Source organism: Micrasema longulum, unplaced genomic scaffold (genome assembly GCF_059751315.1).
Source record: "Micrasema longulum isolate JH-2025_06_02 unplaced genomic scaffold, ASM5975131v1 h1tg000913l, whole genome shotgun sequence".
In the NCBI taxonomy this organism is placed as follows: Eukaryota; Metazoa; Arthropoda; class Insecta; order Trichoptera; family Brachycentridae; genus Micrasema; species Micrasema longulum.
Window position 1 is genome coordinate 1 of NW_028278104.1, and position 72089 is coordinate 72089.

General features: G+C 31.5%; 1 protein-coding gene, 1 long non-coding RNA gene and 1 pseudogene across 5 annotated transcripts; all 3 read right to left on the minus strand.

The window, feature by feature from the left end:
• Positions 1–339: 339 nt before the first annotated feature.
• LOC148278204 (UDP-xylose and UDP-N-acetylglucosamine transporter pseudogene) lies at positions 340–2746 on the minus strand (annotated as a pseudogene). Of its 2 annotated transcripts, none has more exons than XR_015823249.1 (2): positions 2558–2746; positions 340–1800 (listed from the first exon to the last, which is right to left on the minus strand). The product of XR_015823249.1 is annotated as a UDP-xylose and UDP-N-acetylglucosamine transporter pseudogene, transcript variant X2 (transcript). The 2 variants fall into 2 exon arrangements; XR_015823248.1 differs by having other exon boundaries at positions 2562–2738.
• Positions 2747–11922: 9176 nt separating this feature from the next.
• LOC148278205 (endoplasmic reticulum GDP-fucose transporter-like) lies at positions 11923–17810 on the minus strand. Its single transcript, XM_088231761.1, has 2 exons — positions 17684–17810; positions 11923–12975 (listed from the first exon to the last, which is right to left on the minus strand). Exon 2 carries the CDS (start codon positions 12935–12937, stop codon positions 11924–11926), a length of 1014 nt encoding a protein of 337 aa, XP_088087887.1. The 5' UTR covers positions 12938–12975; positions 17684–17810; the 3' UTR covers position 11923.
• Positions 17811–21941: 4131 nt separating this feature from the next.
• Positions 21942–50153, minus strand: LOC148278206 (uncharacterized). 2 transcript variants are annotated; one of them, XR_015823250.1, is made up of 2 exons: positions 49925–50153; positions 21942–23353 (listed from the first exon to the last, which is right to left on the minus strand). It is a non-coding gene; the product is annotated as an uncharacterized LOC148278206 (long non-coding RNA). The 2 variants fall into 2 exon arrangements; XR_015823251.1 differs by having other exon boundaries at positions 49829–50153.
• Between the last annotated feature and the right edge of the window lie 21936 nt (positions 50154–72089).

Sequence of the window (72089 nt, forward strand, 5' to 3'; positions counted from 1 at the left end):
TCTACTAAACTGTCAATAAATAAATCAATTAGTAAAAAAAAAATTTTATGAATGTATGTATGTGTATGTGCATGGGTGTATGTATGTGTATGAGTATATGTGTGTATATATATGTGTATGTGTGTATGTATATGTATCAAAATGTGTATACGAATAAGTTGATATTTTATTTGTCTATGCTTTCTATTAATTTGTTAACTATTATAATACATTAAAATGTAATTGCCTAGCTTGGAACGAGGTATGTACCCTTGTGAGCTGGGCAACGTAAACGTAAAATTGTATTTTGATAAAGAGTGTAAATAAATAAATAAAATTAAAAATAAAAACTAAACGATAAAGTTTTAATGGTATTTAATATTAAAATTATCGACGATGGAGTTTTATCGAGAAATATCTACAAAAAACATCAACAGTATAAGTATGTAAAAATAAATATATGCACTTAAAAATGTCTTTAAAACTTGTATTGATGTATGCTTAAATTAAGCAACTGTCATCATCTTTTTATGTGAACATTTTCAACATCTTTAACCTCCATTTCTAGCCTACTGTACTTAGTATCGGGATTCACGAAGGCGATCAACTTTTGCAACAATTCCGTAAATATAAGAGTCCCGATGAAGATACACAGAGTACCTAACCAATGGAGAGGTGTAAAGGGATTCTGAAAGTAGATTATGGAGAATATTAGAGATAAAAACTTACGGAGAGTAACAGTCAACGTGACCGTCAAAGAAGTGCATTCTGTTGTCAAAACATATACAGAACCCACACAGAAGCATTGAGTTATGGTATTTAGTAAGAGATATAATCTTGTCGTTGTTATTCCAAGAGCTTCTATATATGGTTCGCTCTGGCCACTGCGAACCCAGTGATTCCATAAGCTGGGGTATATGAAGGCAAACAGTGGTAGAGGCATTATATGAGTATAATACAAAGCTTCCCAGGGATATTTCCCATACTTCTGGTACAGCGTTTCCTGGAACAGACCCATCCTCGCCGAAAGAAACAAAGAAATGGTCAAAATGGTCACTCCAATCAACCACCAAAACAAGTCTTCGGAAGAATCAGGAAAAGAGGCTTCGGAACCTTGCACCGATGTAACATTTTTAGAATTCTCCCTCACGAGTGTACCGGTTTCGATAGTGCACACAATTATCCCGAGAGTTATCAAAATAACAGACACATACTTCAAGGCCGAATACTTCTTATCCAAAATAATCACACCTAAAACCATATTCGCCATGAGGGAACCGGAACGAAAAATCATATGTAGAGGCATCGGGATGTTAAAATTAAAAGCGTAATTGTTAGCCACACTGCTGAAGAAAAATAGCAGGACAAGAGAGATATACATCTTCATGGGAATGAATCTCTTCGCGGTGCCGAACTTTGAAGTGAAGATGAAGCCATGGATACTGATGAATACAAATTGCAGAAATGTGATTAGATTTCCAATTCCAGGGTCTTCTCTGATTAACACCTCGAGGAAATAAACATTTGAGCAGCAAAATATGAACACACTTAACAGAGCGAGCACTCCTTTGGTCTCCATTTTGATACGACTTCCAAAACTGATTTTAAAAAATTAACACTCAATAACCACTGTTGTTAAATAGTTATACTACATGCGCTAATATCTGAACATAATGCAATTAAACGCATCATACTTCTTCCACGTTTCATCAAAACACTGAGTTATTTTTTACGTTTATTTTTTCTTGTATCTTGATTGTCTGTGAAAATCTTTTGATTTTCATAATCCTTTTCCCCTCGTTACGATTTCAATGTGTAGAACTAGAGAACGGAAACAAAAACTGTTAGTCAAGGTATTGCAAAGTTTTAAACCTAAATGCGCAAATAATACTTAAATTTTAACTACCATTCAAATAACTGTTTATGACTGGGTTCGTATTCGAAGTATTAATGCATTTTTGTAACGTTTAGTAAAATAGACAAGTTTTAGCAGGTTTCTTATCGTGTATTCTACAAGGACAGAAAAAATCGTGCCGGTTGTAAATACGTGAAAATGCAATAAAAGAGTTACAAGTTTCTAATACGAAACTTATTGGTTAACGTAACTACTTGAAATATAATTAATATTCAGCGGTAAATTTATTAGAAAAACATTACATTGATTACAAACCACTATTTGTGGTAAAACAGTCTTAAGCTTTTAAAAGTAAAAAATTAACAGGATTTGCTAAAGGTATTAACTTCTGCATCTAATCAAAGTATATTTTATGCCTCAAATGTTCAATAATAGTAAATAAATCAAATGATTTGTTTTAGAACCTACTTGTAGGTACCAAGATTTGCCTTAACGAATCATATAAATGCTTGTTTTTAGCGAAACAATAATTAAAGGATTAATTACCCTTGCGGGGCAAAACAACGCACCATACAGTAAAATAGCCAATACGGTTCGAAATATATCTATGAGTTAAATAACCAAAAATATTTGTAAAAAATAAGTCTATAGTAGCATACTTTTTATCTCGATCAATTTCGAGAACATTATTTAAATTATTTCAAACAAAAGATATACATAAACCTACGGTTCTTGTGAGTATCCGCAATCCACTGTGAATTACTAACAGAGGTTTATTTATGAATCCAATCAAAACAACTATACACGTGGGTTTATTTCGAATACTTATACTGATTTATGTATGAAGAAGTGAATCAAAACGGAAAACGCGACTATTTTTATGTTATCAATTATTAATAACTATGGAGCGTTATCACCGGTAGAGATAATCGCCAATGTTCGAGCCAATGGGGAGATAGATAGCTATTGATAAACATTTCCCAGCTGATAAAACAATGTAGAAATGCCATCTAACAATCGATAAATACGTCACACAAACAATGAAAAAATTAACAAATCGTAACCCGATTTAATTGAGCATTAATTTGACTAATTTAGTTGGTTCTCGTTTTGTATTTTCTTATATTAAGTAGGAATAATGGACATCAAATATAATCCGACGTGTTATTATGTTGTTATGAAACATTCTTAGAAATCATTGCGTAAATACAGTTAAGTACTAAGCCGCGTACTCGGAAATATAGTACAATGACATATGTGAAGTAATTACTACACTTCGAGAAGGTAACTTTAAAATCAGCATTTCTCAGTAAACCACCAAAACACATATTCGTACCCTCCTCCAAGAATGCTGCAAATAGACACGTCGGAATCATATTCAGATGATTTTAAATATTTCTTATTTCTTATATTGGGTGTTTACATACGTTGTGACCGTTTTTGTCCAAATTTAAAATGAGCACCAAACTTTTTAAAAAGTGGAAAAGGTCTCTCGAAATATTTTTTTTGCTCTACAAGATATTGTGTTTGCTTTTACATTCCATTACATTGATTATTTTTTTGGCTTTCAAAATGGAATGTAAAGTAGGCGAACGTGAGCATTTTAGACGATTCTTTTACCGCTCATTTTTAAATTTGGAAAAAACGGACACAACTTATGTTAATATCTAATATATATATTCATCAGCTAAAAAAGTTGTTTTATATATTTTTAAAACATTTAACGAATAATTTTATCACTTACACAGTAAACACTATGATTCTTTGTATTTCATTACTAAATGCTGAAAAGAAGAAAATCTTATACGGATTTTTTGGCTTTTTTGGTGAGAACTATTCACAAGGCCCCTCACAACAGATCTTCACAGGTCGCAGTGACGTCAAGAGCTTATATATCACTGACCCCGCCTTTAAGAATAATAATATTTTGATTTTTTCTTGCAAATGGCGAGAATCGAACCAGCGAACCCAGTTTCAGAGTTAGCCGTCTAATTAACTCTAGCCTGCCTTAATTTATTCTATATTTCTTAAATTGTACATTGTTTATGTACTTATGTTTTATATCGTTTGTATGTATGTAGGTAAAAGCTTTGTGGGTGTTAAAAATATCAACAAAAAACCTTTCCTAATCCGCACCCAGTAATACATAAGGCAGAGCATTGGCACTACAATTGCAGGGTTCAACCACATATAAAACCAATATTTCACGTTCAGCCCCTCAGGATTCGAACCCAGGAGAAGAATGGTAGGTGAACGCGCCAACCACTGCAAACTTACCTCAGTTCTTTTTTAGGATTTTTACCGGAGAGCAGACAGCAAGTCGTCCAAGATTCTGATTCTACATCACATACAAAACTGTATTTTCAATTCCCCTGGACACGGAAAAAATAGTGTAAAAAGGGTCATCTCTTTGGTAACTCACCGTGCTAAGTTTTTATTCTGAAATTGGGAAAAAAAATCATCAAGGAGATAAAGGAAAACTATTTTTCCTGAATAAACATTTAAATTTATTAAAATGAATTATGCATTACAGAAACAAATAAAAATACTATGTCGATGGTGTTCCTATCACATATTTTCATTATGTAGGTATTTATTTATTTTGAATAATCCTTATTAAAAACCTTATATTATTAACTTAAATTGATACATGAGGATATTATTTTATTGATCCAATTACGGTATAATAAATTATAATGTCCATCCATAAATATCGATAAATTTCTAACTGTCTCTTGGCTATACTGATGTCATAAGAAAAAACTACAAAATGCGTTAAAAATGAGGTAATGTACTATAAAAGAAATTTCGAACCATTTGATATACAAGTATAAATAAATAAGTAGTAAAAAAAACGTATCAGTACGAAAAACTATAAAATGTTTTAAGCAATAACGCAATATCTAGAGATCCAAAAGCAAAAACTCAGTGTAGATGTGACACACACAGGTTTTATGCTTTAGAAATAATTGACATAAGTACTGTGTTTTTACTCATGATTTTACACCGCTTTTTTTAAATTTGCTCAATACTAAAAAGTGTCATATCTCAAAATATGACTTTTGTAAATAGCTGCTTTTATTGCTTATGACGTCAGTATACGTAACAATATACACCAACAATGCATTGAAAGAACTTATGTGCATACATTTTTACACTTATTTTATTCTTATATCAGTATTCAGAGACAAAACTCAGTGCGAGAAAAATAATATCCTACCCTCCTCACCTTTAAATTATTTTTTGCATATGAGATGAAGATGTTCTTTCCGCGTCGTCGTTTTGTTTCTAAATACGGGTATTAGTTGTGCATAGTACATAATAAAAAATCCAATTTATTTAAACAATCGCTACGTGAAAGTGCACCCGTTTAAAAAAGCAATAAATACAATAATAAGGAATATACAAGTATATTTTATTTATATTTTTTTTACAATAACATAAAAAAATTACGTGTTCCTCACTAGGGTAACCTAGTGAGGACACGTAATTTTTCCGAGCCGAGAAAACTTAACAATACCTTTTTTTTTTTTTACTGCAAGAGAGTACAGATTTTTTTTGTATAGTATAAGTATATACAGGGTGACTGGAACTGAACCCGCAATAGCAAATTCGCATATAGAGGAGGTCATTTGCTAATTATTGAACCTTACTTTCCTTAGCTAAAGTTTTATAGTTTGGGAGACATGTCAATTTTCATATTTTATTGGGTTTTTTTCAAAATTTTACCTGTAAGCATTCAGAACTTTATTTTTTTTTCTTTTTTTTTACTATTTGTTGGTAGTCATAAACATTTGTGGTTAAAATACGTCGGAACTTCTCTCAAACTACGATTGAAAAATAAGATATCACGATTTAAAAATAAAGGTAACGAACTAGGGAACTAACTGAAAGTAGAAAAAAATTTTGAAACACCTTTTTTTTTTTATTACAGGTTGAATTTGATCGTAAAGTTTTTTTTTAAAGTATTTTTTTTAAAGCGTAATATCTTATTTACTAACCCTAGTTTGGGGGAAGTTCCGACTTATTTTGATCACATATGTTTATGAATACCGACAAATAATGAAAAAACCTAAAGTTCTGAACGCTTGAAGGTCGAATTTCAGAAAAATCTCAATAAAGTATAAAATTTAAATATCTCCCAAACTATAAAACTTTACCTAGGAAAAGTAAGATCCAATAATTAGCAAATGACCTCTTTTATGTGCGAATTTGCTATGACGGGTTCAGTTTCACTCTGTATATGTCAACCTGTATATGTGAATACAATAATGTATTTTGTTTAGGCAAAACAATATAAAAATATACTTTAAAAATTAACATGTATTGATAAATGTTAATAAACATGTGTGTATAACAATTTTCCAAATTTTTCTATGTCTACCGGTTTCGCGACGTACCTACGTTGGTTATAATTTTGCGCAACTACTAAATTGAAGGTGTACAGTGTGATTTGCATGATAGTGTAATTAGTCTCCTGACAAAAAAACATATAAGTCTTGAAATCGGAAGACATACAAAAGTCGAAAAGATGTTATAAAAATTTGACAAGAAAATTTAAGTATTATATAAAACGATAAATTTACAAAAGTAATTCTAATAGAGAAGAGAATTCAAAATTGGTTTGACCAAACGGCACAATCCATTTTACTTCTACCTGTCTCCATTATCCATTCTTAATAGCTTTTTTAAACATGTTTTGTGACTTATTGTCTTAAGAACCGGGAAAGCAGGTTATAGGTCTTAATTGCATAATATTCCAATTTACTTAAACCAAAAATGGTATAAAGTTAAGTAGCTTATGATTAATAATATGCATGCTTCCACTTTCTATAATGCTGTATCTTAACGCAACACAGGACTCTTGGCCTCATAGAGTTAGGGATACGTTATTATTATTTTTTGTAATATGTGTAATTACGTGAACAAATAAATAAATAAAGATTGCTGTATTTTGATTTTGAATGTTGTAGTTTGACCTTACTCATCCAATAACAATAAAATTGTTTAATATGAAATCATTATCTATTGACCTCTCTTATACTTGTGCATTAAATCAATTAAACTATAACGTAGTGAATATATTTTTTTTTTAAACTCCTGAAATTACAGCGATTGGCCAATTTCGTAAAAAAACATTCATAAAACATTTTTTTTTTAGCAAGAACGTTTTTATTTATTTAGGTCCCGTATGATTGTGGCCGCAAATCTCGGAAAGTAATCGATAGACTGACTCAAATTTTAACAAAACATTGCATTTTAATAGAAGAGTGTTTTTATGTATTTTTTATTCAGAAGTTTTAACGGAACATACTATGCGTTTTAAATTGACTCATAATTTGTCATAGTTAACAAGTACTGAATGGCAGTTTTACTTTGTGCTGCCATTTTACCTATTTTAGCCAAAGTACCAAAACTTAATTTTTCGTACCATCAAGAATAAAAAGAATTTGATAGGATTTAAAAATTTAATTTTATCTGAAAAATGACACAACTATTTTCAATAGTTAGTTTTCTATTGCCACTGCTAAGCGTGTCCGAGTTAAGCTAGTTTAATATTAAAAAAAACACCCTAAATATTTCGGTGAATTATATGGATGTTTTATTAAATCAAATGATAGCAGGCAATCACTATAGAGTGGGTAATCATTAGTTATTTGTCCTTAGTTTGTACTTTTTTAGTTATCTTCGTGTCTTGTGATTCTATTATCGGTTTGTGGTGTGTCGTCGATTGTTGCATGGTTCATGTGTCGAGTACTTGCATATTTTTAAATGCGTAAAGTAAAATAGTTTTATCGCATAATTATTAATCTGTGGAACCTAAAAGCAAATCTGGGCCCCGATTGCAATGGGAAGTAAACAGAGTTTTCTTCGACTGTCTATAAATAAAAACAGATATTTGAGTACGAAAAAAGGTATATGTGCATGAACATTTAAAGTATCTTCGTCGGTAACCTATAATTAAACGCGTTTAGAGGAAAAAATTGCATGCATATTCTGCTTTTCATACAGAAAACGTAATTTTACTTTGTAGATAAAATTGAAGATAAATGTTAAATTACGATTGTAATCGGGGTCCTGGAACTTGCAAGACTTAAGCAATACCGTAGATACACTTTGTCATGAACATCGTAGAACAACGACGTATGAGATTTTCTTCAACTTTACGTGAGAGCGATTTAAAAGCTTTATTGACACTTTTTGTCACAACTTAATAAGTACAAAAGTATATCATTTGATACTTATACATATTTTTTTTTCAAACCAGGAACATAAAGCCTTTTAAAACCTTTCTAAAGATTAAACATAAAAGACAGTAAATGTCGCTTTTTCGCACATCCGTCATTGTTCTACGATCACGACGGCTCATTTACTACTGTGTATTCAAATAAATGAAATTTTTTTTTTTTAATTATATAATCAATTAATGTAATGCTTTGCTTGGTTTATACGGGGTTCGTACGCTAGTTAGCCGGGAATGAAATGCAGTACAATAGTTTAACTACTTGGATAATAAAAATGTCTATTTATTAAAGTAACATTTACGAGTGCACATTTTTTTATTATTTTATGTTTCCGATTTATTCATCTCGACCCGACAAAGTCATACATATATTCACATATTTACTATTATTTATCTTTTCACAGTATAATTTTATTTACATTTATTGAGATACAAGTCTCAACTTCGTGGGACTAAAGTCATGTGTTGAGTTAGGACGAATAATATATTAAAATAATATTGTACAAAACAAGAATATCGTTCAAGAATAACACATAGCACATCAATATAAAAACAAACATTTTATTTCATGAAACAACCGTAAATAAAAATAACATAATACTTTTTTTATAGCTGCAAGATAATATATAACGTAGTTGAAATAATAATAAACTATGTTTATTATGCGTACATTGTATGAAAAAAGCGGGTCAATATAATTATTTAAACATTACCTATTGCACAGATATTTTGTAGCAAAAAAATCTATTCACTGACTCAAATATTTTTTTAAATAAAAAAAAACATAATAATATAACATATTTTTACGTCTATACATATGCGTTATTTTTCATACTTGATTTGATGGTGTGTAAAACACTAAATAAATGCATACTAATTTGATGAATTATTGCATAAGAAAAAAAATTATCGACTTTGGCATCGTCGGGATCGACCCTAGTATTTCATACATAGCTGGCGAACGTGGTAACCTATTCACCATGAAAAGGACAGGAAGAAAATTCAATTACAAAATCAATCTATATTTTCTATCAATCACAGTTTTCTATCGTTTTCAGATAGTAATATGTATAAGTTTTGTGTATTTTTAGAACCGTATTTGAAACTTCATAATAATAAAAAAGAATGTATATAATAATATAACACAAAATAATAATTAAGCAGAGAATTTCGACACGGAATCATATTTGTTTTTAAAATGTTACAAGTATTTTTACAATATGAGCCCATTGCAGGTGAAGGGACAAGCTGACATTTTAAAAGTTGAGTAAACTCATTGCTAATATTACATGTCTATCATCAGTATTATCAATAATACAATTGGGTAGTGATCCCGTGGCTAGTGTCGCGGACTCACGGATCAGAGTTCGTCTGAGTCTGAAGTTCGACCCCCACTCTACCCTAACTTGATTTAATTTTTCTAATAGTGAGATATTCACAACTCGTTGAAAATGGGCCTCAAAGTTAAATATTTGGGTAAATTATAAGAACGCAAATAAGTATTTTTCTTAGTTTTTATGTTCAAAACATTCATTTGAATTAAAAATAGCAAAATGGTTTGGTAAAAAGCAAAAAGCTCATAGAGTTAAAACTAAATACAAAAGTTTGACTGATCTGTAAGTTGGTTTCCTTATCTTGCAATGGGCTCATATGGAAGCGTATAATTAAGCCGTTCCATAAGTAGAAATTACTAAAAAAATTTACACAAAAAAAAACAAATTATGCCATAAAACTTTATTCTTCAATGCGTAAGCGCACAATATAATGTGAAATTACGTGAAAATAATAACTTCATTTATATTTAACAGTAATTCAAAAAGCGTTACGAAGTAAATGCTAATATAATTGATAAAAATATAATAATCATCATTATCATTCCCTTTCTGCACCTAATGGTGCATAGGGCACTGCATTGGTACACCAATCGCAAACTTGATCATTTTTTTTACATGAAGGTAAGATGATCAGTCTTACGCTCCGGGTGCCAGTCCAGGGACTATGAAATATTCTAGTGTAAATGAATCGGGTTGTAGTCCCGTGGCTAGTGTATCGGACTCACAGCTCAAAGGTCCGCGGTTCAAATCCCACTCTTCCCCAACTTGATTCTCATTTTCTAAAGCTAGGGTTTCCTAGGACAGCGGTGCCCGTATTTTAACGGTCGTAGTGAACGGTGATGCAGTGGACAGCCGTCGTAACGTCGACTAGAGAGTGGTTTCCTAGGGAAACGGTGTTAAATGGTGTTGATAACACCGTTTTTCTAGGAAACCATACTCTAGTCACCATTACGACGGCTGTCTACCGCATCACCGTTCACTACGGCCGTTAAAATACGGGCACCGCTGTCCTAGGAAACCCTAGCTTAATAGGGAGTTATTTAGAACTCGTTAAAAATGGCCTTCAAAATTAAATATTTGGGTAAATCATAAGAACGCAAATATAAACACAATATATTGTAAATAATATATTAACCGATGCATTTTTATTGATATTTTATTAAAATCATTAACTATGGAGTTTTAAATAGGGTGCTGCATTGGTACACCAATCGCAGCGTATCTTGATCATTTTTGTTACATAAAGGTAAGATGATCAGTCTTACGCTCCGGGTGCCAGTCCGGGGACTATGACATAATCTAGTGTGAAAACACGTCTTTAAATAAATATTTCATGTCAATCATGTCGGGAATCGAACCCGAGACCTATTGTATGGTAGGCAAACGCGCTGACCATTACACCACGAGGCCGACAATTATAATTACATAAAAAAACAAAAAATATACAGTTCACACACATTTTTGATCTTCTCGTTTTAGGAGTACATAATATTATTATAGTATAGTATATTATTGACTATCGTAATTTACACTACTTACATAATTTATACATACATTACGTCTAGTGGTATTCTGACAATGTTTGATAAAATCTTTAATCTACATGTAATGTAAACAGAGTCATTATAATATAACAAGGTTGGATGGCCTTAGGTTAATACACTCGAATACAAAACATAATTAAATATAAATATTAGAAATATTTCATAATACGGAGACGGTACATAGCGCATACTAAGCAGCAACATATAAAGTGGCCTGAAAGTCAGGTACCTATGTTGTATTGATTTAGTTTTACTTTTTATCAGGGTTCAAAGGATATACATCGCTATATATATTTATTGCCAATATAATAAATCAATATTTATAACTCACTATGTGTCTTTGTTTTTACGAGACATTCCCTCGTCTCTCCGTGTGTAACTTTACTGATATTCTCCGGACACCATAAAGTCGCGTTTGTTATGTTGTGGACCGAAACGGGGATCCACCCGGAGCAAGAGGAATAATACAACAACAGCAGCTCTTAAGAGATTCTTTTATCCTTAGGTTCGGTTTAGACCAAACATGGAGATAGGCTAGGTAATGTAAAGGCCGCAAAACTGGTATTCCTCTTTAAATATTTTGACACCCCGAAGACAGATATACTGGATTGAATTGGGTTTAGGAGGCATTGGTCACAGATGCTAATGAAGATTTCTTGTCGTTTGAGGATATTCCAATATTTAACTTGATGAGAGATTGCTTTCTGTTTTATCCGTTGTAATTCAAGACATATAGTGTACAACCTAATTAAACTGTATTTTAAATATTTCATTCAATATTCTAACAAAATAAAAATAACTTTATGATATATTTTATATCGGATATATATCCTAACCCTGATTTTGATCTTGTTGCCCTCGACTATAGAATTAAGATATTTATATTTGTTACTAAAGGCGTATAGTTGCATTCGGTTTAAAAAAATAGTTCGTAAAAAATGTTGAATCCAATAAACCATGAATATATTTATTTCTTTTTTTCCTTGGTCGGCGCTTGTGGGAGTACAAACGCGACAAACTTCTGCAAAAGTTCCGTAAATATCATAGTTCCAAAAAAGACTAGAAGCGTTCCTATCCAATGCGCCAAAGTGAATGGATTCCTGAACCAAAGAATTGAGAAGATTAAGGAGACGAATTTGCGCAGGGTCACTGTTAGAGTTACCGTTAGGGACGTGCACTCTGTCGTCAGAATGTACACACTGCCTATACACATCCACTGGGTTATGACATTGCCGAGGAGGTAAAATCTAGCTGATGGCAGGCCAAAGAAGGATTCCATGGGGACACTCTCCCCGCTCAGAACCCAGTGCTGCCAAAGATTAGGCGCGAGAAAGACGAATAAAGGAAGAGGTAACGCGTGCGTGTAGAAAAGCGCCTCCCACGGATACTTCCCGTACTTTTGGTACAGAGTTTCTTGGAATATCCCCATGCGCGCCGAAAGGAACAAAGCGAAGGTCAATATTGCTATGCCCATTGCCCACCAAAAGACGTCCATGCCCCTCAGCGCGGCGTCTTCTTCAGCTGTCCGCTTTTCGGAGCCGTGAGCTTTCACTTCAGTTCCTGACTGAACGGTGCAAATGACGATTCCTATAGTAATCATTATCACGGATAAATACTTCAGCGGAACATACCGCTTCTTCAAAATTATGATTCCCATCACCATGTTCGCCATGAGGGAGCCGGCTCTGAATATCATGTGCAAGGGCATGGGGATGTTAAAATCAAAGGCGTAGTTGTTCGCGACACTCGTCAAAAAGAAAAACACGACTAAGGTGACGTAGTCCTTAAACGGGATGTTGCGTTTAGCTGTTCCAAACTTGGATGTGAAGATGAAACCGAAGGCGCTGATGAAGACAAACTGGGCGAATGTGATGAGGTTCCCGGAGCCAGGGTCCACCTTGACCAGCATCTCCAGGAAGTAGACGTTGGAGCAGCAGCCGATGAAGACACCGGCTACCCCGATCAGCGCCATCATATTCATCTTGGGTGATGTATGAAAATATCCCGGTCAAAAGTAAACTGGAAAAAACACATTTGATAAAAAAAAAACAAAATATATTGTCGATGATAATTTGATTTAATCAAAGAAACCATTGACATACAATACATAAACACGCCCTACAGAGAAAAATATTTTTTAGAGAGACACGAAAACGTACCAATAATTACTGAGTTTATTTATTTAAACCAGGACTACATTCAACGAGCATGCATATGCTACCAAACAATGAATGATACTCATTTTTGGTACATAAAAAAGTTTGTATGTTCAAAAACTTTCGTTTTTGGTTGATCCAAATCAGGTTTTTTCCTTGAATTATTTATAATTTCGACCCATTTATTTCTTTTCATTGGATTTTGAGGAATGATAAGATAATATAAACTCACATTTATTACATTTTAAAAACGTATTTCTATCAGTGCATCACTGTAACTAAGAAGATCTTCGCGATCGCGCCGCTAGGCGTAGTTTGACGTTTACAAAAAAAATGTATTGAGTATTAAGCGTTTGCTTGTTATATTAGAATATTAAGCTTTGTTAATCACTCATGGAGAAATATTTACCAGTGACAAGTTACAAAATTATTTTGACAATATTTATCCGAAAGGATATTACACGTTTTCATGACACAAGTGGGCATTTTTGTTTCGATTCTAAACGTCACGCCTAGCTGGCGGTCAAAGAACGACTAATTACACGTCGGGCATGACTGAGCGTTTGGCCAAGAGAGCAGGGCATGTATATGTATTAATATGTCAATGAAAGAAACATTTGGAAATGAAAATAAGTTGATCAATGCGACCGTTTGCGTTGTACTCGTAATGGCACCTAGTAAGACAAACTAATTAGTTACTTGTTCAACTAATTATGAACACCAATGACACCATTCTGTAATAATGCAATTTTCGGCCAGCAGTAAGTAAAAAAGACGTACATGTCGTACATTCACTTTTCAATGATATTTAAGAGAATTACGAAATCATTTTTTTCCGTTACACGGGGCATTTGAGAACTTTTTAATACATTCTTAATATTGTAGATTAGCATTTATTTGTTTTTTTTAAATTATTTCTTTGGATAACCAACGGCTACATTTATTATATCCAAAAAAAACAAAATAAATAAGCCAATGCTCTAAATCCAAAAGAAGCCAGCAAGCAGAGCTTTATGCTCTGGCAAAAAGTACCTGGCCAGCACCATGCGAAGGAACTGATAAAAGGGTTCTCGCAAAGGTTTGCCTTCGACCTAATAAAGCTCAGCCAAAATTAAATGAACCCTCACTAGAGCTCTTACAGGGCACCGCAGATTGGACCAACACCTTGCTAGAATGTTTTTTTCCGAAACTTCTAGACGTAGGTTCTGCAGTGCAGATGAGGAAACATTTATACACATTCTATGTTAATGTGATGCTTAAGGCTGTAGTCTGGTAAAACTCGCGCAAAATTCGGAAATCATACGATTTTGCTATTTTAAAACGAAGGTTTTTTTTAATAGTGCAGTAATAAAAAAATAAAAAAACATAAATTAGATAAAAACAATAATGTTCAAAGGTATTTGTAGTAAAAAAATTTTTTTTAAGTTTTATGTAACTAAAATATAGTTACTTTTAAACCGGCAGATTACGCCATTTCAAATTTAGACTTAACTTAGGTATCTGAGATCTCTATAAAGACTAAGTATTAAACTAAAATTTGTTTTAATAATTTGAAGATAATAAATTTAACATGAAAGTGGCGGCAACAAAACCTTATTTTTTTGTTTTTGAAAAGAAATACAAGCATTTGAAATCACATACATTTTTGTGACATTTTCCTTTATTTCTACGTAAAATTATGCCTTCGGTAATACTTAGTTCAAACTTTTTTGTATAGAATTGTATTATATTTTTTTTAGAAAGAGGATAATTCTGGCTGTAATATTCAATTTATAACAACATTTTACTGACGTTTATATGACCTTCATATCTGCCCTTATTGGTGGCGGTAAGGGCAGGTACTTTACTGATCTGGGCTTGGAGGGAGATTTAGCAAAATGTAAACTTTTGCTGTGTTTGGAGGGCGAGAACTATTCACGGGACCCGTCACAATAGATATTTATAAGTCACAGTGATTTTGTTATTACATTAAAATTATTGGAAGTTCGCCAAATATGTTTTTTTTTATAATTACATGAGACAAGAGGAGTATGAAGGAGAAGGTTATTCCTAAGAACTTTTGGAGGAACATTAAAAGATAGTTTGGATAGTATATTGTAACATACTATAGATGGAGAACATTTTTAAAGAAGGTAATATTGAAGTCTAGGCATTTACAAAGTTTATAAACTGTCATTGGCTGGTACACACTGTGTAATATTCACCATTCTGCATGTTTCTTTAATTCTTCCATGTGTAGGTTTTCATGTTTTTTTTTTAAATCGAAAAAGAAATATATTATGCGTTTCCATAATTTACCTAAATATTTCCATTTTTGAGGGTCATTTTCAACAAGTTGTAAATAACTCAGTATAAGAACATGAGATTCAAGTTGAGGTAAAGTGGGGTTCGCATCTTGGATCTTTGATCCGCGAGTCACACTAGTCACAGAACCATAACCCGTTCAGTTAATTAAGGAGCTGAAACCTTTATTGGTGCGGGTGAGATTTATCTGGTTGAATTAGACAGATCATAAGCCATGTAAACGTCTAGACTACCATTTTCCCGTCTCTAAAAATCTTAATAACTCCCGAGGGGTTAAATTTCGGTCCTTATCTACATAAATTTGAACAAACTGAAAACAATGTTGATTTAGAATTTTGCTAATAAAATATGGTGAGCACATAATATTATATTATAATATTACATGAATTGTAAATAATACACAGAATGAGTACTATTTTCCTCGCCAAACAAAAAAACCTTTTATTTTCAGCAAGGCAAATCCGAAACACGGCTTTAAATAAATAAATAAATACAAAATACTAAAAGCAGAAGTGTGAAACCAGGTTTCAAAAAAACTTCAAAATCAATTGAACGTAGTTATGCAAAAAGCAGCCAGCTATAGAAACGTGAAACTGAGATAATAGCACCTTTGTGAAAATAGTAAATAATAAAATATTCACAACCGTTGGAATGTTTTTGATTTTGATCAATAATAAACAATGAATACATTAGTTTTTTTGTATAGTAAACAAGAATCTAATTATGTATTTGAGCAGTTTTAATGATTTTTAAATACCGTAAGATTATTCTAGTGCTGTGGGTGTTTTCTGCAAATTGATAAATGCCGTTTTTGTGATCGACACTATTTTCAGAAGGATCTTAATTAAATTAAAGCGCTCTTGTATTAGGAAAACGGCGCTATACAAGTTGTATTGTAATACTGGTAAAAAAAACGGTGAGAAAGTTCAGTGCTACGGGAAATTGGATATAAAAAATGTTTTCTTACATGCGGTTAAAATTAGAGCATTTAATTATAAGGCGAATTTCTCGAAAATGTACGAAAAATTATAATTAATAATAATAAATTTTATTCCAGTAAAATGGCTCAATAGTGCAGAGCCAATAAATAAAAATACTTTGAACTACGTCACGAGTTCTTGCAGCCAACTAAAGCGTTGTTATGTGTTTTGATAGATTTCCAGTTTTTAGGAAGCGAACTCACCAGCCAGGACATCTCACCGACGGCAACTAGTGACGTCACGGGAGGAGTTATTTTAAAATTAGATTTTTTTTTAAATCATAGCGGTGATAGCACGATACATCATCATCGTCATCATCATTCCCTTTCCACACTTAATGGTGCATAGGCCACTGCATTGGTTCACCAATCACAGCGTATCTTGATCCTTTTGTTAGATGAAGGTAAGCTGATCAGTCTTACGCTTCAGGTAAGGCTACGAAATATTCTAGTGGGAAAACAAACTTTGAAATAAATATTTCATACCAACCATGTAGGGAATCGAACCCGAGACCTCTCGCAAACTAGCTGGTCATTACACCACGAGGCCGACAGTAATAATAATTATAAATACGGTACATAAAATTAAAATAAAAGAACTTCCTCATTTATCAAATAAATATTAGATAGGGTGATAAAAATGTTACGAACTACCCAACTCTTCCGAAATCATAAACAATAATAAATCTCGGTTTATTTCAATTTCTTATCTTTCTTTTACAAATAGGTCAAAGTTTCAAAGATCAGTCGGCTATTATTTTTGATATATTATGCATATAAAGTAGTCGGTGCAAAGAAAATAATTCATATAAATATTACTCATGGGTAGAAATTATATTTATTATCCAAATAATCGATAAAAAATAGGTTCCTATTTAATAACAATAATCAATCATTGATAAGTTGTATTGGTAGGTGTATTATTTATGTGGGAAACAAGAAATAAGGTCCAAGATGAATATTTTGTATCGAATTTGACGTTCGGAGTTCTTCGTAACTACTCGATAGATTCCGTAATAGTGGATATTCGGAAGGTTACGGCCAGAGAAATACTGATTTAGTAATACAATGAAATGATCATGCATAATAATAATAAGCTAAGACACAATATTAACGAGTACTTCTCTACAAAAACCTTGAACAGTATCATACTCACATAAAATACGGCCGAAAGACTTAAGACATGTCAAACACTTAGAGGTTAGATCTACAAACGGTCGCATTTATCCGATTAATAGTTGAAACATAAGAAAACTGTGTATTAAAAATGAAATGATATAATATTTACCTTAGATTTTCACTGTCACACTGTTAAAACAACACGAATGGTGTAAATGAACACAAACATAACGCCAACATTTCGGACGTTTGGGCTCAAATGACAGCTGTAGGCCGAAGCGTTAGTTCTCCAAAGTGCCGCTAGAGGCGTTATGGGTAACGTCAGATAGCAGTGATGCCAACATTTAAATCGTAATACGTTTGATAGGAATATAAGGAAAATCTATTGTAGGTACCGTTGTACATAGGTTTGTATGATTATTATTTCATATAAGCGATGGCAATGATAAATACTTATTTATTTTAATTTCAGTTGACACGTAACTAATATTTTATGGAAACTGTTGTCGGTATCTTAAAAGGCTTAATCACAATACATATTTGTATTTTTATTTTCGTCAACTCACTTTACACTCTATAATAATTATTTTATTTACAATACAGCTACCCATATAATATTATTCCAAGAATAATATGAGAAAATAATTTAAATACAAGTCTTCCATGAATTTCACTTACAGTATTTGATCGAAAATTTTCTTTGTAAAAATTTAATGTAAATAATTGAATAAAAATACACTTGTAAAGAAAGAGGTGTGAAAATGTATTATTTACAATAAAAAAAACGTGAAAAATTATTTTTGCCTATGTAAATTAACAAATTGTACGTATATTTTATTCATATAAATAAAACTACATCAGTAAACATGCTTTTTGCTGTATGCAATATAATGTAAGATATACAAAGTAATATACACATGATATTGTGCATAAAGTGATGATTTGCATTAACTGAGGGCGCATAGCATATTTTTCGAAAGCCTAGATTTCAATATTTCGTTATAAAAAAACTTATCTATCCCTTTTAAAATATTTAAACAAAGCAAAGTGAGGCAGAGGGGATATTTACGAAAATCAATCGGGAGCCTATGGGAACAAACTGTATGAGAATTTTAAGATATAATACTTTTTTCATATTACTAATAAATACGACTTCTCTTAAATGATTAATTGTCAAAATTATTGGCTAACAGTTTCCACGATTCACTAGGATCATTGGACGTTGTGGGATGCCATTGAACACTTATTTATAAGAGATGGAACTAAATATCTTATTAAAACTATTTGTATTATTTAGTAAAATATAGCATTTCAAAATAAAATTGTAACTGTAGATTCGTTATAAAATATAAAAAATATACAAGAACCTGCTGATGAATTGCAGGCTATAAAATTCAGTTGCACTTTAATAATTATTAGTGAATATTTGTTAATATAGAAAATAAGGATAATAAAGAATTTGTTTCTTCAACATTCATGTATTCCCTTAAGTTAGCAGACCAGACATTCCGACGATTAACTCAGTAATATTCTGCATCCGCTATTATTGAAAATATATTTTTTAATAAAAAATCATTATAAATATTATGTTTTATTAGTTTTTACACTATTTTGATGTATCAATATGTTTTTTTTTTTGAGTGATCACTCAGTTTACCCTAAAAATGGCTCCTGCAATGGTAGCCGAAACGTCGAAGCAAATCTAACACACACGGTATCACCCAAAAAAGAAACATATTGATAACATTGACTGGGAAAACCTTTGCACCTATTTTTATTTTGATGTAATTTCTTTCTTGTATTTTTTTTTCTCTATATTTTTTTTTATTTTTATTAATTGTATATTATTAATGTCCGTTTTTTCTTATTAAAAAATGACACATTTATTGTTTTTCTTAATTTATTTTTTATTATAAGTTTTTTTCTCATTTTGTCAACATTGTGTAAATTTTATTAGTGTTTATTCATATTAACAACTTGATATTGCTGTTATATTAATAATAAATTTATATGTTTTGATAATATATACAGTGCTGAATTATGTGCTACCCATTAAACCTGTATTTTTTATATTTAAATAAATTAATTTGACTTTTTACTATGTTCTCACATAAATACATAATAATAATAAAGAATGAATACTCACTCGCGTTGAGCGGCGTGGCAGCGACGTGCGCCTGCAGCGCGTGCTGGTGGTGGTGGTGGTAGGGGGCGCGCGCCGCCCCCGCGCCCCCCGCGCGGCCGAAGCCCGCCACGGCCGCGGGGGCCCCTCACCGGCCCCCGCCCCCGGCGCGCATGCCGCGCAGCACGAGGTACGCGCACACGCGCCGCGGGGGCGTCGCGCCCGGCGAGCTCGCCCCCGCGGGAATTGTAGAGATTCCAATTTCGACCGGCGACGAATTCTTCGGGATCACTTTTGCGTTTGTCCTTGTCGCTTTTTTCTGCACTGACAAGATCACCTTTTTCTGTGTCTTTTCCGATTTTTTACTCACTGACAAAATATTTTTTTCTGTCTTTCCCGTTTTTTTACTCACTGACAAGATTGCGTCTTTTAGCTTTTTTTGCTCACTGAGTAGACAGCAAAAGATCAATATTTCCTACTTTGTTAAAAATTATATTGTTTATTCTATCGGCATTAACTTTGTGAAAAACATGATTTAATTCATTAAATTAAACACTTTCTTATGAGACCGCTAGAAATTATTTTTAGCACCACTGTGTATTATAGTTTCTTACTACACCTGTAGATAGAAAAATCCGTGCTTTCCGGAATTGTATAATAGCACTTAAAAACAAATTCAACTAGTCTCATAAAAAAGCGTTTAATATTTATAAAACTGTTAATTATTCCTTTAACTGTTCACACCTTTGCTTAAAATAAATTTAACTGCAAAGGGAGAGCTTTATTGGACAGATAATATAATTAATCCTTCCAAACTCATTTTTCTCATAGAATCACATTAATATATTGTTATTTGAAGGAATTGCATTAACATTTAACCTCAATAGGTTTGAAATGAAGCTACCCACGAAATTATTATTCCTAATCACTATACCTTGTACTAATACCGTTTTTTGTCGATTGACCTCAATCCCTATTTCAGTACTTTTTTTGTGTAATGTTTAGTGTATTAACTCATGTTTGTTTCCTAAAATTTCGTTTAACCGCCCTTCTGTCTTTTATATTCACTGGCAAGACAGCAAAAAACCGTTTTTGTTACTCGTAATCATAATTCCTTAAACTTTCCTGGCACTTTGGTGAAACAAACTTAATTATTTTTTTAATATACTAAAACCTGTGTTTTCAAGGGATGTGCTTTCCTCACAGTACCGCGTAAAATAAGTAACTAAAAAAAATAACAATGCAGGGTAGGTTTCCTTTTATAAAATTCAGTTCGGGATTTTTAAAAAAAAGTTCAATATTTATACAACATGAACTACAAATACTTTTTAAAACAGTAAAAAAGATAATTTACTAAGTAAAAGAGCGATTTAAGGAATAATAATGTATATTAAGTAATATCACGCATTATTAAATAAATGATCGAGGTTTTAATTTTTTTCGGGCGATATTATTTCGAAACTGTGTATTAGTTCCAGTTTTGTTGAATTTGTATAAATATTTGATGTTTAAAAAATATAATACTTCTTTTAAACTAAGATTAATCTTGTCTAAGAATTATCAGGTAATATTTTTGTTTTTAACTAATGCAGGAAATGCAGATTTGATAAAACGCCGATATGTTTATAATATGAGTTTCTTATCAAATTCGGTTATCATCCTTTACCCGATTTAAAATACATTTAAAAAACTTGAGGTTTTTAAATCCGAATAACCATGTCACGATAAAAAATATACATTTTTTCCAACTTAATTAGGTACTGGGTTCTATATCATAATCAAGAATTTATTATCTGAATTGTGGTCCCGTCGCTGTTGCGGACTCACGGATCAGAGGTCCAAGGTTCGAACCCCACACTACCGCAAATTGATTCTCATCTTTTAATAGTGAGTTTGGAGAAATCCTTGAAAATGGCCTTCAAGTTTTTAATATTTTAGTGAATTATAAGAAGGCAATTAAAAAAATTATAATTTAAATGCATTGAACAAGAAAACATTTTATTTTGCCTTAACTCATCGCTTAACATCGTCTACAATGTTAATTTACTATATAATATTTATATTACACAAGAACCAAGATCTAATTTTATTAACAGACGATTAGGGATAAGTGTTTATTAATATTTGTTTAACAAATGTGCCAAGAATACTAACATTAATGACAGTATAATTCCTTTTCACAACAGAAAGATTAAAGTAATTAAATAATAACAAATTAACCGTTCGAGCTTAAGCAAAAAAAACCTTTTTTCCTTAATAAACTGCTTTGCTTTTTTTGTTTTTTTTTTATACGTACACGTAACTATTTCGAATTGTTATAAAAACTTGATAGATATACTCAAAAACATACAAACCATCACACCGTTTCTCCGTACAGGTAGGCAAAGAAGATAGAATGCCATATCACTCTGTCTTTGCATACAGACTTAGCTTCCCCTATATTCATACATCTTATCACGCACGCGCTTCAATTTATCCCACATTTGACATGTCCGTCTTTAAATATTTGTTGTCTTTAATGACGACATGTCTTTCCCGGTCTTTCTCGTTTTCTGCATCCTTCAACATTCGCATCATAAATCTTTTTAGCCGTTCTTTCGCTGTTCATTCGCTCTATATGTCCAGACCAACGCAAAACTACTTTTTTTTCCAATTCCATACTTCGCTTTCATGCATAAGTTTTGACGCCAGGACTCCCTCGTGAACTGCTAATTTTTCCTCCTGCGATAAGCATTTATTTCCCAGTTCACTCTGTTCCGGCACTCACCCTCCTTTCAATATCTTTTCTAGTATTTCTATCCCTAGTAAACATATATCCATATATTATATTTTTTTGCACCACGACAGGCCAGAAGGCCCAATTACAGTGGTGAATTACATCACAAAACACCCAGGCTTGAGAAAAATCACATTCTTGATTTTTGTGTTCTCGCCGGGAATCGAACCCGGAACCTTCCGTACGTGAGTCAAGTGTCTTGACCACTACACCATGGAGGCCGACCGTACAATATTATTACAATACTACACAAATGATAGGTATATTTACCATTGTTCTTTTAGAATAACTGATTGAAGATAGTAAACAAATTATTTAATTGCTTGTCATGAACCAATCTTGTTGGTAAGTATCCTGTAGATCAGAATCGCAGTAAAACGAGGACAAAAATCCAAAGTAAAAAATTCTACGGTAGTTTAAAACCATATCATCATCATTATTCCCTTTCTGCACCGAATGGTGCATAGGGCACTGCATTGGTACACCAATCGCAACGTACCTTGATCATTTTTGTTACAAAAGGGCAAGATGATCAGTCTTACGCTTCAGGAACAGGGACTATGAAATATTATGTGTAAAAACACATTTTTAATAAATATTTCGTGCCAACCATGTCGGTAATCAAACCCGAGACCTCTTGCATGGTAAGTAAATGCGCTGACCATTATACCACGAGGCCGACAAACAATAATAATAACATTACTACTTGATTTATTTATAAGACAGTAAGTAGACTTTAAAAGCAATATTTCATAATTAAGTAAAGTTTTATTGCGAAAACAAATTGCAACTTCAATAGACTAGTGAAAAAACGCAATTAGTACAAGGTATAACTAAGATTACAGTTTAACTATATATTTACCTCAAACTATCATGTTACTTTACTACGGGTAATTAATTTTACAGCACTATTCTTGTTCCTACTGCGAACTATCTGCTTTCTGTAAACAAAAAAAACAAATATGTTAGACATTTAATTTGGAGGAAAGAATAAATTAAAAATATGAAGGTAAAATAATCACATTTCACCCTTTTCTTGGTAATGTATCCCTCCCATAGGATACGTCATATTGTCGGTGGAAATGTAAGATCTACTAAGCGACATGTAGCAACTTGTCACAAGAGCCAATTAAAGTTTGTCTTAACAAATGTTATAGTTTCCGTGATTTTTACATAAATTTAATAAAAAGTGAAACTGTGGGATTTTTTATTGGTTTAAAAAAACTTTGATTGGCTCTTCTGTAAAGTTGGCTACAAGTCACTTAGTTAATTTTGGGTTTCCACCGTCGATATGATCCCATTTTTACTCAGACGAGTAAAACAGTATTCAGTGAAAACTGCTTTACAACAATTTTCATTCTTTACTGCGTCATCACAATACTTCATAATAAACTTTGATAAACTTGTGAAATTCCAAATTTTTTTTATAAAATTCCTAAGCAGATCTTAAAAGAAAATGTTGACAAAACATTTCAGCAAAAATAACTTAATAAAATGTAACAAGGCTTTGTATTAATAATAATAATAATAATAATAATCATGATTTATTAAGAAAAAAATACAATTTCTTTATGTACTACATACATACTTTGGCAATAGATTTCTCCGGAATATGTCTAGTCTGCCTAACTAGGTACAACCTGTTTTAAGGCAGACATTTTTATGCAAAAATAAGCACTTACATGCTACCTACTAGTTAATTTATTTTAGAGTTATAAAATATTTAAATTTACCATTTATTAACGATTATTATTTTATGTTAATTTCCTACCATTTCAATTTTAGTACATATTATTTTGTGAGAAAATTACGTATGCTTATCCTTTAGTTGTTAATAATATTTACATTACTTTATAAATTTATATAATTTTACTTAATGTTATGAAATGTTTGTATTTAACCACAAACCGACGTTTCTTTGTCTACCGGTTTCGAGACGTACCCGTCTCTTCGTCAGTTTTATATTTTTGTGCAACAACTATGGTGAAGTGGGCTTTAAATGTTGGTTTGATTGGTATCCTGACGAAAAGACGGATACGTCTCAGAACTGGTAGACATAGAAAAGTTATTAAGTGGTTATTGACAAATATTTAATAACATTTAGTAAAATATGTGATCACCAAGTAGGTTAATGCTTTAAATATTAATAATAGTCTATAAAGGAAAAAAACCTGCTGACAAGCCGGTTTCGCGGTTTAGAATGTTTCGTTATTTTTCTTTTTATATTTTCTGTTCATGTATGTTATGTATTTTTTTAATAAAAATTAATAACAGAAATAATTTTTTTAAATCACAAAAAAAAAATTACATGGTATAAAGTTACAACATTTTAACAAAAAGAAATACATAATAAAGCAAAATTACAGAAACAAAAAAAAACAAACGAAATACCATACCAAAAAAGAGGCAACTTGTGCTTGCTGTGGTAGTACAAAATATACATATATTTAAAAAATAAATGGAGGTATATGAAACAGTACACATAAATAATTTCAAATATATTTGTACATTTGCATGCACTTTGACAATGATATTCCCTATAATATTGTAACAATTATATTTCATCCTGCCCCATTTAAGCAGCGCGCAATTAAGGAGGGGTCCAAATAATATTTTTTACTACGTTAAAATTCAAACATGGTAATACCACGTCAGACCGTGCATTTTGAAAAGCTAAAACCGCCCGTGACAAGCGAAATAAACGTGTAACTCAACAAAATCTAAGATGTAGTTTTTTTTTATATCGCGGGAGCATCGCCTTACGGCATGTAAGTACTATGTAATTAAATTTGTAATCGTATTGTCGTTTCAATTTGCCAGAACACGGAATCTAATTATGTATTTTTGTCCATAGTTATAGGCTTCTTAAATACCCCATTTATTTTTTTTATATTTAAAATATAGTGTATATTACCATCTTTAAAATGGATTATCATAACATCTGTCTGAATCTTGAAAATTGACGTCAATTTTTATCAATAAAATCTTAATCATTTAACCCGATGCCGAATCGACGACAGTAAAATCGATCGAAGTTTTATTTAGAGGAATGACGCGGACAGCTATGGCTAACGCTAAGATGTTGGCCGGATGTACCTTTTAAAACTGGAACCTTTCACATAATACTCCGGCTATTTGAAACAGAAAAAAAACTTTAAATGTCTACAAAGAAGATTTCAAAGAATTTAACGTGGATGATTGGTGTCATTGGTGCGATTAAAAAAAAACATTCGTTTTAAAATGGCAAAATCGTATGATTTCCTCATTTTGCGTGCGTTTTACCAGACTACAACTAATACAGGGGTCCAAATATATGCTTCCAGTCTTATGCTTCACGCTCCAGGAGCAATGAAATATTGCAGCATAGAATCAATCTCCTTTAAAACCAATAATTCACATCAACCCTGCCAGGACTCTATCCGAGAAATTCAAGCATGGTATGTGAACGCGCCAATCACTAAACAACAAGGCAGACTTATCTCCTTTCGATTTATTTTTCAGGATTTTTACTTAAGAGTCCATTCATCGGAAACAATCGTCCAGGGTTCAGGTTCTACTTCACACAAAGAAATGCATTTCTCATCCGCTTGGACACGCAACCCTAGAATTTAACCTGAATAGACTTTGTTATAAAATTACAACAGAGATGGAGAACACTTCAGAGAAGGGAAGAAATAATAAAATGTTTATTTGAAGCGGTAACTTTGTGAACAACAGAATTTTGAGTTGGTCCAAATGTTTGTAGACAAGGACTGGATTCAACTCCCTGGGAGCTGTTAACATAAATATATTACAAAAGAGATGAATAACATTTTAAAAAAAGTACTTTTTTTATACATTTTTTTAATTTATTTATTTTTGACCACTTTACACACAGTGTAACATTCACCATTCTGTCCATATTTGAACATCCATATTCCTTCAATTCTTTTATCTGTTGATGTATGTGAAATTAAAAAACTGAAACCTTTATTTATACGGGTGAGATTCATCTAATTGAATTATTTCACCTACATACTAGGCAACGCCTGAAAATGTTATTTTTTCACTTTCTATACTTCTTCGTGGACCAGGTGGATTTATCAACAGTATTTTGAGTTTGTCCAATTTTTTTTAAACAAGGACTGGATTCAACTGCCTGGGGAGCTGTTAACATAAATATATTACAACAGAGATGAAGAACATTTAAGAGAATGTAATATGGAAGTCCAGGAATCGTTGCCACTTAAACCATCCAATAACCGGTCATAAGCCTTGTAAATGCCTGGACTTCTATACTACCTTCTCTAAAAAGGTTTTTCATCTCGTTGTAATATGTTTATGGTAACTGTGTGATTTTTCATGTTAAAAAATGTCATAAATCAGTTGTTTTGTACGAAAATTTAGTGTTTTTTTGAACCATATATTCTGTTTATATATATATACATGATTGTTTAAGTGTTTTATCCAAGCAAAAGTAAACTACTGTACCTACTGATCGGCCTCGTGGTGTATGTCAGCGCGTGTGCCTATCATGAAAGAGGTCTCGAGTTCGATTCCCGACATGGTTGATTTGAAATATTTATTTAAAATGGTGTTGTAATATTTCATAATCTCTGGACTGGTAACTGAAGCGTAAGACTGAACTCCTTACCTTCATGTAACAAAATTGTTCGAAATATGCTGCGATTGGTGTACCAATTCAGTGCACTTAGGCAATTAGGTGCGGAAAGGAATAGATGATAATGATGATGAGATCACGAAATATTTTGAATATGCCGACCGGTTTCAAAGCATGTATGCATCTAGTACCAAGTAACTGCTTTACTAATCAAAAACTCTTAAAACCTTGATTACCTCGGAAAAAATATTTTTACAAACAAGAAAAATTCGGATATAATTATCGCCTACCTGTCGTTATCACAATAAAGAAATGAATAACCTACATTATTATTGTGACACAAAAAATATTTTTAGATATAAATGACGGTCAGTGTTATCTTTTGTATGTAAGAGGAAAAAGATATGAAGTTATCACATTGTAAAGTAAATATTGAGTTTAATTCTGATGCTTTTTGCATGACTAAAATGGTTGTGATATATAAGTATTACTACATACTAATTTATAATATAAAATCGCTATTATTTGTGACTAATGTATGAAAGAGATAGAATGTACAGGTATTGGAGAAAAAATTGATAATTTTTAAGTACGTTGCTTGTTGTTTGCTGATTTTGTAGTTCTGTTAGCAAGCAGCAACGAAGTTTTGCAAAAAATAGTCTCTAGAATGTATGATGTATGCCTGGATAGCGCATGGCGATGAACGAAAGTAAGTCAAAAGTGATGGTACTTGAAAGAGGAAGTGCGGTTACTGACTGCATAATTAATGTAAACAACGAATTTCTTGAACAAGTAAAAGAATTTGTGTATCTGGAAAGCATGTTTTCAAGAGATGGAAGAGTAATAAAAGATGTTGAAAGTAAAGTGAATGCGGGCAACAAAATGAACGGCTCACTTAACTCAGTAATTGCTAATAAAAATATGTAAATCGAAGATAAACTGGCAGAGCGCAACGGAGTTTTAGTTCCAACACTTATGTATGGAAGTGAAAAATGGAACTTGCAGAGGAAGGATGAAAGCCGAGTGAACGCGGTTAAAATGCGATCTCTTAGATGAATGTGTGGGAAATCAATAAATGACAGGGTTACGAATGATAAAATCAGGTGAGAGTGTAAATCTGAGTGTAGTATAATTAATAAGATTAAAAAAGGGTCTCTAAAGTAGTTTGTAGAATATTAAATTAATGGACGACGAAAGAATGGTAAAACAAGTATATATGGCAAAAATGAACGGTAACATGAGACGAGGACAACCAAGAAAGACGTGGTATGATCAGGTAAACCAAAATTTTAAGTCTGGTTATGTCAAAAGCAGACAGAACCGAAGGGCATGTATGACAAGATGTATGAATGTGGAAGAGGCTAGGAATATATTCCAGGATAGACATATGATGTGATATCTTAAGAGTAAACGCGGTCTGACTTTTCTTCATACAAACGTACTCCCATATTTTCACCCTGGATTATGGAACTGCAAACATTTATCATCGACGGGCCTCAATTGTTTTGCTCGTTTGATAAATAGTTTATTATGAGAACTAGAACCACAAATAAACCCATAAAAACGTCCAGATTTATCTGCGGTCCTTGAGCGCACGGTATACAAAGATGATAACTATTTTTGAAAAACACAAAACGTTCCGATACATAATATTTTATTCGGATATTCTGTTTTAAAAAAAATACTAATCGGTTCAGTTTTGAAGTGCGAAAAATGGGACAGCAAAACTTCGCGTCGATTTTGTATATTTTAATTAGGCATAAAAGGTCCGAAATGAAGTTATCTTTTTTTATAGCAGTGGGGAGGCATCTTCAAGACAGTGACATAAAAACAATGCTCAAATAACTATTTATTAAAATTCTCAGTCACCACAAATCCTCACAATTTATGTAATGAGAAACACAAAAATATTCATGTATATGTACGCATCTAATTTGAACTAAATAAAATAATTGATATCAAACTTTCGATTGTGTTCATTAAATTTACATATCTTTACATATATAATTCCTCTGTACGCGTAATGTCACCGTACTCCTCCTAAACGGCTTGACCGATTTACGTGCGGTTTTCAGAGAAATATAGATCTGTGCGCTGTGCGTGTTCGTAGATATAAAAATCTTTAATCGAATATGTAAAAAAGAAGTTAGGAGCATAAATGATTTATTCATCGATCTACTAGGCTTGCATTCGAGGAGAATGTATTTGCAAAAAATGGAAAGATGTCGTTTTTTTGTGTATTAAAAAGTTTGTTTTTGAATGTTTACAAACAACGTTTTGTGGATCTCAATCAGATTCTTTCCTTAAATTCCTTATAATGTCTACCCATTTAATTCTTTTTATTGGATTTTTGGTAATACTAAAATAATATTAAATTCAATACATTTTTACAAATCGTATTCCTGCATAAGTACACCCCTTTGTTGGTGAGATGACAGGAGCTTGATGTTTGCAAAAAGAATGACATATTTGAAAAAGTATTTATATTATGTTTTGGCATTCAACCATAAACAAGTACCAACTTAAATTATTTTTTTTTTAATATTGACAATTTTTAGTTTTGGAATTTAATCACAAACAAGTATCTAGGTACCTACTTATCAATGACAAGTATTTTTCCAAGGCAAGCCAACGTTCGGGCAGGACAACGTCTGTCGGGTCAGCTAGTATGTATATATATATATATATATGCAAGTATGAACTCAAATCTAGCAACAGCAAAGCATTGTCGTGTTCATCTCGTATTCATATAAAACAAATTTTAAATCGTATATTTTTATACTTTAATAAACATCATTATAATTTCTAACTCTGTTTTAAAAAAAAATAAACAGCTGCATATAATTTTATATTTTCGTTTTATAATTATTAAAAAATATATATTTTATAATGTTGTAGTATGCGTATTGGGTAAGATCATAATTGTTTGTTTACTTAATTCATCGTACGAAGCTGTTATAGTATGAATAACATAATTAATATGCATTATGTTTGGCGGCTGAACATTTCATGTCAAAATGTCACGGCGGATAATGTCAAAGATGAGTTAATAAGCTTAATTTAGTATCTATTAACCCAAAGTAGTATTATAACCAATGGAAATGCGTAAAATACCGTGTGTATCTAATTTGTAAAGCATCTACATACATGACACAAATATATCAACAGAGACGATAAAATTCTTAAGGTATAGTGATTAATTTACTATATAAGTATGACGTGAGATGTTTAACTAATCACGCTTTTAAAAATAAGCAAAAAAAAGCGAAAGACTTGCTTGATTATTTCAGAAATGCAAGAAAAATCTATTTTTTATTTTTTATTTGCAAAAATGATTTTTTTTATATTTACTTGAAATATGTATTTTTTTTAATTCGCGTTTTTCTTTAATCAACCCTGAATGAATTCTGATTGAAAATCATAAGATTTTGCTTTTTTAAAAAACCATATTTTTTTTAATCGTGCATTTAAAGGAATAAAGTGGTTGTAATGTAATGTATTTATTTGTATAGTTGTAAAAAAAACTTAAAACAACTATTAACATATTCAAAAAGAGGTGGAGAACATTTTAGAGAAGGTAATATAGAAGTTTAGGCATCTACAGGGCTTACGACCTATCATTGGCTAATTTAAGTTGCCACTTTACACACTGTGTAACATTCACCATCCTGCCCACATTTGAACATCTATATTCCTTCAGCTCTTTCATGTGTTAATGTTTTTTAAGTTCAATAACTGAAACCTTTATTTATGCGGGTGAGATTTATCTGATTGAATTATATCACCAATAAACTAGGCAACGCCTGAAATTTGTATTTTTCAATTTTTATACTTATTACTTTTATGTAATGATGCTTAGACTTCTATATTTCCTTCTCTTAAATGTTCTTCGTCTCTGTTGTAATATGTTAATATTAACAGCTTCCTAGGGAGTGGAATCTAGTCCTTATCTACAAAAATTTGGAAAAACTCTAAATATTGTTTTTAAATCCACTTGATCCATGAAGAAGTATAAAAATTGAAAAATAAAAATTTCAGGCGTTGCCTATTATGTGAGTTATATAATTCAATCAAAAGAATCTCTCCCGCATAAATAAAATTTTTAGCTCTTTAACTTTAAAAACATCAACAGATGAAATAAATTAAGGAATATAGATGTTCAAATACGGGCAGAATGGTGAATGTTACACAGAGTGTAAAGTGGCCACTTTAACCAGCCAATGACAGGTCGTAACCCCTGTAGATGCCTAGACATCTATATTACCTTATCTAAAATGTTATTCATGTCTGTTGTAATATGTTAATATTAACAGCTTCCTAGGGAGTTGAATCCAGTCCTTGTATACAAAAATTTGGACTAACTCCAAATATTGTTTTTGAAACAACAAGCTACAACTTATATTACAATTAATAGGTCTTAAAGTTATTAAATTCAGGCGGATTGTGTTTCCTATTTTTTTTTCGTATTTTTTATTATTCATTTGATTTAATTCTTTGAGCAACTTTATGCGTTATCTCCCTGATTCTGAAGTTCCTTCAGGGTTGTTGTATACCAAAATTAAATACACGTACAATACATACTAGTGTGTTTGTGTGAGTGTAAGTGAGTGAGAGGGTGGGTGAGTGGGTGTTATATTGGAATGAGAGTGGACATGTGTGTAAATATTGCACAAGTGTCAAGTGTCGAAAATACAAATATATTTAAAATATTAAGAATTAGAGATAAAATATAATAAAATAAAATAAAATAAGATAAGATAAAATAAGACTTTATTCTTGAAACTAAGTACGAGTATAAGACAAAAAAGTATGTTTTAAGACGCGCATTTTAAATGTTATTTTTTTACAATCAAATGGATCAATAAGGGGAAAGTTCAAATTATATTCACTAACAAAACGTATAAGTGGAGAGTTCTGGGCATAGTTCGTACGAGCTGCTGGCACATGAAATAGAGAGCTCGACGTGTGCCGGGTGCGGTAGCCGGGGACATTTAATGATAACTCCGACAAAAGAGCCGGACTATCAAGGCGTCCACTAAGTATGTCATGAAGCACCCCCATGTCCAACAGTAAACGGCGATCTTCTAAAGTAAGCAAGTGGTGTTTTTTGCAGGAAGACATATAATTGAGATCAGTATACCTGCATCTCCAGTTAAGATGTCTAAGAAATGTCCATTGAATTTTTTCGAACTTTTCTTTATGTGTGACATATTGTGGAGACCAAACAGAAGAGGCATACTCGAGCAAACTGCGAACATGAGCAAAGTAGACCATTTTAATACACGCGATATCTTTAAATACCTGACATGTACGAAGTACAAAACCAAGGTTTCTATGTGCACGGGTCAGTATGTCATCGAAGTGATTCTCAAATGTAAGTTTGCTATCAAGAATAACACCCAGATCGCGTACGGTATCAACTCTCTGAACAGGTTGGTTTTCTAATATATAATGATATGGGATGGGATGTCGACCTCGCGAAAAAGAAATGAGCAAACACTTTGATACATTGACGTTAATACGATTTTTCAAATAGTAATAGTAATAGTAATTTAATTTAATATTATTTTAGTGTTGCCAAAAATCTAGTAAAAAAAAAATGGGTAGAAATTTTAACGAATTTACGGAAAGAATCTGATTGAGATCCACAAAAAACAAATGCTTTTTGTAAACATTCAAAAATAAACTTCTTTATAGACAAAATAACAACATCTTTCTATTTTTTTGCAAATGAATTTTCTTCGAATGCAACCCTGGTAGATGGATGAATAAAACATTTATGCTTCTAACTTCTTTTTTACATATTCTATTAATGATTGCAATGTCTACGAACATGCACAGCGCAAAGATCCATATTTCTCTGAAAACCGCAGGTAAATCGGTTAAGCCGTTTAGGAGGAGTTCGGTGACATCACACGTACGGAGGAATTTTATATATAAAGATAACCACAAAGTTAGTGCTTCAAATATAAACTTTATGTTTATTTTTATTTGTTAAAAGGAAACAACAGCCATTATAACAACAACAAAAACAATATTTACAAATAAACCAAAATTGTAGGCCAATTATAGTTTTCTATGTATTATTCCGTATCATTTTACTCTTAAAAAAATATATGTTGAAATATTATTTTTAAGCTAAGCAAAACAACGTAACCGACGACAATGTAGGCGGTTACGAGTTATAGGCAAAACAGCGTTACCGCCACTATCTTAAAAGTGGAAGGGATTGAAACAATTTGGCTGTCATTTCAGTAATCAACCATTATAAATCCCATTTACCGAATTATAAAAAAAAATATGTATCGAACCAAAATTTTAAAAAACCTCCTGCACAATTAACTATTTGTCGCTTACGTTGTTCTATCGATTATAGCTCGATATGTTCCTGTTATAAATTTATTATAAACTTGGATAACGAGGATCGTGAGTTTTGTTTCTTGCAGAACCTCATTTGAAATTATATTGAAAAAAAACTTTTGATTACGATCATTACGCCTCCTGTATGCCGACTTTACGAATCACATCTGGCAGCCGTGTATTTCGGAAACATTACTTCATTATTTGTTATTTCTTTAGTTATATGTTCCAATAAGCATCAGCAAACATGGTTTATACTTGTACAATAACACTTCCAGTTCTTCGCAATGAGCACTTGAAAGATTTATATTTAAAATATTTCTGAAACCCCTTTTCGCTCTAAAAATCTATTTTTCTTTTCTCTGGTTTGATTCTCTTTTTATAAACTACACACTCGTTACTTTAACCAAGATGGTTAATATAAAATATAAAAAATAATTTTAAGGTATTTTTTATACGAATGACAGATGTGAATATTTAAATCGGTTATTCGAGGGCATTTAAATTTTGTTAAAAACATAATGTATAAATTAAATATTTGCTACCAAAATATTATTTCAAAAAAGAAACGCATTTCCATACGGTAAAAACAATAATACTTTGTCTATTTTCTGTATTTTTAAATGATTTTGGAAGGCATAATAGTTTAACCTGGAATTTAATAAAAATACCATAAAATTATTGTGAATCAAAATGCTTTTATTTCTTTTAAAAACCAAAATTCAATTTGTTTCATTAATTACTTTTCAAACATCAGAACAAATTTTAGTGAAATACTATTTTTTAATATGAATACTAATGTAGGCAAGGTAAGTATTAATTTGAAGAGGCGTAATCTGCCGGTCAAATAGTAATTTTATTTCAGTCATATAATTTTTTTTCTGAGATTCGTTTCCTATTGGAAGTACTTTAGAAAATTGTTGTTTTTATCTAATATGAATTGATTTTATATTTTTAATGGCGTGATTTTGAAAAGATTGCTTTTTTAAACGGCAAAATTCTGCGATTTCCTCGGTTTTTATCAGACTACAGCCTTAAAAAATTTCGCCGCCTTAATTTGAATACAATGTACGTAATTTTATTATGTATTTGAGATAATGATTAAATATTTTTCACAGTACAAAATTTACCTCCGTCATTTGAACAAATAAATTGTTGACAGAAAAGAGATAAAACACCTTTATCCAAACACCACTCTCAAAGAAATGTTTATTCCTTGGAATACAGGTTGCCTGTGTTGTCAGAATTTCGTTTCGTTCGTTCGTCATATATAAATCAAACTCTAACGCAATCAAAATCGTATTTTGTTCTCGTTCCCTCTCATACGATACAAATTTATTTACGAAACGACTTTGTTGCAGAATAAGGGGTCTGTGCAAGTCAGTAGAAGGTACAGTAGTTTACATTTACTTGGATAAAACCCTTAAAAATCATGTTCCCCTAATCGGAATATTTGGTTTTAAAAAAAACTAAATTTTCAAACAAAACAAGTGATTTATGTTTTTTTTTTGTCTTCAATAAAGTGATTATTTAGTGACTAACATTGCACTTAAATTAAGGCGACGATATGCAAAAAAGTCATGAAAAGAGATGTACTTGGTTACTCTAGCTAAATTGCTAAAAGAAAGTATTGTTTCATATAAAGTATAGCCTCCCATCGGACCGTATTACGGGAAGATTGAGAACAGAATGCCTCGCTCTACCGAAAATTAAAACTACCACGGCCAAACATCATTATACTTACATAGGACGGAAGCTTTTCAATAATTTACCACAAAATCTACGCCAAGAAAAAAATACGGAAAATTTAAGGATAAATTAAAGAAAAGCTTCTTGACATAATTAACATTAACTATATTTAAAAAAAAGAGATGTATGTTTAATATGTGCCCGTGTTTACAAATTTTGTGTTTTTATTTAATATTTTTTTAGTGTTATATTTTCTCAATTTTTGAAATTGTTTAATTTTTTATTTATTTTGTTTTGCATTTTATGTTTTATTTTTATGTTATTTTGTAAACTTACCAAACACAAGAGCTAGACTTTTTTTTGGCAAGTTAAACCTTAAGTGTTCCATTTTTCTACTGAATGTTTTGTTTATTTATGCTAATAAAGGTTTTTATTAAAAAATAAAAATATAAAAATATTAATTTTAGATAAAAATTAAATACATTGGCGTTTTCTTTAATCAGCCCTTTAAACCAAGGGACGATATTTGCGAGATGGGGTCAAATGAATAATGTTGCTACCAGCAAAGCTTTTATTACCCTATCACATTTTACCCTGAACAACATTATCACTATAACAGTATACGCTGAACATATATTATTATACTAAGTTAAACTAATTTCCCTAGAAAAGCAACCATGCACAACGATATGGGGCAGGCGGTTGCCTGTTTCAGCCAAGGGATATTATAGGTCGTATAATGGGGACTAAACAATGTACATAGATATATTATTATACACACTACACAAACATAAACTGCTCTACGACGTTTAATGTGGAAATAATTTAATTAAATGAAATATCGTAACTCGAGCCTCACAAAAATCTTAAAGATGAACTCCTGCAAACCACAAACAGTTTTTTATTCAATATTGGGAAAAATAAAAGTGCAAAAGTGTTTAGATGTTAATCACCATTGTTAAGATGTTAATCACCATCAACATCATTTCCATTTCCGTACCTGGTGGTACATAGAGTACCAATGAAAGGATTAAAGAACTAAAACAATTGTTTTATGGATTGGTAAATTCAATACTGACGTATGGTCTGATTGGCTGGGGAAGCTGCACTAAAACGACTATGGCTTCAGCAGCTATATATAGCTCAAAAATCAGTGTTAAGAGTTATATTTAAAAAAACATACCGATACCCGAGTGATTCGCTCTTCAAAGACTTTCAAGTGCTGGATATTCGTCAACAGTATATATTGAGGTCAGTAGCGGTCACACATCTCAACAGGGAAAAATACGCAAGGGTTTGTCATGTTCATAATACTAGACACTCCAATAAGGATATGATTCTACAGAGAGGAGTCAATACTTTTTCGGCTCAAAGGCAGCAATATTATATAGGCCCGAGGGTATATAACCTTATCCCAGTTTCGTGGAAATGTGGTGGGATTGCCAGGCTGAGGAAGGTGTTGACTGCATTCTTAATCCATATTGGTCGGAGGGAGTCAGAGAATTTGTTGTCCGATGTAGAAGGACGTAAACTGGTTGCTTGTTTTACTAGTAATGACTTGGGACTTAGGATATAGAGATTTTGGTATTATTTATGTTTTTTCTGGATATTCATTGTTTACCTTTAAGACTGAAAAAGCACACATTATGATAAAACTGTAAATACTTTTAAATATCATTAAAAAATACATAATTTACTGCCTTAGAACGGGGAAGCTATCCCTAGTTAGGCAGTTTAGATGAACCAACAGCAAAAAAAAAAAATATGTATGCTTACTTTTACTACTGAATTAATTTGTCGTATAAATAGTTACTTGTATATTGCTGTAATAAATATGTAAAATAATAATAAAAAATAAAAAATTATAAAAAAAAATAAAAAAAATAATTACAACGAATCTCTATCATTTTCGTTATACTGAAGGTAAGGTAAGAAGCGACCTAGTCGTGGGTCGCTTCAGGTGCCGGTACAGAAACAAAACAAAACCGCTTAAAAGTACTGAGGTCTTCTTATCGGTTTCGCTCATGCACAAAAAAACATTTTTTAAAGTATTAAACTGACAAATATTCACAAATAAAAAAATCGTATGAAAATATACCACGTCAAAATAAAATCATGATATTTATTCAAATATCCGATAGATTTCCGATGTACGTATAATTTTAAAAAAATATTTATCGACCGAGTGATCGTTTATCGCCTTGCTGTCGCTTCTAGCTGTGTTGCCCACGGGTGCGATACCCTACCGATACCACTCCATGGGCCCTTTTCACACATGCTACGCCAATCCACCCGGCCCGGTAATATGTCCGGATACACCCTACAAAAGGTGACACATTTTGTTTGCGCTTGTAGGATGTACCCGCAAAAAATACTGGGCCGGATGGATTGGCGTGGCATGTGTAAAAAGGGCCATACACATACATAAAGTCTGTTCATTATTACAAGAATTTCCAAACAAACAAAACAGCCTCGTGATATCCGACAGAGAATAGCCTATTTCATACACATCATATTAATCTAAACGGCACGGTAAAATTATAGTGGATCGATATGTATTAAATTCGTTAGTACTTATTTCAATTTGACAATATTTACTTTTTTCGTTTTTTTTTTTAACTCCTTGGTGACTAATAAAAATATCAATAAAAACGCCTCGGTTAATACATTATTTAAACAAAATATAAATACTAGCCGAAAATATTTTACAGAAATATTACAATTTTGGTGACCATTTTCAAGTTGGGGTATAGAGGGGTTCAAACCTCGGACCTCTGATTCGTGAGTCTGCAACACTAGCCACGGAACCACAACTCGATTCAAATAATATTAACTTAACAAAAGAATTTTTAATGATAATTTTATCGAAATCATTATTTAAATTTAGCGAGTAATCACTAAGGGAAACAGACGTTGAAAATATCGTTTAATTAGGTAGTATATATAAATAAACTATTTTATGTAATATTTTTTAAAGAAGGAAAATCATCAATGATAAAAAAAGAAATCATTATCTTATTTAGTTAAACCGGATATCTATCACAATATATAATAATGCGTTAATTGATTGGTTAATGTTCACTACATCCTATGACGTTTCAAAATAGTATGTTTTTCTTATTTGCTTTATAAATTCACGAGAAACTTCGCCACGCTCTAACTTTTTTACATTTTCCATATCCAATTTCTTGAAGCACTGAACTTACTTATTGTTTACTAAAAAAAATGCCGCGACTCAGTTATACCAGATTCTAACAAACCAGCTAAAGAATTTCGGACAAAACCAAATTGCATTTACGTTTGTGTACATTGTGTCATAAATATAATCCTCTCGTGAAGATAGGACTGCAAATGTCCTTAAAGCAACCCACCCATAAGGGTCTGAACCCTTAAGAGGAATTATAACATAAAGGATAGAACTTAATTGAAATAAGCAGTAAACATAGAATTTATACACAAACCAAGGGACACTTACTAGAATAGGCAGCCAAGTTGCTGTAAGCATCGCACATTAGACTTTATTGTTTAGTTTTGTTTTGTTGTAAAATGATTTATTACGGTAGATATCAGTGGCAAGCCGTGATTTATTTTATAGGTAATCTACAAAAAATGTTCATTAATTTATACCTACATATACCTAAGTAAATAATATGTAAGTAATATAATTATAAAAGACTATGTTTTCTGTGATTCTGTGAAAATCAACACAAACATCAATTATTATTAATCAAGCAATAAACATAGCTTTATTTTTTACTATTTTGATACAGTACTTATACAAAAGTTTATTAAAATGACATTCAGCAGATATTTCCACTACGATTTAAATGTCAACACTAAGCACTGGCCGATTCGTTTTAAAATTAATATTGCCAAAAACGGCCACTGCAAACGTTACACATCCTATGTGATACACAATATGACAACGGTATCATGTCAAAGAAAAATAGTCCTTAAGAAATAATGTTCGAAATACTAGTTTCCAAATAGAGAATCTTCAAATAATATTTGTAATCTGCAAGATTGTTTTAGTACTAAAAAAACACGTCATTTTTGTATGGAGTATAAGCTGAAGTAATCGGCTAGTTTCATTGTTCCAAAAGCCTTATGGGCGTTTAATGTATATGAAAGAAGATATAAATCTAATATCTCTCTAAATGAGATTGTAGGAAATTAAGAGTTTTACTTTTTTCTTTTTTAATTTGGGTTCATATAAAGCATCATCCACCTCGTGGTTATCATCATTCCATTTCTGCACCCAGTGGTGCATAGAGCAGTGCATTGGTAAACTAAATCATCATTTATTCATCATTGATCATTTGTTATATGAAGGTAAGATGATCATTTCTACTTCGCAGGAACGAGTCTATGAACAAAGAAATATTGCAGTTTAAACAACCTTTACAATCGATATTTTACGTCCAACTGCCAGGAATCAAACCCAGGATCTTAAAAATGGTAGGCAAATGCGCCAACCACTACACAACGAGGCGGACTTATCTCCGCTCGAGTTCCTTATTCAGGATTTTTACCTAAGAGCAGCCATCGAGTCTAAAATACTCAACAAGGGTTTTGATTCTATTTCACGCAAAGAACTGTATTATTTATTTATTAAAACACCTTGTAGGTTTTTACATGTTTTACATACATATAAACAAATAAAGACAGAAGTGTATTTTCACAGAAGTAGCAAAAAATACAAATGATTTTTAGAAGAAAAAAATATTAAAATATAAAAAAAACATCTTTACATATTAGTTTAAAATATGTTTACATTCGCCTGAACACAGAGAAAACGTAGTTAAATAAATACATGTGTAGTCATGTCAGCCTCGCGGTCAAATTTTCAGCGCCGATAAGGTCGACGTGATATATTTATTCAAAAACATGTTTAAACACGAGGATAATAGTTTATAGTATCTATACTGGCTCTTAAGGACTATGCCTGATCATCATCTTACCTTCATGTTACACAAACGACCAAGATAAGCTGTGGTTGGAGTACCTTATGCACCATTAGGTGAAAAAAAGGTTATTAATGTGTATATCACTCAAAGCTAGCTCAAAAAACTTTACATTCCTGGCTCCTAAATTTGCTCCAAATCGATAGAGACAAGGTTGTCAATAATCTTATTAATGTTCGAGATTAGCGAAAATTTTCAATCAGCTTTCCTTACATACTTTTATTTGCTTTTTATATATCTTGATATTTTTTCATCATGTATTTTTGTATTATTAAATTTAGTATTCACCGTTATTTGGTATATTATTTATTACTCTCATTTCTTACTATAGTATAGAAAAAGTTTACAAAAACCATATCTCAAATTAGCTTTTCAATTATGTTTTTGTATTTTTTTTCTATTGATTTCAATAATACTATTATTTTGTATATTTGATTATGTGTGAATCTAAATTTATATAATCTTTATTTATATCTGACTAGCTGAACCCGGCTACGCTTCGCTGTGGCTTTGTCTGATATTAATTATTAGGGGAGTAAATAAAAATAGTCTAGCAACTACACATTTACCCAGAAAACACATTGCTTGTGAACACACAAACACATGAATATCTTAATTTGCATTGCTGTGACTATGCTATAGAATATAAGGAGAAAAAAATGTAGCTGTCTCAACAAGTTGATAAAATGGAACTGTCATTCAGTACTTGTTAACTATGACAAATTATGAGTCAATTTAAAACGCAAAAAACTTCCGGATAAAAAGTATGTATATACAAATGTTCTTCTGCTAAAATGCAATGTTCTGTAAAATTTTGAGTCAATTCATTGACTAGTTTTCGAGATTTGCCACCACAAACATATGGAACTAAAAATTTTATTTATATAGTTTTTTTTTTTTTTACATTGTCTTCTTTGGAATTTTACTATTTTTATTTTGTTTTTCTGGATTGTTATTTTATTGCATCACCTGTTATCAACATTGAATTAATTTTACTATGTATTTTTTATTATTATGACTTAACACTGGCACAGCCTAAAAGCCTTAATAAGTTCATTAATATTTAAACGAGTGTAATTTTGTATGAATAAATAAATAAATATTGTTAGTATTATGAAAGCGTATTATCTGTCAGGATGGTTGTAATAATTTAAGGTTCAAAGGGATAATTGCCTATTCAGATATTTGCCCTGTTGACACGAATATAATTTCCCAACTCTGTGATATGATTTGAAGTATTCATGAGCATCAAACCTTTGTCCTAAAACTTCATTATTATCCATCTGTCTAGAAACTAGAAACCATGGCCGTCAAATGTTTTTCCGACGACTGTATCTTTTCACGAAACCCAAAAAGTTCACCGCCTTTAATTTTGATTATAAAACACTGGGCATTTATACTCGCCTATCACTTGCTTCTTCTTCTTCTTTACCTTTTAAAAGATACTTAAATCTGTGTTACAGAAAACTACCTGTTCGCTCGAGATGATGAAGTCCAACTGTTTCTCCATCTATATCTTCTAATGCTTCTTATATGTATTTGGGTTTTGTGTCTTTGTTTGTTTTGTTTATATACATAAGTATTTTTTTTCCTTTCCAAAGCGGGATCTAGAGCATACGACCGCCATCTCAATTTGAAGCTAACACTGTATTCCTTCACTGTCATGCTGGGAAATAAGAAAAGAAAGATTGCGCTGACCATGTGTATTTGATTGATTACAAATTGACAATACTGCAGTGAGGGGCACAATGAAAGTGTGAAAAATTTCTATGTTTTGTTATTTTCACCGTTTGATTGTAAAGAAATATTAAATTTTTGCTTAATTAGTTTAAAAAAAATATAGTGAATATGCAAAACAGAAGAAAGACTCAAGTCTTGATGAACAGTATCGGGAAAGGGGTGGGTACTTTCATTGTTCCTCCATCTCTTGGGAGGTCTTTTAGGCGGACGTTATCCAAATGGGATTTCATTGGCTGTAACGTACACAAGTCTGTCTCTGCTTTTCCTGCCTACGTGTTCGTCTAGACATTAAGACCTTGATTTCGGCAGTTCTTAATAGCTCTTTGGTACGAACAGTGTCAGCCCGCGCTTCCAAAGCATACGTCATGGTGTGTCTTACACATGTCTTGTATATTCCGAGCTTGCTATCGATACGCATATCCTTATTTCTCCACATTACATTCCTCAGACACCCTGACACAATTAATTCTCTCCTGACCGCAAATCGCTATGTCTTGAGATTTCTAGATATCCGAAACTTATGACCTATTCCACTGTTTTGTTGTCAACTTTATGCTACTATGCAACTAGCTTTTATGTTCCGGATAATTACCTTAGACAGCGTCAACATAGACTGTTTCACATTCCAATAAACAGGACAAACCTGCCAATGGTTGTGCCTGTTGGAAGGGCTATCTCTATGTTGAACAATATTACTTTGGACATTGTCATTTTTCACGTCTCTGAGGGAGTTTTTCATTACAAGATTCTCTTACTTTTTTAACATGTTATTCTCTGGATATTATGTATACTTATATGTTTTTTTTTTTATATTTACCTAAGTTTACCTAATTATTTTAATTATTTCTATACTTATGAATTAAGATATTCCATCTTGTAATGTACATAAATATAAATACATAAAATTTAATTGAATTGAACACTCAGCTTACGCCTTATAGGTTTTCTAGATACTAATATGGAAAATATTCCAAAACTGCTATTTTCATTTAATTTTTTTATTATTTATCATGCTATTTATTGCATTTAGCCGGCGGCTAGCAAGCCAAATGTCAAGAAAAGCAGTCGCTATAGTACCTAATTGTAATTTAATTTTCACTTTTTGTATTAGATACTCCTTTCTGTATTGTTTTATTTTTTAAAGTAAACGCCGATTTTTCGTCGATTAACTGTATTTATTTATAAGGAAAACCGAAAACAAATTGACACGAGCGTTGACTTAGAGATTACACACGCGTCGACTTATGACTGCGATAATTTAAGCATTTTCATCATTGTTCATTGTGATCGCTCAAATGCTTAGCATGTTTTTAAGCACGTCGATGGTTATTTGTGATTGAGCTACAAACATGGTTGACATAAAATACATATTTGTCAATTTTACCCTTGAATATTTCAAAGCCCCAATTACAATTGGAAATTAGCAGAATAATCTTCAATTATTGTCCATAAAGTTTTTATTTAAACGAAAATAAGAACATATATTTATATATTTTTAAACGTCTTCATCGGTAACATGTCATTAAGTATAATTTTATTTAAAATAATAAAAAGACACATTTTTGTCATCTTAATTAGATTTTACTTTATAGACAGTCAAAGATAACTCTTAACATATTACAACAGAGATGAAGAACATTTAGGAGGTCATATAGAAGTCTAGGCATCTACAGGGCTTATGACCTGTCAATGGCTGGTTTAAGTGGCCACTTTACACACTGTGTAACATTTACCATTCTGCCCATATTTGAACATCTTTATTCCTTAAATTCTTTCATCTGTTGATGTTGCTGTTTTTGTTGATCTTTATTCCTTAAATTCTTTCATCTGTTGATGTTGCTGTTCAAATATGGGCAGAATGGTGAATGTTACACAGTGTGTAAAGTGGCCACTTAAACCAGCCATTGACAGGTCATAAGCCCTGTAGATGCCTAGACTTCCATACGACCTCTTAAATGTTCTTCATCTCTGTTGTAATATGTTAATATAAACAGCTCCCCAGGGAGTTGAATCCAGTCCTTGTCTACAAAAATTTGGACAAAATCAAAATATTGTTGAAAGATAACTGTTAAATTCGCATTGCAATCCGGGCCTAGAAATAAGACCGATCATCATCGAAAAATATAAACATACGCGGCGGTTGGAGTACCACCACAGTGCCTTATGCACATTAGGTGCGAATAAGGAAATGATGGTGATAAATATTTACAACATTTTAGATCGTTATAAAAGCACACGATTTCCTTTATTTTTGTTTTTAGTGAGGAGACGAAGTTGGGATCTCAAATTTTGAGTGAGAAACGTTACCTCAAGGCCACAACTCTTCATACCATTATTTTATTTAAAAGATATTTTCTAATTCAACAAAAACGAAAAATTTTCTAATTCAAAAAAGGCGGCCTCCGTGGTGTAGTGGTCAAGACGCTTGACTCACAGACGGAAGGTTCCGGGTTCGATTCCCGGTGAGAACACAAAAATTAAAATGTGATTTTTCTCAAGCCTGGGTGTTCTGTGATGTAATTCACCGCTGTAATTGGGCCTCCTGGCCTGTTGTGGTGCAAAAAATAAAATAAAATAAAATAAAAAAACACATGTTTTCTTAAAAAAACCTAAGATTTATTTATCGATATTATTTGTCGATAATTCCACGTGCATATCATATCTTCAGATTTTCCGGAAGAAAAAAACTACTGTAGCGACACGTTCATGTCGAGCAAATCGCTGTCCGTGCATGTTTACACGAGAACAATGCGGCCGCACGCCGTGATAAGGGTAATCATTGTTCCACGGAGATAGCCTGCCCGTCTATCTCGGTAGCGATGTCCTACAAATTGCTGTTTACACGTGAACAAGTAATCGAGTCCTGGAACAAAACAATATTGTATTGTCCACTTGTAAACAGCCTTTTATAATAATTAATTGTGCATATTAATTCAAAATCATACACATATTCCGACTCCCGCCTTTTCCGAAGACCTTTGAGCAACTCGGCTTGACCAAATGCTTAAGCCATTCTAATTTCAAATTCAAACGTTGTGTTATTAGTGTTGACGTGTAGTAAGGATTTGAATGGAGGTGTCACAAAGCTGTTCCTAACCATGTTGAATGACGTCACCGGAACGACAAGTGACAGGCAGCCAACATAAGATTATTCTAGAAATTCTAGAGATAGAATCTCCAGAGACAAATATTAGGGTACCTACCCACTTAATTCAACTACCCTTTGACAATGCGGAGTAATACGGATTGTTGGTATCTTCGTACAGTGTCCAATGAAACTGATGTTATTAGTGTATCTGAACGCTCACTTCATAAATATTTATGGATGTTGAGGGAGTGTTATTTCTTAGGGTGTTATTTAAATTAGTTGGCACCCCACATTATACTACAGGCAACTTAATAAGAGACTTTTGACGTTTAAACGCTCATGAAGTTCTGTAAATATTGACAGTTAAGTGTAGGAAATAAATGCCGTACTTTATTGTCGTAGTCGCCGCAATAGTGACATACCGATGAAAAAATTCACTATCGATAAACAATATCGACTTTCTATAGAATATCGAATTATATCGTGTGTTCATTTTAAGCAGTTTGCAATACAATTAATTAAATTTAATCGACGATAATTTTGACGTCGTCCTTTTGGGTTCCGGGTGCGTCTATGTATATTAATAAGTCGATGGTTTTATTTAAGAACACCGAACCTGTTTATATGGTTTCATGAAAGCATTATGAAGTAAAGGTTTGTAAGTATGTACACTTTAAAATGTTTAATCGAAAGAGGAAACGCGGTTTGTATTTTTTTCATACAAACATATACCCGTATTTGCTCTCTATATTAAGGCACTAGAGTAGTGATTTTTTTACACACTATAGATATTTACCGTTGGCGTGTCCCTATTGTTTCGTTTTAAGGTGCGGAAAACGGGACGGCGAAACGTCGACTTGGTCTATTCTAATAAAAGGTCTTACAAGCAGTTGTCTTTTTCGCACAGTATCGGGGAGGCATCTGCAAGACAGTGACAGAAAAACAATGTTCGAATACTTATTTATCAAAATTATCTGTCCTCACAATTTATGTAAACCGAAACACAAAAATAATAATGTATACGTACATATCTAATTTGGACTAAATACAATAATTGATATCAAACTTTCGATTGTGTTAATTTAATCTATATACGAGTATGTACTAAAATCTAGCAATAGCATAGTATTGCCGGGTTCAGCTCGTAATATATAAATAAGAATAACATATACGTTTGATAGAAATGATTCAAATGATAAGGTATCACAAACAGTTGGCACGCAGTACGGGGATTCTGTACTATAATTATGTTAAAAGATATTCTAACAATAAAACTGATATTTATGTAGGGATAGAGAGGAACGGAGAGGAGGAAGCGGGCAAAGACAATTCATTACCTATGGCTGATTTGATAAATTTAATATTCTTTGTTAATATATCTACGTGGTTAAATTTTCTGTTATTTTTATCCATTATTCATTAAATGATCCATACTACAATTCAGTATGCTTAAAGAAAACACACTAGAATTAATCCAAATAAAATTATTATTACTTTTTTTTATAATTGTATATAGATATTTCCATTACTATCTTTATCGTCCTATAATTATTGTGGAAGGCATTTTATAAAAACTTTTGTTAAAGCATTTTATCGTGTATTTAAATGCAAATTGAGGAACTTGGGATTGGGCGATGATATCCTTAGATGGTTGAATTTCATTTTTTATTCCGATCAATTAGAAGGATTAAACGGAGTATCTCGGGGCTCTCATTTGGGACCAATTTCATTTTCTTTGTTAATGATATAACAAGCACATTTCACGATGTTGAATTTCTTATGTTTGCTGACGATATCAAGATATTCAAAACCATTTCAACTTTGTTCTTCAAGCAAACCTCAATGAATAATAATTTAAATGTTGTTGTAACGACGAATCGATTGATTTGACGAATGTCAATCCATAACTTATGCAGTGATGAATTACATCACGAAATACCCAGGCCATATTTTAAGAGCGGCCAAAGATTTTAAATCAATTTTATCTTTTAAGACTTTGTATGTATCACTTGTCAGGAGCATACTTGAATACAGTTTGTCTTGAGCCTATTTTACTTAGAAAACTTGAGAGAATGCCGATAATATTTTTACGCTTTATCAATTACAAGCTTTCTAATCCTATTGTATTTTTAAACTTTGACTTTTTAATGAATACGCATGATTTTGAATGTTTATCAAAAAGACTGAAACTGAGTGATTTAACGTTTCTCTTTATGATAATAAATGGCTCCTGACTTTCTAAATATGATTCAATTCCAAATACCTGTTAGGACTACTAGACGTGCCATTTTATATAGAAATTGCTGCAACAAATTATGCTATTAAATAATCTATTCCAAGATTACAGTCTATAGAACCAAATCAGTTTTATTGAAATTTTCCACACTTGCCAAATCAAGTTTAAACCTACTATTAAATAAATAGTTCAGTAGTCTAACTGATGTTTAAATGTATGAATAAATAGATGTTAAATATATATATACCAGGCGCGTTACGTCCATACATACTATGGATGCGGCGTATCCCTTGAATATTTGAAAATGAGAAAATGTATTTTATTATTGAAAATTATAAATATGGAAAAAATCTCAAAACATAACTGTAAAATTATCGTAGAAAATGTTCGAGCGCACACAATTTACAATTTAAAAAAATATTTTCAGTATCCATACATAAATACGTATGAGTTTTTCCTATATTTTATTTGGGAAACCGACAGTACCAAGGTACCTTGGCCTTGATAGTTGAAAGTATCCGATTGATACGCTAGAATCTGGATACTACTCTTCAATTTGAGTCCAGTCTTATTACAAATGTTCGAAGTTCCGCGCACGCGCATTAAAGTTCATAACGTTGTCGTATTGTTCTACGAGACTCGCAGAGATAAGATCATCCAACTTAATTAATGCAAAGAAAAAACGACTCTATGAATATTTTTTGTCAGCCTCTCCACTGATAATATTCACCGCACGCACCTGATATAAACGTATGACTAGATTTTCGATTTTCATGGTTTTAATTAATTTTTTTATAAAGCTTTATTATTTAATTTTTCCTTTAATTTTATTTTTTAATTGATGTGAACATCTGAGCGCTTAGCACGAGACAATTTTTATTATACCTAGAGCATTTAATATACATTGCAACAATACCAAAAAATTAAAAATGTATGATTTTTGCCATTTTTTGTTTACTGCGTTATCTTTATTTCTTATCTTTATACCTAAGTATGTTGAGTTTAATGGATCGCATAGTTAAAACAATTGTGTAATATGTATAACTATATTGTTTTCGTATTATTTCGTAATGAAACATCGTTATCTAAATTTGTCGCAACAGAGAAGGAAAACTTTTTTGAGAAGGGAATATGGAAGTCTAAGCACAGGACGTACGACCTGTATAATTATAAGTTTGTATAATTATAAATTTATATAATTATTTCATAAATGACATATATTTACTTTATTTTAATATAGAAGACTAATTGAATAATGAAGTTCAGCGCTACGGGAAATCGAATTTAAAAAATGTTTTCTAACGCGCGGTAAAAAATATAGCGTTTAATTGTACGGCGAAGTTTCTCAAAAATGTATGCCAAAAATTATAAAAATGATCTACTTTGAACGACCGACGTCACTAGTTCTCCGAAATCAACCAATGTATGAGTGTTCTGATAGATTTCCGGTTACCGGGAAGCCAACTCACCAATCAGGACAACTCACCAACAAAAACTTGTGACGTCACAGGCGTAGTAATTTTAAAATCACAAAACTTGAAAAAATCAAAGCACTGATAAATTAATAAAAAAATTACACATATTTCTTTTTTAATTGGTTTAGTTTGACAGTCAATCAATTTTTTTTTAAACAACTGAACTTCCTAACTGAAAAAGGAAATGTTTATTAAATACTCACATTAAAATATTTAATCAACAATCAATAGGTTCTTGTCATCATCAACCGGTAAGATGTTTGATCATCAAACCTGTAATTATTGTCGAATTTTTTCAATATTTTTACTACTCGTATAGTGTTCGAGCAATGGCTGGAAATGCTGAGACAATTATAAAGACGTAAATATAAGATAATTCATCTATTTTATCTCACTTATGCAAAAAATCATTTAATCATAATTTTATTTTCATTCAATTTTTTTATATTTCTTTCCTTACAGGTTTATTATTTTCATTCGTTTTTGTTTTGTACTTTGGTTTAATTTTTTAAGGAAGTTTTTATTTGATATAAAAAATTAATACGTTTTTAATTTTAAATTGGTAAAATTGGCTATACACATTTAGCCATTTTACTGGAATGATTTTATAATTATTATAAGAGTATGAAAAAATTGTATTAAATACGTTAGATTATGTACCTTTGGAGTGGGTGGTCTATATAAATTGCATAAAATGAGTATTTGCCGTCAAGAAACTGTTTATTATTTACTTTATTCAAATTTTTATTTTTATTTACTCTTGAATGAATAGTAATGAATAGTAGTAGTTGAGTGACTACGCATTAAAAATTTACCTACAATATAACCGATGTTCAGGATAAATTATACATTTCTTGATTTGTGTGTTATATGGATCAAAGTGGATCGTAAAAACTAAATTCATTGTGTAAGTTAAGTACCTACCTACACTTTTAAAAAATATTATAATTGTAACAAAATACACGTGCATGAGGTAGAATTGTGGCACAAATTAAGATCCCGCAACCCAAAGTTTTTATGGCTACTGAGGTCGATTTGCATTCGACAGGATATATAATAAACCGCGAGTATAAACAATGCGAACACCAGCAATAAACTTGCTATTTATATCCTTCCCAAACGAATAAAATAGAAATAGCTATTTACTACCGCTGAACACTATTGACACCTCGAACATTCATACCCTAATAAATCACTAGCACGAAAAGTAAAACAAAAGAATCGTTACGAATAACAGTTAAATACGAAAAACCTACGTACCTACCTACTGATCACGCAAATCAGAATTTTCCTGTCAATCGTTTATTTTGAAACACAACACCAAATGCCAACTTAACAATTCACTAAAAAAGATACCTACGTTTGACCCGATTCCGAATACACGTTATGATCGCACGAATCCACAGTTTGCACACACACTGTGAGTCATTAATCTTCTAAAAGTACAATGTTATACTCCGTTTAATGCTATTTTCAATCAAAAATATTGTTTTGATAACAAAACCATAGCACATAACCTCACTTTTATCTGTCACCGGAGCGCGACATCAAACGAACGTAGTCAGAGCTACCAACTGAATCATTCTCCCGTAACCGAACTCCCGATAGCGATACGCAAAATCGAACTAATGCATTGGCGGGAAAATAGCTATCGAGTGTGAAAAGGTGCGCATCATTTTCTCTACGATCGTTCCGTAATAGTTTAAGAGTGAAAGTATTTTGGTGCGGTGGATGCTGCTTGGTAGAAACGAGCGTGCATTCGGCACTTCTGATAGGTCAATATCGATGAAAATGCCAAACTCCGCGTGAATCACCGAACCGAAAATGCTAATCTTTGTATTAGCTCTATTTGGCGCCCATCCTCGCCGCCGCAATTCATTAAAAACCGTTCGATTTTATGAGCGCTTTTATGATAACTTTAAATTATGACCTATAGATTAATAAATGAGTTTTTCGTAGATAACTTGATGGAAAATGAATGCAAAAATCCGTATTATTTTGACTTCTAGTCCTGAACACATTATTCCAATGGAAAAACACTTAGTTTGATGGGATTTTTTTATAGTTACTCAAATGGCGTCGGTTTTGTACCTACTGTTAAAATGTTTCTTGTGCCGCTGATTTATAGGCACATCGACACAATGTAACAACTACAAGGCTGATTTAGAAACTCTAATTAATTAGATAATATTGTCAATTTACCTATTAAAATGTGTCTTATTTTTAGTTCTTAGTGTCTGTTGTGTGTAATGAATTCAAGCATACGGTGATATTTTTAATTACTTCTTTACACTTGCTGAAAACCACGATTTATTATTATTTATTATAATGGTAACAAGCCATTTTTTAGATAAACGAACGTGATATTTTTTCAACATATATTATTTACAGATTATATTATATACGAGGAACATAATATAGAATATAGAAATTTAAAAATAATATTAGAACTAATTTATTTTCCTTGTTTGTTTATTTTTTTTATTTTCTAATGTAAAAAATTTAACTTGAAAAATTAAGGTAAAGGAGAAATACTAAAAATATATAAACATTACAGAAATATAACAAGTATACCATTATGTATCAGGTAAAAATGAAAAATAATAAAACAACGTAAAAAAAAACAAAAATTGATGAAGAAAAAATTGTTACAATTTAAAACAAAAAGATTTGACGGAAAAAACATTAGATAGTATTAAACATATCAACACCATTGCATATTCAATTACTGCCTTTTGGATGTGGTCCAGAGTATTGTAAAATTCGTAATTGCTGGTGATTTCATATATTTTTTTATTAATAATAAAACATATAAACATAAACAAAATATTATACTCCCAGAAATAAAAAAAAACGCATTTGTGACGTTACATGAAAAGAAAACATTTTTGTGACATCATAATATCAGTTAGTACAATCCTAAATAGTAAGAAAATATAATATTAATATCCATTAACTAATGAGCTTGATTTATAGATAATATTCGTTTTCTTTTCTTGCTCTTAATCATTAAATCAAATTCAATTTTTTACTCCTACTTTCCTTCAATCATCCTGCACCACTCCTTATCATTTTTTTTTTCTTTTTCACTATCTTCTTGTTTTGTCCATATTTATTATATTTTATTGTTTGGTATATTTATTATTTATATAGTTTAAACCATCGTCACTTTATTGTGGTATAATTGGTGAATACATATTATTGGATGGCAGGCCCTACATTTTTTATAGTTTTTATTTATATTCATTGAACTTGTTCTTCTGTTTGTATTTGAAATAAACAAAACAAAATAAAATATAATATATAAAATTTTAATAGGAACATAAAACACAGGATTATGAACTATAGATATGAATTATATTAGTAGCTATCGGTATCAAAAAGATTTAAGTAATATTTTTTAATTGCAACACTTTTATATTTGCCATTCGACTCTTTGTTTTTTAGTTCATCAATTAGGACTAAATCATTAGCAGTTTCTTGTGCTGCAATCTGGTATGCAAATAATGATCCTATTTAGTAAAAACTGACAGTGCGATAGATAGTTTCGTTTTATAAGTGAGTAATTGTAATGATAAATATCTTTTTCTTAAAATTATCCCTGTTTATAATTTAACTAAAATATTCATAGTTTATATCCGATAAATCCTGACTAGGTCAACCTAATAAATTATTGTTTATGATATTCAAACAAATTAAATGCTTTGATGGCGTTGCATGTAATTTAATCTGGATATAAATCATGTTTAATGTTACAATAATATTAACAAAACTCGGCATCAATCCAATCCACGATTTCTACCTACGCGATTTTATTTTGTGCGTAGAGTAACACGATCTTTGTTTTTTCTTATGCATACAGTACTCTTTTCTGAATAAAGAATACAGTTTTGTTTGTGAAATATAAGTACAATCCTGGACGAGTGTTTTTCGACTCGATGGGCAATAGTTAAATATTCCCATGAAGAAATCCTGAAATGAAAATCAATTAGAGGTTTGTCCATCTCGGAGGGTAGTGTTTTTTTTACATTTGATATTTACCTGAGGACCATCTAGTCAAAAACACTCGCCCAGGTATCTGGTTCTATTTTACAGACAATTGTATTCATTGGACACGGGAATATGAATGTAGACCATACATAAAAATGCTCTGCCCTCAAAAAATATGACACCTAACTCATGACCAAACGCTCAGTTATGGCTAACGCGTATTTACATAATCGTTCTTCGGCCGCTAGCCTGGCGTGACGTTTAGATCGAAGCCAAAATGCCTGATTGTTTATGAAAGCCTGTAAAAACCTTTTAGATAAACATTGTAAAAGGGATTGTGTAACTTTTAATTGTTGAAAATTAGTTCGTAACTGATTAACAAAGCTTAAAACAATTAAATTTAAATATTAATATTATTTTTTGTTTACGTCAATCGCGAAGCTATTCTCAGTTACAATATGCACTGATAGAAAGAAATACGTTTTGAAAATAAAATAACCGTGAGTAAATAATTTTTTTGCATTTCTTAAAATCCAGTGAAAAGAAATAAATTGGTCAAAATTATGAAGAATTTAAGGAACGTATCTGATTGTAACCCACAAAAACATATGTTGATTGTTAACGTTAAAATACAAACTTTTTTATGTACCAAAAATAAGTATCCTCCAATTTTTGGTAGCATTTGCATGATCGTTGAATGCAGCCCTGGTATAATAATAAAAAACTTAGTTACTTAGTAATCATAATACAAGATACTCCAATAGGGATCATATACTAACTGAAGGGGTCAACACTGTTTTGGCATCAAGGCAACACTATTATGTTGGCAACAAGGTTCATAATTTTTTTCCAGAATTGTGGAAAAGCGGGAGTGTTATTAAGTCGAAAAGATTGTTGACCTCGCTCTTTCCTGACATAGGTCTTAGGTAAACAGAGAGATTGATGCAGGCCGCGTATTGGAGATTCTTACTGGATGTTGAAAATAAAATATAAAAATAAATAATTATGAAAAAAATAGGCAATCATGAAGTTACGAATATATTAAGTTAATTTTGTATCTTATGTATTTTTGTGTATATACATATTTATATATTTTCATACATATTTATATATACATATATTTATGTATATGTATGTATATGTGTATGTATGTGTTTTTATGAGTATATATCAATATGTGTATACTAGTAAGTTTACATTTTATTTATCTGTTCTTTCTTTTAACTAGCCTGCCTAGCTTGGAACGGGGTATGTACCCTTATTGGCTGGGCAAAGTGTACAAAAGAATGTATGTAATATGATAGAATGTTTAAAAAAAAACTATGCGTTCGTTTTCGTGTAAGTAACTACTTATAAAAATATTTTTCTGTAAATGTCAATGATGTAGCTACCTAAAAAATATTATTGTAACAGCGTGAGGTTTTAAACAAATTAGATCAATAAATTTTGTTTTTTATACAAATTCATTTAAGCAGAGACTGCCGTTCACCATTATAAAGTATCTAATTATTTAGATTATCACAAGTAATAATAGTTTTGCAAACAATGGCGGCCAGAAGACGATTGCTCTGCAAGTTTATATTTAAAATAAACACGGGTGGATACAGCACATAGTCCAATTAATTAACCTACGCATTCCTTACTGGCATCACAAATTACTCACAGCAATTCCAATCAAATTAAAGCTACAAAATAATTAAGCGTTCAGATATCTAGTCGTAGTTATTTAATAATCTTAAAACTATGTTCATTATATTAAAGTTTATAACTTGGCGTTTCACAATCTTTTATTAGTTTTTCTTCAGTTTCAATCACATTGGTAACGCCACATTTACTCTATGTATGTATAGCACATTAACTAGATTGAAGCGTTCAAATTTATTTGCTACCTACGGGGCGCCCTGGTTAAGATGTTGCAATGCCTACCGTGGGTACCAATATTGTCCTAGCCCCATAATAACAACTGAACTGTCCTCGTGTTTGCATGTGTCTTTGATTTTCTCACCGCGATCGCGAATAAGCTATTTTTGCCATCAATAACTCATTAATCCACTGTGTCGTGTAATCGCTCGTAATATTCAAGAAACCACGTCTTAGCGAGGACTACTTTTTTTTATTACTCTGTAGTTAAAGCACATAATATAATATGATACTACAAGTCTATTAAAAAACTTAGTAATATGGAGATACATAAGTTTTTGTCGTTCATAGGCAAAAGAAAAAGTTATCAAAAAGAAAAACACAAGAATAGACAAACTCATACTCATGACTCAAATACATCACCTCCATGTAACAGATAATCATTTGGTATTGGGTTAATAGGAAAATAATGATTATGGTAATGAAAAATTAAAGGAATATAATTTGTCGACATGAAGTATTACAAAAATAACTAAAGATAATCAATTTCGTATTGTTTTTTTCTATTACTTGATCTTTTAAATTAAAAAATCGACTTATAATTTATCGCAGTAGGAGTAAAGTGAATTCGGATTATTTTCGAAATAACGTTACCTACACAATTCGTTCTAATAAATATGTAACTTCATTTTCATTCATGCAAAAACCTTGCAATGCATAATACAACGAAAAACATACATTATAATAAAATAATATATTACGTTGGCAATTTACGATACTGAGAATATCGTTTCGTTAAATTATTTCAACTGCTATATGTCGCCATCTTGTGATTACCATTTCGATTTCAAAGTGAATATATTTACGGCGAAGAAATTTGTTATGCATTCCCGGTTGTTTTTCTTAGAACTTAAAGGCATAAATCAGGAATATGCAATGCAAAATTATAACACAATATTTCGTAAAAATCCTTCGCTCGTATATTACTTCCTTAATAACATGTAGGTGCTTTGCGTTTTGATGTTGAATTAAATTACAAACTAAATTACAAACAAACACATTGAGTTATGATGCCGTCATGCAAGAATACAATATATCGAAAGTAATATCAAGGACTAATTAGTTTCTACCTGCCTTCAGTTTTCAATATTTTATTTACGCGTAGTTCTCACGAAGACAGGTAATACTGTCTTGTCCGGCTTCTGATCTTTTGTTCTAGTGTGATAGGAAATTTCAGGACAGGACAACGGACCAGCGAATTGTCCTAGAGATATAATATAAGGACAGGCTATCTTCTCAGGACAACCGCTTACCTTCACCACTGCGTTCGCGCTCAGCCCCCGTACGGGCTGGGTGTGAAATATGTATAGTTCCTCTCGAACCGTAGCTTAAAATTTGAAAATAAGTTATTAACTGTTAAAAAACATTGAGTGAGTGTTTCTGGGTCGTTAATGTGTAGTTATGTTGTAGACAAACAGGGGATAAAATGAGACGATTTATTTGATAGCATTGTTTCACACTTAATTCTTACCAAAATATGTGACAAATAGTGAACAATGAAAACTTTCAAACAATAGTGCCCCTGTAACCATAAATGCATAAAATGTTATATCAATCCATTAAAACCGCGTAAGAAAGCATCAACTTTTGACTCGGAAGTACCGAAATTTAGCTATCTGGACAATTCTACCAAAAGTAAACTGGCGTTTTTTTGATATTACATAGTATGTAGTTATATTAAATACCTGACATGTGTTCAGTGTTTTAGGTCAATACTAAATGTATCTAACTGATTTTACGAAAAGTAAATAAGTTGCTTTATTATTTAAAATGGAAAGTCGGCAAGTTGATGCTTTAAATATTAATTTCATTGTAATAATTACTGACCGACGCGCGACGGTGAATTAGTGATCGGTTTAGACCGAAAACGGACCAAAACTTCGGCTTAGCCGAAACCTACGGCCAGCATGTATCAGACAACGTTTGGCTGTACTTGGGTGCATCTTAAGGCCCGCGACTCGGCCGATGACTTTTTGTATTCGTATTTTTGTAATTCCTTCATAGTTAATAAGTTAAATTTCGTAAAGCGTACATTGAAGAACTGTTACATATAACAACAAAACGGCTTATTTTATTTAAATTAGTTTCGGTTTCGCCCGAACCAAGAACAGAAGCCGATATTAACTTTCTGTTTCTTTTCCGGCTGAAAATCTTGTTTCGGTTAGTAGCTAATAATAGCATAATTGAAACAATAATATAACAATATTAATTGGTAGAGATGGTACTAATTTTTTTATCGGAATTTTAACGTAAACGATGGAATAAAGGTTCTTAACCTAACTCGGGTAGCGAAAAATATCACGATTTTCGTACGAGTTGAGTTATAGATTCATTATTGTAGTTTATAAAACATTGCATGTGTTTAATTACTTCTCTCTGCCCGTTACGTTTATGACCCATTTTGGTTCCCATATTCGACAAACGGAACTTTACTGAACCTTGATTTAATCATCGTGCCATTTTTTATTCGTTTCTAACACGAAGCGCGGCGCTGTCGGTGGGCGGCACTCCGCTAGAAAAATGCAACTAAATGCAACGTTTGCAATATTTATAATCGGTTTCGTTTGCATACGTGTTGTTCATCGACTGATGGCCATAATTTCTCATCGCATGAAGGATATGCGCAGGCTGAGAATAGGTATTTGAACATTGTTTTTCTGGCACCATTTCGCAAATGCTTCCCCGATCGGACTTATTAATTCTGACTAAGTCGACAAAATTAACGTTTTATTATAACGTTTTTTGCACCCCAAAACTCCACCGATTTGGTTGTTTTCTTTTATTAAAGAATATCAGAATGAAATATTCTCTGTATGCCTTTAACATTTTTTATAAAGAATTATTTTATTTGTATATCGTAAGTCCGATACGGCAGATAAAACTGGGCGCTTTTTAATATTTTTGGGCGGTATCTTCCACAATAAACAATTGATCAAAAAACTTTTTATTTAATATTCTGTTAATTGAGTTCTCATTTAATCCATTATTATTAGCAATCTTTTTTACTGTATACAGTTCTTTTTTTAATTAGTATTATCTAGCGGAACGTTAATTAACCTTTGTATCATTGAATGGAATGCGGAATTTTTATGGGCAATTGGATGATTTTAGGAATTAAGAATAATTGTGTCTGTATAATATGTTGGTTTACGATAGATATCGCGTTGAAGTGTGAAGGTGTTGAAGACAAGTCAAGAGCGTTTAATATTTTATCTTTTTCTATTTTTAAAGAAAATTTACGTAATTAATTTAGGAAATAAGGGATTTTCGAAGTTTTCGGTCCGTCCCTGTGAAGAGACAAAAAACATCGTCCACATATCAACTAAACTGTAATAATTGCGACTCAACCTACATTGAAAAAGCAAAAAAATATATATTATAGTAAAAGAACATTTAAAGTCCCGAAAAAATAAAAAAATTAAAGAAAATAATCACAACTGCAATAAAGACACTGGATTAAAACTCTTCATGTTGAAAATAATATATTAAAACTATACAACTTAGAAATTTTAGAAATTAAGAAAGCGACTCATAATTATCAAAAATAATAATGAACCAAATAAACAATATTTCCTTTAGTCCACTCCTGTCTACTTTTGAGTGTATCTATTTCACATTACCATCTTTACAAGACAAAAATACTTGATTTATTAGTTCCATCCACAGCAAAATACTGATAAAATAAAATAGAATAGAAATCATTAGCTAAATATACTATGATAAAGAAGCTTGTATAGCTCAAATAAATTTCAAAAAAAAAAGTGGTTTAAAACAAAGTTGTTTTTTTTTTTTTTGTTTTTTACAATAAACGTAATTGATAAAACAGAGCATTAAAAAAATACAGCATAATTACATAGCAATGAAATACATATTAATAGTAAAAATAGTAAACCAAAAATCCCACAAATGCATGGCCTGTTCGTGGGTATACCAGAAAGTGTTAATGAATTTTTGCTCCTGTTATAAATAATGGACAGTTATAATATTTTTGTGTAACATAAGAAAGAAAAAAATATATGTTCTATAAAGATAATATGGTATTTTTTTATAGTGATTAAAAAAGGAAATAAAAAATATTTTTTAAAAACACAAAAATATTCCTTATTATTAAAGGGCAACAAAATAAATCTTAGAAAAAAAGAGTTCATATCTTTAGTTTGAATCCAGGATAGTGCATGTTTTTTTTTAGTTCAGGATAGTCCATTTTAATCGTATTTAGCTGGGCGTAAATATTTAGTCTTTTGAACACATAGGTTGAATATCTTAGTTTATTGACAATGATTACTCCCAGGTATTTATTTTATTATATTGAATAACCATGAAGTTTGTGCTTCAAACATAAAACTTATGAAATAACTATATTTTAATGTTGACAACATAATGTTTGGTCTTCGTAAAACATGTTTTAGAAGAATACCAATAAATTGATACGGACGTCATTAGTTTTCATCCGATGTACATTTGTAGAGAGAAATGCAGACTCTCAAACATTCGGGATAGTTAAAGCTTCGAAATTAAATAAATTATTTATGGGCGAAACATCAAAAAGATTTAAGTCTGGTGCTTTCTGGTCAGTCTCTAAGACCTGTCAGCTGTCACTTCGCGTGCGCGAATTCAGTATACACTTCTCTGTGATCAAGCGAAGGGCACTCCCTTTTTGTTTTAATGTATTTTTGCCAACCTATTTGCCAAGAATTTTTTGGAGAATTATTCATGATTACATCAAAATACACGGAGTGAATTTTCAAAACGAAAGTGAGAATTTTGTGTATCTACATAATAATGTAAAACATTTCTACTACTACCATCACGCCATTTCCCTGAACAAGTAGGCAGATATGGTGGAATTGCACATACGCTGATCCTGACATATTAAACAATCTTAGATTCATCCATATTTATACATCTTGTCATATGTAGGTTGCCTTTTGATTGTACGCGCTTTTGATGAGCAGACTTAGGTTTTGGTTTATCTGATCATTCCATGTCTTTCTTGACCGTCCTCGTCCTTTTTTCATTCTTACTCGCCATATATATATATGATATCGGTTTTACCGTTTTTTTGTCATTCATTTTTTCCACTTTATATACATATTAATTTTATATAGATAAAAGGGCGAACATATTGCCTTAAAGGGATTTTTTTCTACCTACCCAAAACATTCAATTTGAGAAAATAAGAAGTATATGAACATTTACTAGGTGTATTAATACATAATTTTAAAAATAAATTAAAAATCTACACTACACTATGAAAAGGGGAGGGGGGTGTAAAGGAAAGAAGAAGGAGAAAGGAAAAACTAAAATATTTTGATAGTAACTTTTCAATCTTTTTAAAATGTAAACAAAGACGAGGCGTCTCTGACATTGGTGGGTAGATTGTTCTACAATCAAACAGCTACTACTGTCAAAGAGGAGGAACCAGATTAGAGCGATGAACGGGTATTAAAAGGGTCCTCTCATTACTAAAACGAAGAAAAATCCATGTCATGGAAGATAAACATGCGAAGTGGGATTATTTCAAATATTGTGAAGAAGTAATAGAATGTGAAAGTTCTTGCTTATGTGGTCGAATTTTTGAAAATTAAATAATATGTTTGTATATCGTACGCAAATTACAGATATTCTCCAATCATTTCAACTGATCCAGCAGTTTAAAATTAGTCTCCAGGTAACAGACATTTAGTTGAGTTTTGAGATTTGTAACAATGCGTTGTGTATTTGAAATCAATTATTTTCTGAACCTATATCTATTTTAAAAGTCAACAATTCATTGTGTGAAAAATATACGAGTATATATCACACTTAAATAAAATTGTAAAATATCTTCCTCGGCACTGGTTTTCCCAGTGAGGAATACATTGTTCATTCAATTACGTAATATATTTTTGTTCAGTATTAAATAAATAATTCATAATCACGGAGTGGAAGAAGTAAGCTCTGAACTTGTATTGTGCGTTGCGTGTCTTGCTACATTATTATAATTCAACATTATAAAATATGTTTAATGAAATTATTGTAATTAAATGATTTTAATGTTAATATTAATAATAATAACCAAGAAAGATTATTGCAAAACCTTTTGTTATGGGTGTTAAACGTTTTATTCTCTTAAAAGAACACAACTATAGTTTTGGGAGAGCAATCTTCCCATTGACGGGTGATACAAAACTAATATAATACCTGTATAATATTGTTGACAGTGTTCTTTATTTACATTTAAGTCATGATTGAAATGTCACTATCTAAATATTTAAATTGTTCCTTTATCCTTCTTCTTTCCTTCCCATCCCCTCTCCTCTTTTCATAGTAAAGTGTTATTTTTTTTTTATACATATATTTATTTTTGTTAATCTTTGCTTTTAATTTCCGTATAAAATAGTAAGATTCAATATGTCCATGTATTTATAATTTTCTCAAACTGAACGGTTTGGGTAGGTAGGAAGAAATTGCCTTAAGGCAATATGCCCGCCCTTATATGTATATTTATTGTATATGTATATAAAGTGTCAAATAATAAATAAATAAAATAATCATATAATCTTAGAATCTATGTTTGTAATGTATTTATTTTTAGATACTTGTAAAAATAAAATTTTAACACCTAGTTATACCTTAACGAATGAACAATACATATTATACAAAAACTATTTCAAAAGCAGAATATTATTATAAAATCCAGACGCTTTCCGATGACACTTTATCTACCTTTATGGGTGTTTGTTTTTAACAAAAACCATCGCCATTCCACGAAACGATGCGATAGGCCCAGTATCCTTAATATTTTTTGGCAACTCATTAATCACGTTAAGTCCCTTATGATACAAATTGTTTTGAGTTGACTGGATTTTCGTTTTTGGGAGTCTGAAACCCTCACCTCCTGTCGTATGTATATTTCGTTATTACGTCAGCGTTATATGTACAGACATCAAACAAAATTTAGTTCAACAATATTTTCAGTATGTCCAAATGTTTGCAGACTGGCTGGATTTCCTCCCTAGGGAGTTATTCAGATCTTAATTTGTTGCAACAGAGGGAAAATACTTTTGAGAAGAGAATATGGAAGTCTAGGCATTTACAGGGCTTGTGATCTTTCGTTAGCTGGTTTAAGTGGCCACTTTGAGGCAGAATGGTGAAATATTATTAATATTAACTTTGTGGTCAAACATTTTACTAAATGTTATTAAATATTTCTATGTCCACTTACCGACTTTTCTATGTCTACTGGTTTCGAGACGTACCCGTCTCTTCGTCAGGACACTAATTAAACCAATATGCAAAACCCACTAAACACCTTCATAGAAAACATTAAAAAACTGTGGTAAATAATGCATTTGCGCGCAGTGATGTAACATCGTGTTACAACTAGTAAAAGACGGAGAATTTTAATGTTCAGACATTTGAGGAAAAAAAACATGGAAACATACTGTTTAATAATTCCTTTTCCATAATTTATGAAATTAAACATATAATTTAGCAGTGTTAGAGCAAAATAAATTAAAAATCATAAATACGCCGCTCATACTACGCATGTGCGTCCCCCATTACTGTCATCAACCGACTGAAGACTGAATCTGTTTTACACAACACCCGCCATAGAACAGTGTCTCCGTCTTCCTTGTTACAAGTTATATTTTCGTGCTCTCGCTTATACATATACATAGAGATGATGTGTTGCAAATTTTCTTGAAAATGTACGAAAAAAATAATAAAAAATATATTAATAATAACGCACTACTTTGATTGACGTCACTGGTTCATATCAACCAACCAATGATGTGACAGCTGTGAAGGATATTTGGTTGGCTAAACGAACCAATGGGAAGAACTAACACAGAACAACCTCTGACGTCACACGCGAAGTTATTTCAGAAATACGAAACTTTAAAAAATCATAGCGCTGATAATACAATATGTGAAAAAAATTATTTTTTTTTGGCCTAATTTAATAGACTATAAACAAATATTTTTTTTTTAAAAAGACACTGAACTTCCTCATTGGGTTGCATACACCATTTGTGTCTCGTTTGTAATGCATAAAAGTATTCCAACCTCCATGTCTCCCAAAAGTATTTGATCACATTTGTTTATTTCTTCATATTTTTTTCTATTACAAACTTAAATAAACTCTTATATTAACTCTTTTTTAAAAATATTTTTACATTTGAGAATAAACAAAGAAATAATTAACAAAATGTTCAGACAGTTTTAAACACTGCGTATTTATGTTTATAATTAATTTATGTACATCTATATAATTGGGTTGCGGTCCCGTGGCAAGTGTCTCGGACTCACGGCTCAAAGATCCGTGGTTCGGATCCCATTCTACCCCAACTTGATTCCGTTTTCTAATAGTGAGTTATTTACAACTCGTTGAAAATGGCCATCAAAATTAAATATTAGTGTAAATCATAAGAACGCAAATATTTCTTTTCTAAAAAAAATAAAAAAATATTTAAAGTACAAATAGCACAATAAATGAAAAAAAACCTTAAATATGCTATACACTTGTGAAGCAGTTGATTCAATATTGGCTTAGGCAAATGAGACAATCCATTTTACTTCTACCTAGCTCCACTATCCATTTTTTATAGCCTTTTGGAACATTTTTACGTTACTAATTATTTTAATAGATAGTGGAAGCAGGTTAAAGATTTTAATTAAATAATACTCTAAATCCCTTTGTCCAAAAGTGCTATAAATGCCATGCCATAAACCTTTGTTTAATGAAAGATTCGAATTAACTGAAGATTTGTGTTCAGTAAAAACAAATTGAAGAGTGGTTTTCGTAAGGAAATTGACGGGTGTCAAAGTTTCTGGACTGGGGTCTTCTAGAATTTGTACTAGCACCGTCTTTAATTGTTTATATGGGAGAATTGGCCTTCCCATCACTCTATATAGGTCCGCCTTAAGCGATTTTATTTGAGACTCTTAGCAGCCTCCAAAATGGGGTGCACTTGGCAGAATTATTTTCCAAGTGATTTTCAAAATTAGTAATTCATCTCTTAGAGCTCGTTGAAATGTTTTGTATGCGATGTTACAATATATTTTCGTTAATCGAGCCTTAGCTCCAACGAATTTTTTTTTCAACGTCCGAATAAATGTATGTGACAGATATGAATAATTGTTCCCATAGCAACCGTAGCTACCCATGGCCATAACAACGAGGGGAATAAATAAATATTTGGGTATTGAAAGTTGGGAAATCACAGGATGGGATCTAAGATACCTTCGTCAACCGACGAGACGGTCCATTCAGACACAGACACAAACCACTCAATCCCATCAACCCCTTTGCTCAACCAAATATTACAGTATTGTGAAAATTAATGGAAAATAGTATTTTTTGACATTTTTTACGTGTAACAACACTCATATGTCAATTTCACAGCTGTTTGGCACCAAAAATTATGACATACAATTCATCAATCCTTTGGGAACTCATATTGGTGTTTTTTGGTGTACTATCTGTGTTTTTTTTTTACATTATCTTAATAAAGAACTAATTTTGCGAATTTCTTGAATATTAAACAGTGTTTTTGAGTTAGTTTAAATCATGAATATCACGCCTAGGAAAAGGGAAAGATTCTAACCTTAACAGAACATACATCGATGACTCAGAAAGAGATTGCAAATGAATGTTCTGTGAGTCGGGGAACAGTCAGCAAGATATTAAGCTGAAAAAAGGAACAGGGTCGGTTGAAACAAAGAGAATTGGGAAATGTGGAAGAATCCGGAAAACTAGTGTCCGAGATAAAATAAGAGTAAGTTAAACTCCAGGAAAACAAGCTACAAACTTCAACGAGATTTGGCAGCCACTAGGGTGATGATAGATGTCTCAACAGTACGAAGAAGACTTAAACTAGACTTAAATCTGGAAGAAAAGCAATTTGACCACAGAAGAAACAACTCTTGACAGCACGTATGATGAAGCAAAGGCTCATTTGGGCTAGAAAATATACCAAATGGACTGTAGAAGACTGGAGGAAGGTGCTGTTTTCAGATTAGACTCACTTTCTCGTGCAGGGATATCGCACAAAATTTGTTGGAAAAAGTGGGGATGAAAAATTTATTGTGGCTCATATTGACCAAACGGTAAAATATCTTGTGAAGAAGATGTTTTGGGGTTTGCTTTTCATATATGTAGCCTGAAGTATAAAGCTCTATTGGAGCAGCACTTGAGTACAAAACTGAGTAAATGTTATCCTAATGGTGGGGTTGTATTTCAACAAGACTCAGCTCCTTGTCACGTATCGAAGTTTATGCTTAAGTATTTCAATGATAAAAATATGACTCTTTTAGACCGGCCTGGAAATTTTCCTGACTTTAACCCTATAAAAAATGTGTAAATCTAGGATACAAAAATTGGACTGCACTACCAAGATAAAGATGGTAGAAGCCGTTATTCATATGTGGCTTCGAGATGACTGAATAAAAGAAAATTGCCGAAGTTTAATTGATTTCATGCCAAAACGTATTTAGGCTGTTATAAAAGCAAAAGGAGGACAGTCATCTTATTAAATAAAACATATTTTATGATTGTACGTCACCTCACTTCAAAATAATTTTTTTTAAAATTATGATTTCAAGGAATTTTATTCCATTAATTCACCCAATACTATATGTGTTATATAATTTACAAATAAATAAACCAGACAATCGATGTACCCTTAAGTTCGACCTTTTTTTATTATTTATTAAACATACTTGTATATTATTCAGTTACGCCAATATTGTAGATTACCAGCATATTCCTTAAGCCTTAGTTTATGATCAAAAGAGAATCGTTAATTGAAACAATACAACCATTATTCTCTTAGGAAATTCATTTCATTATTTTCCCTTTGAACGCCGTTGATTAGTACTCGTTTCGATATTAATTCATAGAACAGAGTTGGGTTTATTGGAGATTAATAATATATAATTCAACCTTTCATGTAATTTTCATTATTATTTTAACAAATAAATATCTATGATATACATGAATAAATATAATGTATATATATTATCCTTCGAGAAATTTACAAAAAAGAAGCGTAATATATTATACCTGTATTTTGTTTTTTACAAAATTACATTGGTTTCACAAAATAATAACGTATCCCAAACGGTTTAAGACCAAAAGTCAAGTGTTAAGTTGGAATACAACATACTGGAAAGTGGGTGCATACGTATTATTTAAAATCACAAAAAAAATCAATAGAATGAACATCTATTTTATATCACCATTTGGATAAACGCAGCACCATCTGAGCGCCACGTTATGATAATTAATTAATAAATTTATGCAATGTCTCGCAGCGGTCTTCTGCAATGGTCTCTTACCTTGGACAAATTCCAATTTTGAATATTGCTCCAGAAGATGGCTTTTGTTTTGGAGATCTTAATGTGTTCATCCAGGTTATTGGATTCTCTTGAGGCCACAAAATAAAACAATATTTCAGCAAAGCCGTACGTGTTTTAGGCTTACGTAATTTAAATTATAGGAATTTAAATAAAATGTTCTAGTGGTGCTTTGCTAATAAACTACAATTTAATATTTATAAATGCCAGATAATAAGATTTTTTGAATAAAAAGTCCTATACAATTTGATTATCTGATGGGTAATGTACAATTAGTCTCAACTTCTGAGGTCCGCAAATTTCGATCCAAAATTATCCTTCATTAGTCATATATACAATATAATCATTAAATCACTGAAAATGTTAGGCTTCGTGTTATGTGTGACTAGGAATTAAAAAACATAAGCACTTTGAAGTCGATGTATACTTCGTTAGTGAGAAACCAGTTAGAGTATAACATTACAATATGGACTCCTTACTACAATTGTCTCCAAAATTCTTTGGAAAGAATCCAAAAAAAATCTTAAGGCATGTTAATTTTAAACTTGGAATTAGTCAAGAACTTTTTTATTACTTTGAATAGGCTTTTAAGAAAAAAAATCCATCATAATTAAAGGAAAAATTGCTCGGTGGACCAAATTTTTGACACTTTCAATGCGTAGATAAACGTATCAAGGGGTTCTAGACCCGTCGTTATAAACCGATGTACTTACATCAAAACTTCTGATCGGATCGGTAGTGTATCTTAGTAGTCGGCCGGGAGACTTTTATCTTCAACTTTGACGTCATACTGAAGCTATGTCATTTCAGTGCGTAGATATGTGTATCGTGACGTACGTTTCCCCTTGTTTCATATCGATCTACCTATCCAAAACTTGAAGGTGGGGGGTCGGTAGTGTATATTCGTAATCGCTAGAGAGAATTTATCTTCAACTACACCCTCAAGGTGAAGGTATGACGTCTTTATCTTCCCATCATAATCGAGGCCCAGAAATGGTTCAATGACTGTATATTCACAATTTACCAAATTTATTTTTATCGTTTTGTATCCAGGCAGCATGAAAAATACAAATATGTGAGTGAAATATAACCAGAATCCTGATCGAGCTTTTTTAATCTATGGCTTGTTCTTGTTCTTTTTCAGCTCCCAAAGTCATCGGTTTAATTTTTACGAAGCAAAAAAGGCACTGAAAATGCCTGGGCTTTAATATTCTACATCTCTGTTGATAATATATTTCTCATTCACTTTTAGGTTATATTATTTTCAAATTTCAAAAAAATACTCTTATTTTTTTCATTAACAAAACAGTGGCCTTATTCTGTAAACAAATAATTTCGTAAATTCATTCTTATCGTATGAGAGAGAACGAGAGTGAAATACAATTTGATTGTATTAGAGTAAGATGGATATACGAACAAACTTACGAAGCTAAATTGAACGTAGTTATGCACTTAGCAGCCAGCTATAGAAAAGTGAAACTGAGATAGTAGCACCTTTTTGAAAAGAGTGAATAAACAAATATACACAACAGTTCAAATGTTTTTGACTTTAATAAATGATAAACAATGAATATAGAAGTTTATTTTTATATTACAAACAAGAATTTAATTTTGTATTTTACCAGTTTTAATCACTTTTAAAATTCATTAAGATTTTTCTAGTGCTGTGGGTGTTTTCTGCAAACTGAGAAATACCATTTTTGTGATGGACGCCATTTTCAGAACGTGATTAAAACAATTTTTTGTATGAAAGTGGTCTGGCTGTTTTTAGCAGGACATAGAATTGACCTTACTGCACCCGATAAGATCAATCTATATTTTTTCCAAAATTGTGGACTACCTGCTTTCTGCATAACTACGTTCAATTATGGTCGAATAAACGTGCTGTTGATACGAGTACTAAAAAAAAATCCTGAGAAGATTCCTCTACAAAAAAAAATACAAATGGGAAACCTTCGCGAGAATCCGATAAGAAAACACAACCGTATTTAAACTAAACTCTGCTAAATATTTGCGTTAGATAATGAAATTAATTTGAATAATTTTTAATTTACATACACATGTTATCTGTAGAAACATATTATGTACATAATAGTTGAATCATGTTGGAGATGTAAACAGCAGTTAACCTTTATTTATTTTAATTTTTTGGTAGTAAAATAAGGTGGCAAAATTTTCAGAAGACAAACACAAAACTGATCTTCCTGATTTCATAAATTATTTAATTAATTTAATTGAATTTATTTAGAATGCAAAGAAATATAAAGGTTATAATGCGTATACTTTGAGTCTAATAAATAAAAATAAAATACATCGTAGGGCCATTCAATATTATCGTCTTCACTTTATTTAAATTAAATAAAGCGACGCAACGCGACGGTTTGAATAATATGAAAAATAAAATCATAAGGAATAATAATATAATAATAATAATCATAGTTTAATAACAAAATAACAATCACTTCATCTACTATACACATACATAGGTAATAGATTTCTCTGGATCATGTCTAGTCTGCCTAACTAGTTATAACCTGTTTTAACGCAGACATTTTTATTTTTAACAATAACATTACATACTAGTTAATTTACTTTACAGTTGTACAATATTAATTTATATCATTAATTATTTAAGAATGTATTTTAAGTAAATTTTCCGATTGTTCTCGACCTAAACCCAGTAACCATTTTTTTGCTATTTTTAAAAATTGAATCCGGGTCATGGTTTCCAATTTTGGGTAAAATATTCAACATTTTGAGACCCAGCAACCTGAAATTTCTTTGCCCGAATTCAGAGTTTGTGATAGGCCCCATGACGCATCCTCTAGTTTGACTTCTGGTAGTGTGGGAGTGTTTCTTTTGGGATTTAGTAGAATAATTTGCTTTCACAAACATTATTATCCTAAAAATATATAATTGCCTTATATCTAAGAAAATTCCTCAAATAACTTGATGCTGGGGTACCTGAAGGGCATTTTTAGGATTGTTTTAACTATTTATTTTTAAGCATATTTAAGAGGTTTTAATATTGATTTATTAGTGCCTTCCCATCCTATTATGTCATAAGTTATAATTGAATTACATAATTCAAACAATGTTCTTTACTACTACTACTACTACTACCATCACGCCATTTCCCAGTAGGGGTAGGCAGAGAGAATGGACCGCCACACACGTCTATCCTGGCATACACTCCTAGCCTCTTCCACATTCATACATCTTGTCATACATGCCCTTCGGTTCTGTCTGCTTTTGACATGACCAGACTTAAGATTTTGGTTTATCTGATCATGCCACGTCTTCCTTGGTCGTCCTCGTCTAACGTTGCCGTTCATTTTTGCCATATATACTTGTTTTACCATTCTCTCGTCGTCCATTCGTTCTACGTGACCAAACCATCTCAGAGACCCTTTCTTAATCTTATCAATTATACTTGTCTCAGATTTACACTCACGCCTGATTTCATCATTCGTAACCCCGTCATACATTGATTTCCCACACATTCGTCTAAGAGATCGCATTTCAACCGCGTTCACTCGGCTTTCATCCTTCCTCTGCCAGTTCCATGTTTCACTTCCATACATAAGTGTTGGGACTAAAACTCCGTTGTGCACTGCCAGTTTAGCTTCGATTGACATATTTTTATTAGAAATTACTGTGCTTAGTGCTCCGTTCATTTTGTTGCCCGCATTCACTCTTCTTTCAACATCTTTTTCTACTCTTCCATCTCTTGAAAACATGCTTCCCAGGTACAATGTTCTTTATTTAAAATAAAATAAATTGTGACAAAACAAGGAGATAGTGGGAAGGTAAAATGAGAAAAATGACGAGGAGTGGTGTTGAAAGAACGAAGAAAAGTATAATTGCATATGATTTTGTAAAAATAATCGAATTAAAATTGTTAGGCCTTCCGCATACAAAACTTGTTTAAAATGCTCAAAATCTGTTTGGATGTGTTTTTTATACATTTTATAAAAATTTAAAAAAATGGTGGATTGATTGGGTACACATGCGCCATAAAGATTCACGTGTTTGGGCCGAAATTGTGATTGAAGCAGATTTATTTATTATTTGATGAAACTACCAGCAGTTCAATTAAAAATACAACTAATTGTATTTTCATTTTAAACATTAACAGATCAACTATTTCAAATAAGTTTTATTGTATATATCTACCTACCTGAAAAATACAATTTTTCGGCTTTTGTATATGTGTCACCGCCAAATAGTTACGGCTAGGCTGTTAATTAAATGCTGGAATTTTACCTAATGGCTGGGCCGTTCGCTGAATAACGGATTTGAAAGGATTGAACGCTGCCTGCTTGGACTCTTTAATTTTAATACAACAATTAAACTTTTTTATTTTTTTAATGTTTTGTTATGTGAAGTTAGGTTAGGTTAGGATAAGTTAGGTTAAGATAGGTTAGTTTAAGTTTAATAATTTAAAATATTCATCTTTTACTTAACTCAATCCTGAATCTAACTTCACAATTAATACTAAACATAAATAAATTTAGTTAATATAGAAGTCTAGGCATCTACAGGGCTTATGACCTGTCATTAACTGGTTTAATTAGCCACTTTACACACAGTGTAACATTCACCATTCCGCCTATATTTGAACATTTATATTCCTTCAATTCTTTCACCTGTTGATTTTTGTGAAGTTAAAGGTCTGAAACCTTTATTTATGCGTTGCCTAGTATGTAGGTGAAATAATTCAATTATATGAATCTCACCCGCATAAATAAAGGTTTAAGCTCTTTAACTTCACAAGCATCAACAAATGAAAGAATTGAAGGAATTTAGATGTTCAAATATGGGCAAAATGGTAAATGTTACACAGTGTGTAAAGTGGTCACTTAAACCAGCCAATGACAGGTCATAAGCCTTATAGATGCCTTGACTTCTATATTACCTTCTCTAATATTTTTTTCATCTCTGTTGTAATATGTCAATATTAACAGCTCCCCAGGGTGTTGAATCTAGTCCTTGTCTACAAAAATGTGGACGAACTTAAAATATTGTTAATGAGTTAAGTAAAAATCTTATTTTTTATCATTAAACTAAACCCAACATTTCTTCACCCAACCCAGTGGCTTTTGATTGAGCCATTTCCAAAGAGCTAGCTTACAACCAACCAACACGTCGAACATTGCGTTATATTAATTCATTCAACAAACAGCCTAGCCATTCAGGTCAATACCGGCATTTAATGAACAGCCTAACCGCTCTGTCAAGTGGCTGATTTGGCGGCGACATGGACACGCTAATATACTATTTCATTGTATTTTTCCGACTGACTTATCTGATCATACTCAGCTTGCGGAGGGTATAACAATCATCATAATTTTCAGATGTTATGTGAAAAGGGACGGCAGATTTTAATTATTATGTGCTTGAGTTAGCTCTACTATTATTTAACACATATTATTTTTATGTAACGAGCTGAAAGGGGTTGTTTACGAAAGTCTCTCATCACTTTACTACACCCTCATTACTTTAGAGGGCACATGATTACGTAGAAAACCTATTAGGAAAGTAAACCCATTATCAAAATAAGTTTCTGGATTCATATTTCGATAACAGCCATATGTACGCCAAATTTGCTCAGTGAATTTATTACATCTACCGTCTACTCATATTTTTTGATGAGATCTGTTATGTTATTTTTTTATTTATTAGATTTTTTCGGAACTGTAACAATCTACTTTCAACACAATATAAAGCTGGGCCAGTAATCTTTTATAACTGTCCACAGCATGAAAGTTACCCAAATTTATTTATTTATTTACACCTTTTATCAAAAATACAATTTTACGTTCACTTTGCCCGGCTAACAATTGGACATACCCCGTTCCAAGCTAGGCAATTACATTCTTATATGTGATAATAGTTAACAAATTAATAGAGAGCACATACTCATAAAATATAAACTTACTCGTATACACATTTTGATACATATACATACACACATACACATATATACACTATACACATATATAAATACACATATAACATATACACTTGTACATACACACATGCGCATACACATACATACATTCATAAAACATCGACAATTTATTTATAATGCGAAACTTCATGGTTGCCATCTGTATTTATATATTTTTTAATTTATTCTTTTTTTTTTAAATTATCATACTTTAAAAAAATCAATTTATAACATTTTTTGATTTAAATTTTAACAAAAAGGTTTTAAACTTTTTACCAAGCTCTTTCTTGTACTATTTTCAATAAAATTACAAGTTTTA

Bases quoted from the DNA above. Each gene is read 5' to 3' on its own strand.
- LOC148278205 (XM_088231761.1), bottom strand. From the start codon at position 12,937: ATGAATATGATGGCGCTGATCGGGGTAGCCGGTGTCTTCATCGGCTGC.